General features: G+C 38.5%; 3 protein-coding genes and 1 long non-coding RNA gene across 4 annotated transcripts; 1 reads left to right on the forward strand and 3 right to left on the reverse strand.

Moving 5' to 3' along the window:
• Positions 1-3,271: 3,271 nt before the first annotated feature.
• Positions 3,272-4,009, reverse strand: LOC142169550 (uncharacterized). The gene has a single exon (XM_075231421.1). The coding sequence runs from the start codon at positions 4,007-4,009 to the stop codon at positions 3,272-3,274; it is 738 nt and encodes a 245-aa protein (XP_075087522.1).
• Positions 4,010-6,095: 2,086 nt separating this feature from the next.
• LOC107802364 (putative WRKY transcription factor 11) lies at positions 6,096-7,722 on the reverse strand. The gene is made up of 3 exons (XM_016625844.2): positions 7,049-7,722; positions 6,658-6,783; positions 6,096-6,540 (listed from the first exon to the last, which is right to left on the reverse strand). Exons 1-3 carry the CDS (start codon positions 7,675-7,677, stop codon positions 6,339-6,341), a joined length of 957 nt encoding a protein of 318 aa, XP_016481330.1. The 5' UTR covers positions 7,678-7,722; the 3' UTR covers positions 6,096-6,338.
• Positions 7,723-26,519: 18,797 nt separating this feature from the next.
• On the forward strand, positions 26,520-29,292 carry LOC142169424 (uncharacterized). The gene is made up of 3 exons (XR_012699161.1): positions 26,520-26,975; positions 27,311-27,391; positions 28,508-29,292. It is a non-coding gene; the product is annotated as an uncharacterized LOC142169424 (long non-coding RNA).
• A 425-nt stretch (positions 29,293-29,717) lies between these two features.
• On the reverse strand, positions 29,718-34,190 carry LOC107802359 (uncharacterized). The gene is made up of 7 exons (XM_075231422.1): positions 34,142-34,190; positions 33,677-34,034; positions 32,860-33,496; positions 32,174-32,707; positions 31,407-31,600; positions 30,609-31,337; positions 29,718-30,501 (listed from the first exon to the last, which is right to left on the reverse strand). The coding sequence occupies exons 1-7, from the start codon at positions 34,188-34,190 to the stop codon at positions 29,718-29,720; spliced, it is 3,285 nt and encodes a 1,094-aa protein (XP_075087523.1).
• Between the last annotated feature and the right edge of the window lie 37,899 nt (positions 34,191-72,089).

Below are 72,089 nucleotides of genomic sequence, written 5' to 3' on the forward strand. Positions count from 1 at the left end.
ACACTGTAAGCTATATCTAGTTTGGTGTTGGTGAGGAAATTGAACTTCTCTACCAATTTTCTATAGTAAGTGAGGTCTGTTAATGTTTCTCATTCCTTAGCTTTAAGCTTCACAGTGGGGTCCAGTGGAGATTTGAAGTTGTTGTGATCCATGCACTAGAATTCCTTCAACAGGTCAAGAGTGAACTTTCTTTGAGATATTATTACACCATCATCTTTGTAAAGAACCTCCAGTCCCAAGAAGTAGTGTAGCCTCCCCAGATCCTTTATTTTGAAGTTGTTGTTCAAGAATGCTTTTAAATCTTTAATCTCTACAGTGTCATTTCCTGTAACTACAATGTCATCTACATACACTGCTATATAAACAGATGAGTGCTTAGTTTTCTTGTAAAATAAAGAATAGTCATACACTGATTGTGCATAACCCATTGAACATAAAGCCTCAGTTAGTTTGGTACACCACTGCTTGCTTGCCTGTTTCGGGCCATAAAGACATTTGTTGAGATTGCAAACTAATTCTGAGTTATCTACTGCTAGGCCCTATGAGACTTCCATGTACGCTTCTTCATTTAGATCCCCATGTAGGAATGTATTATTTACATTCAATTGGGATATGTACCACCCTTTCTTGACAGCAATGGCTATTAGGGACCTCACAATTGTCATCTTAACTACATGAGAGAATGTTTCTGTGTAGTCAATTCTAGCTTGTTGGGTATATCCATTTACAACCAATCTAGCTTTGAGTCTTTCTACACTACCATCTGCTTTATATTTTATTTTATACATCCACTTACATCCTATGGCTTTATTTCCAACAGGTAAGGGAACCAAGTCCCAAGTATGGTTGGCATGTAATGCCTCAAACTCTTGGTTCATAGCTGTTTGCCAAGCAGGATTTATAGTTGCCTCCTCAAATGATGAGGTTTCACTGTTAGTGCAGATGTCTCTCACAAGACTTTGACTCTCAGAATTTAAAGCATCAGAGGTTATATGATGATTGTTAGGGAATAGGGCATTAAGAGAGAAAGTTATAGCAGAGTTGCTGTGAGCAACAAATGGTGATGATTTTAGCTTAGGGAGTGAGTGTAGGTAGTCTTGTAAATATACAGGTGTCATGTATGGTCTTTGTGATTTCCTTAATGCAACAGGTGTGTTGACAGGTTGATAGGCTATTGGTGATAAGGAGTGGCTTGAAGATTGTGGTGTTCCAGGTTGTGGTAAAGGACTAGAGGAATTCATAGTGGGTGAACTAGTGTTGGACTCAAGGTGTTGGGATTGGCCATGTGCAACATTGGTGCCAGTATCACTATCATAAACATGTTCACTGCCTTTTTGTAAATAATCAATGAAGGGAATAAAATTAAGAATAAAAGGAAATGAAGTATTTTCAAGTGATATAGCAAAAGGAAATACATTCTCAATGAAGACAACATCTCTGGAAACAGATATCTTCTTAGTGGCAAAACTTAAGACCTTGTGCCCTTTGACACCATAGGGATAACCAATGAATATGTGTGGGGATGTTCTAGGTTCAAATTTGTCTTTATGCACTTTTGGTACATAAGGATAATACATACATCCAAAACTTCTCATGTGAAAGTATGTTGGTTTTCTCTTGTGAAGTAATTCAAATGGGGATTTAGGATAACTGTGGGAAGAAGGTAAATTGTTTATGATGTAGGTTGCACATAAGATGCACTCACCCCAGTATTTTACAGGTAATTTTGATTGGAATAGGAGTGCCCTGGCAGTTTCCAGGAGATATTTATGTTTCCTTTCTATTATCCCATTCTGTTGAGGTGTATAAGGGTAGGTCTTTTTGTGAATAATGCCTTTGGATTGGAAAAACATACTTGCCTCTGTACTGGTGAACTTCAAGCCATTGTCTGATCTGATTGTTTTAACTTTTGTATTAAACTAGGTTTCAACCATAGAAATAAATGTTTTTATGACATGTAAGGCATTTCTTTTGCAGGTGAGAAGCTTAGTCCAAGTGGACCTACTGTAATCATCCACCAGTGTAAGGAAGTACTTGTAGTTGTCATGTGTTTTCACATGATAGGGTCCCCATATGTCTATGTGTAGTAGTTAAAAGATATTTGTGGAAAAGTTTATTTTCTGGGAAAATGGTAGTCTTCCCTTCCCGGCCATTGGACAAATGAAACAAAGAAAGGGTTGCTTTTAAGGAAAGGAAATGGGGATAGAGAAAATCCCTCTCATTTTTACAAAGGGTGCATGCCCAAGTCTATTATGCCACAGAACATTCACATCATGATCAGGTGATACACAAGAACTCAGACTAAGGTTTTTATTATTTAAACATGAACTATTTACAGGTGGATGAGATACACACTTATTTGTGGACAATGAACTATGTACATATGGATCAATGTGACAATGTGAGTTGTGTGTGCAATGAGTCTTATTGCCAAGGCAAGAAACTGAGTTGCTAACAGCAGAACCCGAGTATTTGTTTCTCAGACATTTTGGGCAAAGAAGGTACAACCCATCACAAGCCTTACCAATCTCTAGAGGCCTCTTCATTGAAGGGGTCTGCAGAATACAAAGATTGTCAGTGAAGGCTACTATGCTTCTTGGGTTAAGACTGGTCAGACCATGAATGGAAATTAGATTGTATTTGAAATAAGGTACAAATATTACTTTATGTAAAGTGATATCAGACACAAGTGTTACACTACCAATTTATGTTACTCTCACTTTATATCCATTTGGTAGGACAACTGGGAGTGGATAAGGCAGTGTTACAATGTTGGTTAATAGGGATTTATTGAAGGTCATGTGATTGGAAACCCCTAAGTCTAATATCCAGGAATCAGTCTTGTTTTTGAGACATTGGCATGACAATTTACCAAAATCTATAGAAGAAGTACAGACTATTATACCTGCAAAGTTCACAGCTCCATTGATAGGATTGGTGGCACCTACATTCTCCTCCATTCCCGGCTTGAAAGTGTTGTAGCAGATTCAAAATTTGCCCATATTGCTCCTTTGACAGGCCGATGTTCTGGTCTTCATTCAAATCATTTTGCTCATCTCCCATGTTAGATAACATATCATAGGCGTGATTTCCATGTACATTGGCCACTATTCTCTTTCCCTTGTTGTAATTCTGGTTTCGATTAAACCCTTGATTCTGGTTGAAGTTTTGGTTTGGATTTTGGTTTTGATTGCGAGGATATGCAGAACTCTCAGGGTAGCCATGTAACTTGGAACACCTATCTTTAGTGTGCCCTGGCTTATTGCAGTAATTAAATATAGGTCTTCCCCTTCCTTGTCCCCCCATAATTGCTGGTGTTGGCCGAATAGGTGGTCCTATAAGTGTTGGACCTAGAACTAGCAACATTCATAGAAGTTGATTCGATAAACAGCTGAGTGTTTGGTTTGATTTTCCTCTGCTTTTCATCTTGTATTAGGAGAGAAAAAGCTTGAGCTAAGTTTGGTAATGGGTTTATCATGAGGATGCTTCCTCGAATCACAGTGTAGGTTTCATTCAATCCATGAGGAATTATATTAGTCGCCTGTCCTGCTCGGCCTTGTAGAAATTTTTCCTTCGCGCCACAAGTACAATTGCAACTGCATTGGGACTTTTTACTCAAGGTGCTCAATTCTTCCCAGAGCTTCTTCAGTTTGGTATAGTAATTTATAATATCGAGAGTTCCCTGAGATGTATCGTTTATTTCCTTTTGGATTTGGTACAGTCGAGCTCCATTTGTCTGCTCATACCGATCTTCTAGCTCAATCAACAGCTCTGTAGCATCATTTGCATATTCAACACTGTCTGTGATTTCCTTCGACAGGGAATTAAGGATCCATGGAGTCACCATGTCATCACATCCCTCCCATTGACGGAGTGTGGGTGAGTGAGGATTCGGGCGCTTGCATTCGCCATTTATAAACCCTAGCTTGTTTTTCACTGACAGACCTCGCAACACATTACGCCTCCATGAACGATAACCAACTCCACTAAAGGGAATGGAAACAAACATAGCATCGGGATTATCCGACGGGTGCAGATACAAGGGATCACCTGGATCGATTCAGGAATTTTCTAGAACTCTGACGTTTACTTCTGTGTTAGAAACATCGCTCAAATCATCAACAATCATGAGTGATTGAGATTAATTGTGTGAGTATCACACTTTGGGAGAAAAAGTCCCTTCTCAGACAGTCAATTAGGGCAAAAATCAAAATCGACGAACACAAATGAGAAATGGATAATCAAGAGATGATATATCGGAACAACCAAGCTCTGATACCATGTTAATTGCTCAAAGTAAAGTTGGCTCAAGCTTAGCTTGAACAACAATGGAGGTCGAAGAGAGAGAGAACGTTCGAGAAGAAGGAGAAGGAGAAACTGGGAAATCAACCTCACGTGTTATTGATACATGTAATGAATATATATATATATATATATATATATATATATATATATATATATATATATATATATATATATATGAGAGAGAGAGAGAGAGAGAGAGAGAGAGAGAGAGAGTATCCTATCTAATTAATTGAATGTCTGGCCTAGCCACTTTGCATCTAACTAATCACTTTACAACAAACTAGTCATTTTACATAATTAGGTAATCTCAATAAGAACTATAAAAGAGGTTAATTATGACTAGATGAACTGTGCAATATGTTTATCTTATACAGGTATTACTATGAAAAAGATATGCAGGAAAACTGATTTAGTCAGTCAAAAGCATTAATGCATGGATGATGGTAAAGTAGTACTATGGCTTTGATAAATAATTTTTCTTGGAGCCAGGGACTCTACTGAAGTCTCTCTTAGGTGCTTTTCTCACTGACTTTTGCTTTATCTAAACTATATTTTCCACCTCTTTTTTACCATAGGGTCATGAAGCAGTAGTTTTGAATTCTTAAAAGAAGAAGCTCAAAGCATAGAGCTACAAACTGGTTAGGAACGATAGCTTCAATTGCAATTACTTGGTTAAGAGCAAATCACATGAATTGGTAATATATTGCAAGAAACACGCAGTGCAAAAAAAAATTAAATAATGCATCGCTTTAACAAACTTCGATTTTCCTTTGGTCGAATTTCGATTCTTTGATTCCATGAACTTTGATTCTTTGATTACAACTCTTCTAGAGCTCATAGTTTCTAAATTAGGAGAGCCAGAGAATGAAGCAGAATAATGAGCAATGAGACACTAACAGAATTTTTAACTGCATTATTTTTAACTCTATTTGAAGGAATATTTTATATTTAGTGCGACAGATAAAGAACAAAAATATTCCTATAAGCATATTTAAGGGACTATCCAAGTCTTTTCCTGTTCTATATTTATCCCTAATTTTAACGCGTCTAAGAGAAAAAACCCAACCACATTAAAAAAACACCTACCTAAATCTGTTACCCATAACCCGTAGTCAAAATTTTAGCAACCGAAAGCCTTTTCATTTTCCTGTTTTTGGCCCCTAATCTTTCCAAATTTACATACAAAACCCAACCCCAACCACCACATTGACTCTCTATAGTTTCTCTACTCTACGGTCTTCTCAAATGTCAATTCCACCTCCACTCTCAAGTCTGAAAATGGCACACGTTTTATCATTAATTGGATGTCCATTTTTTGTACGTCTGATTATTTTTTTTAAAAAAAGATAGTCCTATTATTTGTTGTTGCCTGGAAGTAACTTGAGACTTAAGATAGAAAATCATGTTAGATCATAGATGGTTTAGGCATTTCCAACTTAAACCTTCTTAAGCTTCGGTTCCTAACTGGTGCACTATAATGATAAAGTGAAATTTATAAAGAACTTATATTTGCTTTTAAAACAAATACAATAATCTTTATTCTTTTTAAGAATTAAACAACTACAATAATTTATACTATAGTAATTGTTTTAGAACCAAACAAAAAGCAAGCCCCACTCACTGCCGAACCTTGTTGACTTTCCAATATTATAGTACTATTCGTTCTCAAAACTATAAAAAAGAGCAGGTCTTAGTAGAAGACAGGTCATCGCGAATCTCAATAATTAAATTACAGTAAAGATAAAGAATACTTTTCTTTTTGTCAAATAGCGATAAAAGTATAGTCAAACTTGAAAATTGTAAACCTTCTCGATGGTCGTATTAAATAAAATAAAAGTAGTCAAAATTTTAACAACCCCAAAGTCCTTTTTTCCCATTTCTGCCCCTCCATCTCCCCAAATTTACATACAAAACCCAACCCCACAACATAGTATCTCTATTTTCTACTCTTTAGTCTTCTCCAAATGTTAATTCAACCCCTTCCACTACCTAAATATTACAAACGAACCCCTAAATCCCTAACCCCAAGCTTTTTATTCTTTTCTCTGTTCCGTTGAATCGAACGCCATCATTCTCTCGCCGGAACTTCCAGCTCCGGCGTCGGCGCTCGTGCCTTGAATTACATGACGATGCTCTCCGTCGTAAGTCACAATAACCATTTTTGGATCATCGGTTGCCCTCTCGACATGCTTTCTTGCCGGACATCCTCTTACGCTGCTACATCTATAATATCCCCTGAAAATTCAAAAACCAAAAATTAATCTCAGTACCAAATTCCTAAAATGTTGAAAACAAAAGCACTCCTTAAATTTCTTAAACAGACGGGAATAATTGATGGTGCATGGAAATTACCGTGGGTATGGTGAGCCTTTGATTGGCTTTTGACCGTATTTTCTCCACGAGTAGTCGTCTGCTGGAATATCGGCGATTTTTGAACTGACCGCCGGCACTCTAATCACTTTCTTTACACGATATTTCCTGTTTATAATTATTAAAAACATTGATCAGTTAATGAAAGAAATTACTAGTCCTACTAGTAAATGCTAGTGTACGCTATTACGTATACTGCGTACGTTAACATATTCCACTAGTTACGTCAAAAAATACGGAAGCTAGTGCCAGGCACGCCTTTCGAAACGTCAGCGTCACGACTGATTTTTTGGTCAAAGGCAGATCTGAATATTTCTTCAAATACGCAGAGATGCTAAAATGCGCGGGGTGTGTACATAAGGAAAATACTAACCTCTTTTTGCAGTGACAATTGCCGGAGCCGGAGATCCTACCGGACATTTCATCGGAAAGATCGTGATCGCGACACCTTTTTCCGGCGAGTGGCGGCTTCCCGGATGACACAGGTGGCCGCGGCGGCAAGCTTACTGACGAAAATTGCTTCCCGTTTGATACGCTTCCTTCACAATCACCGGTAATCGACGACATGAACGACGACGAGTTCGTCGATAAACTCAAAGTATCCTTCGCAACCTTTGATTTTGTAAAGTCAAACTTCAATGCCGGAAATTGACTGTGTTCCACCAGCTCAACTGCCGGAGTCGGAGGTGTCGGCTGTGGTGGAGTTTCCTTGACCGGAATAGACGTAGATAGGGAAAGAGCAGTACATGAATCAGAAAGCTGAACCGGACTGCGTCTAAACCGGGCATGACCAGTCCGGTTCAAGATAGAAATAACCTTCTTAAAATTCGAAACAGTGAAGTCGGCGAGTTGTCTACAATCGGGCTGAACTGGTTGGTTTTTCTGCTGTTGATGTGAAACGAACCGGATTAAATGATCCATGGAATTTAAACCGGCTGAAGCTGCTTCTTGTAGAGCTAATTGCTCATTTATTTGCGAATAGCCCAACAACTCTATGGCCATTTTTGCAAATCTCTCAGGCTCTGAAGTCTTAAGATGAGAGGAAGAAAGAAGAAGAGTGGGTAATATAAGGAGAGAGGATTACCGGATAACTGGGTAAGAGTCAAAGGTTTTGATCCAACGGCTGAGATTGATTTAGAACTTTTTATTTTATTTTATCAAGAAAAGACAAAATAATAGCATGCCAATTTCCAGCACCCACTATCGTTAATTCTTTATTCGACGTGGGAAATTGTGGGACCTTTTTTTTAAAGAGAACAAATTATTTTTGTTTGCATTTTCTCCGGAATGAGTTCTGTTATGTAGAATTGTTGGGGACTGTTGGTGAGAAATAGTCAATATTTGGCTAATTAATAATTAGTGTTTGGTCAAATTTTTAAAAAGTATTTTTAGGTATATTTTTTTTAAATGTACTTTTAAAAAAAATATTTTTGGGAAAAATTACTTTTTCTATTTCTCAAAAGTTACTTTTTCTACTACTCATTTTTGGTAATGTTTTTTTTTAAACAAAAAAACTACTTACAGCACCAAATATAATGCGCATTATGGTAATCTCTGCCTAGATTTTAAGCTAGAATCTTTAGTTATTTATTGCTCGGTGGGAGATTAACCGAAAAATAAATATATAAACAAAAGGAAAATCAGAAAAAGAAAAAAGGGAAAGGAATGTAGAAGGAAGGGAGAAGCATCCAGCTAAATTTTGTGAGACTTGTTTGGGCAAAAGTCAAAAGGTTAATAGACATTATCTTTTTTGTGCTTTCCTTTTACACGTTTTCTTAAATTTGGACTTGACAATAAATCCATTTTCTTTGTATAATTTTTCTCTCTTTCTTAATCGTTGTGTTTGTTGGTTGCTTACCTCTTTCTTTGGCGGGTTGCTCACCTTTTTTCTTTTTTTGCTACATCACTAACGATATACGGTTAGCACCGGTCTCATAGTACATTTCGGTCTCCGACATGATAAGTCAAGCTCGAGATATGGTAACAGGGGAACTTAGATCGAGGTAGAAATCTCATCAATTTGGAGTCCGTACCATAACACCCGCCCTCGAGGGTGTCGGGGCCGTGATTCGGGATCGGTCCCTAGCCTCGATTAACTTCGAAAAATATTGTCAGGTAGTCAAGCTCGGCCAACAGAAGGCTGTGATATCCGTGACCGACCGAATATCACGGCGAAGATTTCGGCACGTATCGATAAGAGATCGGCAATCAGTTAATTAGAGGATTTTTTTACCTTTTATAGAATTGTACCTAAAATAGAACCCCTCTGCTATATAAAAGGGTCTAATAATTCATTTAACACATTGTAATATGCATTCTAAAGCAATACATCATTATTCTCTTTACACTCTTATTCGTCTGTGCCTTGATATCGATCGAAGTACATTCGGCTCGAGGGTGGCTAACCTTCCAAGGCTGAAATTACCCAGTTCGTGTGGTTTGCATTTACTTTACCATCATTTATTTCAATTGTAATCTAATTTATCATTTTGTATCAAATTAATTCACGTATCTTTAAAATCACTTATAAATTCAATTGTTATTCGATTTTGAGGGTAAACAGTTTGGCGCTCACCCTAGGGCTAAGGATAATAGTTGTTATTTGATACAAATCTCCATAACACACATTACTTTACACTTGTTCTTTGAAATATCTCTGATTTCAGGTTAAAAGTCAAAATGTCGAACTCTAAATCAGCACCCCTATATATTGACAATGAATCTGGTCATCACTGTGAAAACAACATAGCGCCTGGTGATGAGGTACCGCTCGTTGATCCCATCGGAATTCCGGTCGCAGATTCAATTGACGCTAATTCATATGTGGCTATCAAGACAAACCTGCCTACCAACCCTAAGAATAACGTCCGCGGTGGAACCCGACCGGCAGCTCAAAATACACAAAATATTGGAGGAGACGGGATCAGTCTACCGGTGATCTTCGAAATGTTGCAGGCTCAACATGCGTGTTAGCTCAGTTACAGAACCAAAGGCGTGCACCGAGCAAAGTTGAACCCGATCCATCTCGGGAAGTCACCCGCATGGATGAACCGATCGTAGAGAGTTCGAATGAAAACAAATAAGGGACTAACCCCGAGATCATAAATATGCTCGAGGAACTTAACAAACGGGTAGAATCATGGGAGAAAAAAACTGAAGCTAATGACAAAAAGGTGGATACCTCCAACTCCAGGGTCGACCAAATCCCAGGAGCACTGCCGATATTGAAAGGACTGGATTCCAAGAAGTTCGTGCAAAAACCTTTTCCTCCGAGCGCAGCTCCAAAGCCTATCCCTAAGAAGTTCTACATGCCCGAGATTCCTAAGTACAACGGGACGACCGACCCAAATGAGCATGTAACCTCCTACACATGTGCCATCAAAGGGAACGACTTGGAGGATGATGAGATCGAGTCTATCTTGTTGAAGAAGTTCGGAGAGACCCTGTCAAAGGGAGCCATGATATGGTACCATAACCTACCTCCTAATTCTATTGACTCGTTTGCTATGCTTGCAGATTCCTTTGTAAAAGCACACGCCGAAGCTATCAAGGTCGAGACTAGTAAATCAGACCTCTTCAAAGTAAAACAGAGGGGTAATGAAATGCTCAGAGAGTTCGTGTCCCAATTTCAAATGGAGAGAATAGACTTACCCCCGGTTGCTGACGATTGGGCCGTTCAAGCTTTCACCTAGGGACTCAATGTTCGAAGCTCGGTGGCTTCACAGCAGTTAAAACAAAACCAGATAGAATATTCGGTCGTTACTTGGGCCGACGTGCATAATCGGTATCCATAAAAAATCAGAGTCGAAGATGATCAACTTGGGGCCCCTTCGGGGTCCGTTTATCCCGTCAGAGCCGTCGATAGAGCCAAGAGAGATATTGATCGTGAACCGAGACCAAACAGGGATCGTTATCAACCGTACAATGAGGATCGAAGAGGTAACGGATCTGGGAGAAATCTCATAAGAAGTGAAATGATAAGTGATTGAGGTCAAAGTAACCGGAGACTCATGGACAAGAACGATTTCGACAGGCCTATAGGGCCTAAGGAAACACCGAGGTTATCAGAATACAACTTTAACGTCGATGTTGTCGCCATTGTATCAGCTATCGGATGCATCAAGGACACCAAGTGGCCTCGACCTCTACAATTCGATCCAACCCAAAGGGATCCTAACCAGATGTGTAAATATCACGACACTCACGACCACGGAACGGGGGATTGCTGACAGTTGAGAGAGGAAGTAGCCCGACTATTCAACAACGGGCATCTTAGAGAATTCCTGAGCGACCGAGCCAAGAATCAATTCAGGAATAGGGATTCTAACAAATAGACCGAACAAGAAGAACCTCAACACGTCATTAACATGATCATCGGTGGGGTCGATGTCCCTCAGGGGCTGATGTTGAAGCGCACCAAAGTATCCATCACGAGGGAAAAATGGACTCGAGATTACATACGGGAATGAACCTTGTCTGTCAACGACGAGGACGTGGAAGGGATCGTGCAGCCCCACAATGATGTACTGGTAATATCTGTACTTATAAATAAATCTCGAGTTAAGCGTGTGTTAATTGATCCAAGTATCTCGACCAACATCATCCGATCGAGGGTCGTGGAGCAACTCGGTCTACAAGATAAAATCGTTCATGCAGTCTTGGTTCTAAACAAATTCAACATGTCATGTGAAACCACTAAGGGGGAGATAACATTACCGGTGAATATTGCCAGGACCATCCAGGAAACTAAGTTTTATGTTATCGAAGGAGACATGAGGTACAACGCTTTGTTCGGGAAGCCATGGATCCACAACATGAGGGCGGTGCCCTCGACTCTGCACCAAGTGTTAAAATTCCCAACACCATGTGGGATTAAAACAATCTACGGAGAACAGCCAGTCGCAAAGGAGATATTTGCGGTTGAAGAAGCAATTCCGATATCCGCACTTGCAATGACAAAAGGGCCGAGTTCGGTCACAAAGCAAGAAGCTAAATAGGAATTACCAACACCAGCCTTGACCCAATCGGGTTCCCAGGTCTTTTATAGCCCCCGATGATTCCGACACCACTAAATCGACAGTCGAGGAGCTAAAACAGGTTATCTTGATCGAGCATCTATCTGACTGAAAGGTATACCTGGGCACGGGTTTAAGTCCCGAGCTCAGAGAAAAATTCATTCAGTTTCTTATAGCTAACATAGATTGTTTCGCTTGGTTCCACCTTGATATGACAGGGATCCCGCCAAAAATAACCATTCACAAGCTAAGACTAGACACGAAGTTCCATCCGGTCAAGCAGAAGAGGAGACCCCAGTCCAAGGTCAAACATGGTTTCATCAAAGACGATGTATCTAAACTCTTTAAAATAGGGTCTATTCGGGCGGTTATATACCCGGATTGGTTAGCGAATGTAGCAGTAGTCCCTAAAAAAGGGAATAAATTAAGAATGTGTGTAGACTATAAGGATTTGAATAAGGCATGTCCCAAGGACTCCTTCCCTTTGCCCAACATCGATTGCATGATCGATGCCACAACCGGCCATGAGATCCTCAGTTTTCTCGATGCCTACTCCAGATACAACCAAATACGGATAAACCCGGGTGATCGGGAAACAACCTCCTTCGTTACTAAATACGGCACATACTGCTATAACGTGATGCCATTTGGGTCAAAAACGCCGGTGCCACTTACCAACGCCTAGTAAACCGGATGTTCGAGGAACAAATAGGAAATCAATGGAGGTTTACATTGATGATATGTTGGTTAAGTCCCTGCGAGCAGAGGACCATTTAAAATATTTGCAAGAAATCTTCAGCATATTGAAGAAATACAATATGAAGTTGAACCTAGAGAAATGTATGTTTGGAGTTGGATCAGGTAAATTCCTCGAATTCTTGGTATCCAATTGGGGAATCGAGATCAACCCCAACAAGATCAAAGCCATCGAAGATATCACGGTTGTGAACAACGTGAAGGCCGTTAAAATATTAATCAGACGCATAGCCGCCCTGGGACGATTCATCTCGAGGTCCTCCGATAAGAGCCATCATTTCTTCTCACAATTAAAGAAGAAGAATAACTTCTCATGGACCCTGGAGTGCCAACAGGCCTTGGAGGAACTCAAGCGGTATCTATCGAGCCCACCGCTGCTTCACACGCCAAAGACAGACGAACAACTATACTTGTACTTAGCAGTATCAGAGATAGTGGTAAGTGGAGTCCTGGTCTGGGAAAAGTAAGGTACGCAATTTCCAATTTACTATGTTAGCAGGACCCTAGGTGAAGCCGAAACTAGGTACTCTCACCTAGAAAAATTGGCGCTCGCTTTGCTAAGCACCTCTAGGAAGCTGAAACCATATTTTCAATGTCATCCTATATTTGTTGTGACTACATACCCATTGCGAAATATAATGCATAAACTCGAGCGCTTGGGACGATTGGCCAAATGGGCCGTGGAGATCAGCATGTACGATATTGAATATCGAACCCGAACCGCCATTAAATCTCAAATATTGGCAGACTTCATGGCTGACTTTACGTCGGTACTAATATCCGAGGTCGAAAAAGAGTTGTTAATAAACTCGAGGACGTCCTCGGGGATCTGGACCCTCTTTACGGACGGTGCTTCTAACGCAAAAGGGTCCAAACTTGGCATCGTATTGAAGCCACCAATAGGCAATGTAGTTAGAATATCTATTAGGACTATGAAATTGACTATCAACGAGGCCGAATATGAGGCCATGATTGCAGGACTCGAACTAGCCAAAAGCTTGGGGGCAGAGGTGATCGAATCTAAGTGCAACTCCCTCCTCGTGGTGAACCAAGTTAATGGGACATTCAAGGTCAGGGAAGAAGGAATGCAAAGGTACCTGGATAAGTTGCAGGTAACGTTACATCGGTTCAAAGAATGGACTTTGCAACACATACCTCGGGATTAAAATAGTGAGGCCGATGTCCTTGCTAACTTAGGATCATCGGTCGAGGACGATGAGTTCAACTTGGGGGCAGTCATACAACTTATCAAATCGGTAGTGGAAAAAGGCCATGCTGAGATTAACTCAACAAGCCTAACTTGGAACTGGAGAAACAAATATATAGAATATCTGAAGAACAAAGAATTGCCCTCGGATCCGAAAAAATTGAGGGCCCTGCGAAAGAAGGCAGCCCGATTTACTTTGTCCGAAGACGAAACCTTGTTTAGAAGAACATTCGATGGCCCGCTCGCAATATGTCTAGGACCAGGAGACTTCGAGTACGTTCTGAGGGAAATCCACGAACACACCTGTGAAAATCATTCAGGCACTGAATCACTGGTTCGAAAAGTAACCAGAGTCATCTACAACTGGATCGATATGGAAAAAGATGCGAAGGAGTTTGTACAAAAATGTGATGAATGTCACAGACATGCTCCGATGATTCATCAACCCGGGGAGCTGCTGAATTCGGTTCTGTCACCATGGCCGTTCATGAAGTGGGGAATGGACATCGTTGGCCCCCTTTCATGGGCACCCGGTAAGGCTTAATTTATATTATTTATGACTGACTATTTTTCTAAGTAGGTGGAAGCCTAGGCATACGAGAAGGTCAGGGAGAAGGAGGACCATATCATATGCCGGTTCGGAATGCCGGCCGAGATCGTGTGTGAAAATGAGAAAAAATTCATTGGCAGAAAAGTAAGCAAGGTTTTCGAAGACCATATGATCAAAACGACCATATCAACGCCCTATCACCCTAGAGAGAACGGACAAGCAGAATCGACCAACAAAACCATACTCCAGAACCTCAAAAAGAGGTTAACTGACGCCAAAGAAAAATGGGAGGAAATCCTGCCCGAAGTCTTATGGACATATCGTACGACCGAAGTCCAGTACCGGGGCCACCCCGTTCTCACTGGTTTATGACACTGAAGCTCTAATATTGGTTGAAGTCGGAGAACCAAGTCTTAGGTTATGATATGCAACCAAGGAATCAAACGACGAGGCCATGAATACAAGCCTGAATCTATTACATGAAAGGCGCGAAACCGCCCTTGTCTGATTGGCCGCCCAAAAATAGTGGATCGACAGATATTACAATAGAAGGGCTAGCCTTCGATACTTCAATGTCGGGGACTTAGTATTAAGAAAGGTTACACTAAACACCTGAAACCCAAATGAATGGAAGTTGGGGCCGAACTCGCAAGGTCCGTATCAAATTATCGAGATCGCCGGAAAGAGGTCCTACAAACTTGGAGCAATGAACGGCGAGCAACTACCGAACAACTGGAATATAACTCACTTGAAACGATATTACTCCTAAGGTACGACCCCATTCATTTCTTTTATTTTGAACTAACACTTGCAGGTAACAAACAAGGAACGATACAATTTTTAGGCCTGAAAGCACGCGTCACACTCTTTTTCCCTTGAATCAATTTTGTTCCAAATGGGTTTTCCAACAAGGTTTTTAACGAGGCAACAGTAAATCGTGCTAACTTAGAATTGAAAGCCGGTTACGAACCGATATCGAAGATCACGACAACAGTATTCGAGGCCTCTCTATGATCGGCCCCGAACATTGTGGGGCATTACCCTCAAATAACGACTTTAGCAAGGAAAGAAACTTTATGATTGAATGGTCTCAGCTCGATCGATAGGATTTACTGTAAGGGCCAAACGGTCAAACGAACTGTGCCCGCATAGATTGCTCGAGCCCTGGCACAAAACTTGTACACATGTGTAACTATTGCGCACAAGAATAAAAAAAAGTTTCTACCTTGCGGATAAATATCTTGTCCCTTAAGAATTTCTCTTTTTTCTTTTTATTTTTTTTTCTCTTAAGGAATTTCCTACATCCGAGCCCAAGGGCCGCCTTTATCCGGGTTCAAACGATCACTCCCAATCGGAGACTGCCGTCCAAAAACAAACTCGAACGGCTTTGGCTGAGGGAGCCCAGGGGCACAAGACCTATTAGGTAATGCCCGAACCTTAAAGGCTACGGCCATCCCCATTCGGGGACTGTTATCTTAGGCAAGACCGGATAACTCGAGGTGACAAGCCCACTGGGCAATACCCGAACTAAATAGGCTACGGTCATATTAAAACGGCTCGGAGACGTCCGTAACCCGTAATAAAAAAATAAGGCCTTTAAAATTTTCTAAACTGATTCTAAAGGCTACCCTCGGCAAACTATAATCTAAATATTTATACGTATTTTGGGGAAACATTCTGGTCATACTGAACCCCCACGATGCCTTAGAATATATAATGTCAAAGGCAAGGCCTGTTTGAACCTCCGAATATGACCTAACTAGTTCATGCTAAGGCACTTCGATCTTTGCAAACATAAACAATAAAGCAAAGGAAAACAAAACTCAGAAAATATCGAAGGGAAAAGGAAGCCTTGTATTATATATACATAAAGTCTTTACAAAGGCCAAACGGCCTTGACAAAAAATACAAATGTACACAAGTACAAAAAACAAAAAAAAGAAAAAACATCTACAAAGGCGTCTAAATAGCTTGGTCTTATCCACCCTCAGATCCACCAGAACCCTCAGAGTCTTCTTCTTCTTCTTCTTCCTCGAGGTAAGCCAACTTCTTGACCTCGGCCTCGAGCCCCTTAGCGGTTCGATCTCGGTCGATAGATCAAAACCCTAGGCATGAATCTCCTCGAGGGCCTCTCTTTGTGACTGTCGCTTCTCATTTTTAACAATGTCTTTCAAGCGGTCCTGGGCCGCCTTGACATCGGCCTTATATTGGGCCACCATCTCATTGGCATCGTCTTTAACCACTACGGCTACTGACTTAGCCGTTTCAAGCTCCTTGGCCATAACTTCTCGATCAAAGGAGGCCGAACTTAGTTGAAACTGGAGCTCTTCAACCTTTTTGGCCTGCACCTTGGACTTTTCCTTTGCCGCTCGAAGCTGGACCTCAACCGAAGTCAGTTACGCCCGAGCAGCCTGGACAGATGGTCCATTCTGCCTCTCCATTCACCGGTCTCGGCCTTAATTGCATCCATCTCGGGTCAGAGCTGGTCGATCCGATCGATCTTCTGTTGTACCTGCGAATTTCGACCATCAATCACCAAATCTAGTTCATCGTCACTAACCTCAAATATTTTTACCTGCTCAACCAGGTCGGCATGCTCCTTCCGAGCAACCTCCAGCTCAGCTCGGAGGATCTTGGCCTCCTCTTCAAACTGCTCGTTGAGAAGTTTATAAGCATCTCTCTTCTCAATAAGCCCTTGGACCTCGGCTTTGAGCTGTTTCAGCTCATCCCGATATCGGAGAAAAGTCTCGTGGTGAAGCCCCGAGGCCTACGAGCACAAAGAAAAAATGTTAGAGTTATCTATAAAATAGGCTAAGTAAAAATTAAAAACCATCGAGGAATATATGAAGTTACCCGGTTTGACGCCTGTTGTGCTTCGTTGAACAGATAGGGTGCATCAACCTCGTTCATCTTGGCCTGATCATAACTGGCCACCCCTACATACTCCGGAAGGGAGATAGTGATAGATCGCTTTCGGCCAGGATCTACACTCGGAGCAGGGAATCGATTGACCAGTTTGGGGCTCGAGGAAGGTCCGCTTGCTCCCAAAGATGGGCTCTTCCTTGGTATCTCTAAGTCACCCAACCCGGTGACATCTTCCGTGGCCGTAGAGTCCACTCCGTAAAAAAACCCTCGGAAGGGGTCGTCCGCTCCATGGTCCCCCTCATTGGGGTATCTTTTAACCGTTTTGGCCTTGTTGTACATGGACTCAGTAAACAAGGGTGACTCAGTGATCTCTATCACACAGAGTGTGTCTTTTAGGGCATTGCCCACATACCGGGAAGTTTCGGTCTCTGCCTCCTCCTCGACCTCCCAAACTTGATGAAGATCGGCATCGCCTCCCTCTGGTTCGTAGGACCCTTTCCCTTCGAGCCGTGATGGCACGCTAGCCATCAGATCGAAGGCTTCTCCTTCAGATTTGTCCCCCAACCGATAGAGTAAATCCAGAGACGGTGCTCGAGCACTAGTGCTTTCTTTGGATTGATGCACTAACCTTCTCCTTGGATTCATTTTCTCCAACTTCGGAAAACTCGGAGCCCTTTTTCTTTTCTTCTCTTCACCCTGTCTTGGAGCAGGGGGACTCGGTGGGGAAATCATCGCTACCGGATGGGGGGCTCATTTTGAATCACTGGATAAATTTGCAAAAAGAAATAAAATAAGTGAGGACTTAATGATGCAAAACGGGAACCAAATATTACTCATGAAAGAGATCTCACTGTGCGAACGAGCCTCTCATCGACCCTTTGAGAGCTCGCGCCACGAACTCTTAGAATAAGGCCTTTGTAATACGATGCCCTCAACCCACTCCTTGAGTCGAGGAACTGCATTCGGGATCCGAGCAACATCTGCACCACCACACAACACCGATAAGAAGAAAGGAAAAAAGCGATAAATTAAATCTTGGAAGTAAAATTATACTTACGTGATATGTTCACTTCTCAGGGAACGACATGTGCTCGGACGGGATCAAGCCTGAGGTCCTCGCTTGGACGAAACGGCCTAGCCAACCTCGATTTCGATCTTCATCGATACTCGAGATTGAGGCTTTACTGGCCCGACAGGAAAGCTTGATCAGCCCCCCTCCCTTAGTAGCGTTGGGGACTGTATAAATGCATGCAGTGGTCGATTGTGAAAGGGCACCCTTCGATCTTGCTTACAAAGAAACGGAAGAGGATTACGATCCTCCAGAAAGCAGGGGTGAATTTGACCAAGGGTTACCTCGTATCTTTTGCAAAAGTTGATGATAACCGGGTCCAAGGGTCTCAACGTGAAGGGATAAGTGTAAACACTTAAAAATCCCTCGACGTGGGTGGTGATGGCTTCGTCAGGTTCGAGAATCACCATATATTTGTCAACCCAGTTGCAATCCTTTATGACTTCGGAGAGAATATCCTCGGTGATCGAGTCGATGTACCTCGAGACCTCCTCGCACCGACCTAGTACGGAGGAGGGCTTTTCGACCTTAAAATCAACATTAACCGGGCACCCACCGGGGATGAATATTTTCAGAGGAGGTTCCGATGCCGATTCCTTGACAGTAGTATGTGAGACGACTTCCTCGGTAGCCAGCCGCGAGGTAGAGGGAGTTTCTTTTTGGGGAACGAATTTTGAAGTTTTCGCCATTTCTTTGAAAGATAGAGAAAAAACGAGGAAAAAGAAGAAGTTAAAAAGAGTACACTTGATGGTTTGAGATGAAGACGAATGAAAGTTCTTATAAAAGATCTCAAAGTAACCAGAATATAAGTGCTTGGAAGTATTGAAATTTCTTAGACATGAGGGCAGAAGACTTGGATGTAAAGTTTGAATGAACAAAGGAAGGGGTATTTATAGTTTTCCAGCGACGGTTCACATCTGGGAGTGGCCGACCGGCAATTGACAAGCATTTAATGCCATTAAGACTAGATCGACGGGACATTTCAACTTTTTTATCGTTTCTGTCACGGTATATTAAAGTGATAATCGGGAGCTCATATCGTTTCTCGTCATCTACCCTCCGAAAAACGAGGGGACTATCTGTATACGGGTAGAATCGGTCTCATAGTACATCCTGATCTCCGACATTATAAGCCAAGCTCGAGATATGGTAATGGGGGAGCTTAGATCGAGGTAGAAATCTCATCAATTTGGAGTCCGTACCATAACGCCCGCCCTCGAGAATGTCGGGGCCGTGATTCGGAATCGGTCCCTAGCCTCGATTAACTTCGAAGAACGTTGTCAGGCAGTCAAGCTCGGCCAACAGAAGGCCGTGATATCCGTGACCGACCGAATATCACGGCGGAGATCTCGGCACGTATCGATAAGAGATCGACAATCAGTTAATTAGAAGATTTTTTACCTTTTATAGAATTGTACCTAGAATGGGACTCCTCTACTATATAAAGGGGGTCTGATAATTCATTTAGTACATTGTAACACGTATTCTAAAGCAATACATCATTATTCTCTTTAAGCACTTATTCCTCTGTGCCTTGATATCGATCGAAGTACATTCGACTCGAGGGTGGCTAACCTTCCAAAGCTGAAATTACCCAATTCGTGTGGTTTGCATTTACTTTACCATCATTTATTTCAATTACAATCTAATTTATCATTTTGTGTCAAGTTAATCCACGTATCCTTAAAACCATTTACAAATTCAATTATTATCCGATTTTGTGGGTAAATACTAATCAAAATGACTTTTGACATTCAATTAAAATACTAGCTGATAGTCGACTATTTCTTAGCATTTATGTAGCACTCATAAAGAGGAGAATCGCAGTTTAAATTTTGGTATATAATCAAACCTTTATAACAATTTCGTTTGTTTCGATATTTTTTTTTTTTATAGCAATGGGTCATTATACACCTACAATAACATTTGATATCCAATCTTGTTTAGCTATTGTAGATAAAAAAATTATCAAAAAAATTATTTCTTTTATTTTTTAATGTTATAAAAATAAGAAATTTATTTGAATTTAATTAAAAAATCTTTAATTACCAAGTATGTATCGATATCATAAATTTTTTGTCAAAATCAGTGGACTTTATTAAATATTTCATCTTATTTGGTCAAAATACTAATTATTCATTGACTAAGAGATTATATTCAATATGTGGTTTTTGATAGCAAAGCATTACTAGTGTTCTTTTATGATGGGAATAGACGACTAGCAACTGAATTAGGAAATAGTAAAATCAATTAATATTTGAGTAGATCTAGGTAATCTTACAGAGAGTATACGGGCATAATAATGATAGTTGTTGTTATAGAAAGATAAAATAGTATAAAAAATTAATTTGAAAGAAAATTTAGCTACTATACCAAAATATTATTATAATAGGTGACTGTTACGTAGAGGTCTAACTATATTAAAATAAAATTTGATCTTTTTATACTGACCTTAATGGTGATGAAATCAGACACCACCTTTAGAAATTGGCAAATTTGAATAAACTTCTTCTCAAAAGAATTTTTTTTAAAGATAGGTTGTATCAACCTGTTTTGACAGTTCTAATTGGAAAAAAAATATATCACCACTTATGTCAACGCTAATCTTTGGATCTTCCAATATAATTACTATTACTCTTCATTTTACCTTTTATCTTCTTAATCAGATGCAAAACTAGAATTTTTAAACTGTATAGCTTTAAATCCAAAGATATCGACATAAAATATTAGTAGTTAAATTCTTGATTTAACTTTTTCACTTATTTAATAGAATTTTTAATATAGAAACAAAGTTATTAAAACTATCGGGTTCCGTCAAACTTATACTTATAGCATGTTTGGACAAGTTTCTTCAAACCTAGAACTACTTTTTTTTCAAAAAATAAAAAAATAAATTCAAAGTTAAAGTGTTTGGTCATGTTTTTGAAATTTTTTTTTTTTGAGGAAAAGCAAAATCAGTTTTGGAGAAGCAGAAAGAAAGAAAATAGTTTCTCCCCAAAAGCACTTTTGAAAAATACTTTTGAGAAAAATATATTTTGAAATATTTTTTAAAAGCATGGTTAAACATTAATTGTTGCTCAAAAATATTTTTTAAATTAATTAATCAAATACAAATTATTTTTCACCAAAAATATTTTTGACTAAAAAAAATTCTCAAAATAAGTTGATTTTCAAAACTTGGACTAACATACTATTAACCATGTTGTTCCGGCCATGTTCTTATCCTCTCCTACTATACTCGTTGACTTGAAAGAAGATGGTAGACACAACGAATAATTTTACGAAGCCACCAGCACTAAATAACGAATATTCTATACGAAGCCAACAGCACTAAAATGTCAAATTGATATTCTAAATATCATTAAAAAGAGAGAATAATATCTTTAAGCGATTGACTTTTTATATTTCTCAATTTTTAAAAAAAAGATCTAAAGCTACCATTTCTCAAATAAAATTTAAAAAGCAGAAAAAAAGCTGACTATCTTGATGGAAACCACATGGAATCAGAGATATTTTATTCTTTTTTTAATTGACCAATAACGGATATAGACGGTAACCACTTTTCCTTGAATATTGATCGTTGGATTAAATAAAAAGATCGAACGGATAGATTTTACTCTTAGGAGTTGACGTAGACTTTTATTGGAACTCAAAAAATGTCAACTTCTAACACCTGTAAAATTTGGCCACGTGAAAGGCATAAACTTAATGCGCCTTTGGAGGAGAAATTGATTTACGTGAGAAAAAGTAGTCAATGGAAATACAGGGTTGACTTGACCAAGTGGGAGTTTGATTGGTATTATTTGAATTTAGAATGGTCCATATATTTTTGTCAAATGAGCAAATTTTACACGCCAAATGAAAATATGTTGTGACCATGCAATTAACTTGTGTTTTTGTGATTTGTTTATGGCTACTTTCTTAGTATAATTTATTAGTGTTAGTCTTATATTTATTATTGTTAGATATCTAATATTACATACAGTTTTTTTCGCTTCATTTTCTTATTATCTTGTTGTTACTATTTCTTTTTACGTTTTCTAAAACCGATGATTTATCGAAATAGTATCTCTACCTTCAAGATGAGGGTAAAGTCTGCGTAGGTTTGTTGTTGTTGTACTTTTTTAAAAGGGTCGTTTTCTTTTAATACATACAATTTGTTCTAGTGTTGTTAAATAAAAAAAATATTTATATTCAATATTTGTATCAAATTTTATTAGTTAATTATGGTAGAATATTATACTTAGATAAATTATATGCATTAGTTAAGTCATGATATGTAGAAGTATATATAAAAAGCGAATGTCATACAGGTAGTGATGTCCCATACAAATTTTTTCTATTGATCGTTATTGGTCCCATACAAATATGGTGTGATATCGTATTCATTCGCGATACAGTTTTAGTGCATTTTGTTAACAATTCAAATGGAAATTTAAGTCGTCCATGTTACTTTAGTTAACGATTCAAATGAAACTCAAGCCGTCAATGGAACGTGTTAGAAGAACATTGAACAATTCAAATGAAATTCATGTGGTCAATGAAATGGTAAATACATACATACTCACATTACGCTATCTCAGTAAAAACATGATATGTTTTTATAAATATAATTATCACTAAATCATAATTAGTTAACTATATTCTCACTTTAATTTATAATAAAATTATGACTTGATATAAACAACCGACGAAGATAGTTTTTATTAAAACCGAGCGGATCCAAAGAAGGATTATTAACGGATAAGGATTATGTTTTAGATGACATTTATGGTACTCTTAGTGTCCTTTTGGAGCTAATCCGGAAACTATTTCTACCTCTGGTTTATTGTTGGCATCTCTTGGAACAAAAAGGGGTGAAATTTAAAAATAGACGGATTTAGAAGTGGTAGTTGAAATAGCCACAGTTTCAAAAGTAATCGAAATTTAGTCACTTTTCATATAAAGATAAATCTAAACGAAAATACTGTTCAAAATCCGAAAAATATTACAGCATAATATACTGGACTTCCACCATAATATATTAGAGTTCCAGCATAATATGCTGGAAGTTCATACACAAGTGCTCCAATCTCCAGTATAGTATGCTGGAACTTTCCGTGTGTTGGAGTTCCAATATAATATGTTGGAAGTTCATACACAGGTGTACCAATCTCCAGTATATGATCCTGGAACTTTCCGTGTTGCAGCAAAATAGTGCCTATTTTTTAATTATCAGTCCAAAAACTGGCTACCTCTGGTTTGTCGTTGGCATCTCTTGGAACAAAAATGGGTGAAATTCAAAAATAGATGGATTTAGAAGTGGTAACTGAAAAATAGCCACAGTTTCAAAAGTAATCAAAATTTAATCACTTTTCATATAAAGATAAATCTGAACGAAAACATTGTTCAAAATACGTAAAATATTACAGCATAATATACTGGTCTTCCAGCATAATATACTAGAGTTCCAGCATAATATACTAGAGTTCCAGCATAATATGTTGGAAGTTCATACACAAGTGCTCCAATCTCCAATATAGTATGCTGGAACTTTCCGTGTGTTGGAGTTCCAGCATAATATATTGGAAGTTCATACACATGTGTACCAATCTCCAGTATATGATGCTGGAACTTTTCGTGTTGCAGCAAAATAGTGGCTATTTTTTAATTATCAATCTAAAAACTGGCTAACCCGTGCTATTTTCACAACAAAAAGGGCTAGAGTTAAAGAGAAGTAGGGATTAGAAACCCGATGAACTATAAGAAGCCATATTTCTATCATTTAGTAATTTTTTTTGGATGGTCATTCGATTTATCACTACTAGAAATCCGGGAAAATTCGACCGAGTCGTACCGACCAATATTGGTCGGTCAATAAAAGCGACCACAAAATCGTCCAAAGCGAATGAAAACTACCAAAAAAATATTTTATATTTTTAAAAAATTACATACCGACCGAAATCGGTCGATATATTGGTCAAATATTTGACCGCAATGATCAGACTTGCTTAATAAAGTACTTTTTTGATTACCGACCAACATCGGTAGGTTAGGTGGACCTATATTTTTAAATTTTAATAATTATATTATTATTTAAAATATTTTATAAAATTTATAGTTGAAGTTACTGACCAAAGTCGGTCCGTTATTACAGGAGAAGATCTTACCGACCAAATTTGGTGGATAGCAGTAATTTCTGAAAAATAACCAACCAACTTCGGTCGGTTCATAGGTCAAACATGGTCAAATTTTTGAATTACATTAAAATTTGCTATCTAAATAATATAAATATAATCCATTAACACTTTATTTTATAATACAAATAATGAATGCACTAACATATACTATAACAAGCTGTATATAGTTAAAGTAGTACAACGAAGTGTATATATATATATATATATATAGGTATAGCCACATCTAAGAACGCGAAGCGCTAGGGCTACAGGGTTAGATTTTTTTGGGGATAGACTTGCGAAGAAGCAATAATCTAATTAGTATATATAATTGATCATCATCAAATATATCTATTTGTAAATTAATTCATCAACTTATAACTTACTTAGATGCATCGATGAATATTAAAAACAAAACGTGTCAACCTATATCGGTGAATATTAAAGACAAAACATCTCGACTTAATCGATTAATCTATGTCATGCATTATTAGTGATGAATGAATGAAATATAGAACAATACGAAATTTCTTTGACATGTATATATATGTATCACAAATTAAATAAATAAAAAAAGCTATTAGCATTAAGTAAATGAGTTAATATAATAATCGACTAAACGTATTTAAAATAGAATAATATTGGTTTATGAATTCATCAATTGATCAAGTTTTCGTGCGTAGTAATGTATGTGATTGATCATCAATTACAATATAGTGTGTATGTGTGTGTGTGTGTGTGTGTGAAATGACCCATATACTTAATTATAACTTAAAAAATTAACTTAGATAGATGGATACAAAAGGTAAAACGTCTTGACCGATATTTATTAATCTATGTGATTTGTAACTAGTTATAAAACGAATGAATATATAAGACGAAACATGAAATTCGAATAAAATAAACGTCGTATATATATATATACTTTTATTTGTTTATTATGATTGATTAATTATATATATATGTGTGAATAAAATATATGCTTATAGTTTATTAAAAGTAATTAGTTAATATTATTATTTATAAAGATTATGCTTATAGTTTATAATTATTTATTAGTAAATATATATGTGGATAAAATATATGCTTATAGTTTATAATTATTTTTTAAAGTTTATAATATTTTAAGAAATAATAACACAAAAAAATTAATTTAGGTTTTTTTTAAGATAACCGACCGAAGTCGGTCGATTAATTGTGGTCAAACACAGTCAACGGTCACTTAAGTATATCGACCGACTTTACTGACTGACGTCAGTCGGTACTTTTAATTTCAGATATGAAATACGGGATTCCCCCTCATTTCTTTTCTTCTCTTCTCAAAATTTTCTAACTCTCATTCTCTTCTCCCTCACACATATAACACACTTCCCCCACTCCTTCTCTATTTTCCTCACACAAATCTTATTCCTCACTCCTCCGTGCCACCTCACGTCGCCACTGCCTCCGTCGTCGTCGTCGTCGCTGCTGCTACTGCCTCCACTGCCCCTCCTCCTCCACCTCCTAAAAATTTCAAGTGTCGATTTGAACTTACATGAATTAGTTAATTATTATTTAAATTGATTGTCTAACTTTGAATTTTATTGAAATCTAGGGTTTAGGTCTTGTTAAAATTGAATTGAATTGAATTGATTATGTATGGTGTAAATTGATTGTTTAAGTTTGTATTGACTTGAGTAGTTTAGTTAGGAATTGAATGTTTAACTTTGAATTGAATTGAGTTTTTAGGATTTGTTCTTGTGAATTAAATTTTTAGGGTATGAATTGAACTTTTAGGGTTAAGTGTTGAACTTTTTAGATAGAGCTTATGTTTTGTGAGGTTAATTGAATTGTTTAGGGTATTAATTGAATTGTTTAGGGTATGGGTTAAATTTGTAGGGGTAATGGTTGAACTTTTAGAGATAAGTGTTGAACCTTTTGGGTATGAATTAAATTTATAGTTTATGTTTAAATTGAATGAATCATAATAAATTATATTTACTATAATTTAATTTTGATATAATTAGCAAAAATTAATTATTTTAATTAACTAAAAATAATTTATTTAATTTATAATTGTAGAATAAATTAAAACCACACTAATTTAAACAACGCTTGAAAATTGTTGCCAAAAGTATTTGTGGGCACGCTTTTAAGGAGTGGCATAGTTTTAGGCCACACAATTTAGGCAACGCTTCTAAAACCTTGTTTTTAACTAGGAAGGCTATGCTTTTTAATTGTTGTCAAATTATAAAATATTTGACAACACTTACTCACAAATATTGCAACACTTTTAAAGGGTTATGTTTATTCATTCTAAAAATCACCCCTTTTAAGTGTATTGTAAAACATTCAATAAATTTTCCCCAAATATTTTCCCCTATTATTTCTCTTAAGCGAAATATTTCCCCCAGTTCTGAAGAGGCAAAGGAGACCTCTAAACTATTTCTCCTTTGAAATTTCCCAATCCCTTTCCGCTGTTTCGCATACTCCGTCTCCTCCGCCGGCTTACAGCGACCAAGTCCATTCAGTACAAAGATGGAGTTTCAGCAATGAAACTAACTGAGGTGGTCTTGCACCGAGTCAACTTGTGTTGGCTCCTTCGGCGGTTCTTCCTCTGCAACACCTAGTCAAGTGCCGCCATCGACCTGTTTGCACCTTCCGTTCCTTTACGGAAATGGTTAACTTTGCTTCCATACTTGTATGTGCTGATCTTGTCAAACCCACTTTGATTAATCTATCTTTACTATAACTTTTTTTGTGTTTAATTTCTTTGCTAAGAACTATATATAATTTTGGTACGATTTTTAGTGTTGCACTCTAAATCTTGATGGATTTGAAGTTGTGAAATAAAAAACCCTTGTTGCACTTGAAGGATTGTTTAAGGGCTTCTCATGCTTATTTTCCCTTAATATTTTCAGGTTTCAATCATAATTGTTTGTCCTATTATGAAAGAAATTAGTTTGCGTTCAATTTCTTCTATGCCTTATAAACCAACCCAAGTCTTAATATTGAAGTGTGTTCAATTTTCGACAGTTTATGCAGGGGCGAGACAAGTAGATCTGATCATCAATGACAGTGGTAAAAGACTTAATAATTCTTCTCTAGAGGAGATATGTGAGAGTTTGATATGATATTGTGTTTGTGTTTTATCCTTTTTCTTTCCTTTGGATATATGCTTGCTCACTACTAAAAGGTTTTATATTGGATTAATATGAATATAATATTATTTTTTTATAGGTATGAATATGGTATCGTTATGGAAAAAATCAGTTCTGCATTGATTTATCAGCGAGTGCTTATTTTGTCATGGTGGAAGTCAGACAGATATTATTTATGTGATTTTGTGATATTTATCTTGTAGTTTCTATCATCTACATTGCTTTTCGTATTGGAATGCCTCCATGAATCTATCCAAATAGTGAATTGCCCTACATTGTTATCAAGAGCTGTGTTAATATTATACTTTGTGAATCAAGTTGTTGATATTTCTGTAGTGCAATACTTAAAATCTTTGATCTGACTAATAACCTTACGGTAGTAATCTAACTTATATGGTTAGGTTCCTTTTGTTTCTCCATGCCTGAGAATGTTACTAATATAATCTAAATTCTGTGATTAGGTTCAGTATGTAGATATTTCATTTTTTACTTGCATTTTGCCCATCTATTGATACTGGAAAAAATAAAAACTTGCATATTCACTGCCTATTGCAAATTCTACTTAGTTCATGCTTGCAAAATATCTCCCTGGCACGTGTAAATATTGGCACAATAATAAGTAATGGCTATTACTTCATTACAATAACTACTAGTATATAATTTATTATCAATCTAACTGGATGCCAATCTAGCCAATTGATTTATAAATTGCGAGTTTCATATTTATAGATATTCGTGTAAAAATTGAGTTTGTTGAAACTTTCTGTTTCAAGATACCTTGAATGAAAGTAAGACTAATGCATTCCGTAAGGAACATAAAGATTTTTGGATTTTTGCCAAGTATTTTTATGCTTCAAAAGAAATATTATATATATTAAATATTGTTATTATTACAACCCATACAAAGTTAGTTAATTCTTCTTGATTTTGGATTCATCATCCATGTTTAGCATACTGAAGTCTTTCCCGTGTACTAGGTATTCATCTGAGTTATGGTTATTCATTAATGCATTCAGGAAGCTTACTTGTGACTTTTAGTGTGATGTGATTTGTACTTTCCCTTGGTATTTAGGTTATTTCATGACCACATGAAAAGAGATATACATTGGCAGAATTTAGTTGAGAACACAAAGCAGAGAAATGCACTCTACAAGGTTACTTAAGCAATATCTGGTAACTTTCTATCTAGTTATACAATTGCTTTATCCTTCAAACTTCTTGCCCGTAGAATTGTGAAACATATACTATTGTTGAAGCCGAAACTGTAATTTTATCCACCAGTTATTTTCTCTAAAATCAGTACTCCATTATAACATATGTTCAACTTCATTAGAAAGTTTTATGTTTCATACCACCTGAAAATTAGAAAAATATATCATACCACCTAAAAGTTTATGCCTTCTTATTCCTTAGTTTTATCATCTTTGAGGACATTCATAAGGCGAAGCGAAAAGCATCTTACCTACATATTTGTGAAATCAAACGAATTATTTTCTTATACAAAGAACAAAAGAATATCATGTTTTATGCAAGAGGGGTCGTACATGCATTCAAAAGTTACTGCTTTCTAACATAGACATGGTGTACAAGTAGCTTCCAAATGTCATTTTCTCTATTGAAAGTATTGCGCATCTGATTGGTGAAGATAAGTGCTAAGTTGGATAGTTTGTTATTACATATTCTATCAGAAGATCACTGTTAAGTTTGTAGTCCTCCTGTATAACGAGGCCAACTTAAATAGGATTGTATAAAGTTATTTGCCCGTGGTGGTGTAAACTGTTCTATATCCGCTACTCACTGAAACACATAAGAAATTACTCTGAATGTCAAATGGCTATTGATTTCGGTTTGTCCTCTCATCCATTGTCTTTTGCCCTGGTAGTACTACTTTTTCATTGTTATTAGTGTTGCGCTTTTGATTGGTGAAAATATGCTCATTTGAGTTTGCACTTGTATAATATTGGTTTCTATCTAACTTTTAATTTAATTTTAAATTTGTAGGAAAATTCTGGAGATGGAATTGAAAATGTAAACATCAGTAATGGAGGTGAAATCGTACAAATCTAATCTAGGGTTTGAGAGTGAGAGAAAAGAAGCTTTACATTATTCTGAGGTTGAAAAGAATGAGAAAATGATCCGTTCCTCTACAAAATGATAAGCCCAAAATAATATACACACCTAACCCACTTCCTCTCTAACCGACTCTATAAATAATTACAAAAGAAAGACAAATGGGCCTGGCCCAATACAAATAATAACAAAACAAAAATATGGGCCTAATACTAATCAGGAGTGGGTGGTATATTTCTAACACCCCCCCTCAAGTTGGAGGGTGACAAAACCCCCAACTTGGAAAGAAAACCATGATGAGTAGCACCACCGAGAACCTTAGTGAAAATACCAGCCAACTGAGAAGAAGAAGTATGCAGCAGATGAATAAGGCCTTCAGCAAGCTTGGCCCGCACCAAGTGGCAGTCAAGTTCAATATGCTTCGTTCGTTCATGAAAAACTGGGTTCTTAGCAATGTGGATAGCAGCATGAGAATCACAAAACAAAGAAATAGGTGAATATGAATGCAAACCCAAATCAGATAACAAACGAGACATCCAGGCCAGCTCAGTCACAAATTTGCTCATTGCCCTGCATTCAGCTTTAGCAGAAGACATGGAGATAACATGCTGCTTCTTAGACTTCCAAACCACAAGACTGCCACCCAAAAACATACAATAACCACTCACAGACTTCCTAGTGTCAAGACAGGCAACCCAATCACTATCACAGTAAGCAGTTAGAGACAAATCAGAGAAATTGTTGAAGAAAATCCCACAATCAGAGGTACCTTTCAGGTATCTTAACACATGGAGCGCAACTTGCATATGGGGAAGACAAGGGGATTGCATGAATTGACTAAGGTGTTGAACAACAAAATAAATATCACGCCGAGTGTGAGTAAGAAAATTCAACTTCCCAATAAGAGACCTATAGACATCAGGCTTTGGTAAGGGATCACCTCCATGAGCTTTAAGCTTGGCAGACAACTCAAGAGGACAAACACAGGAGAAACATCTGAGCAGTGAAAGTTAGCCAATAGATCAAGGATAAACTTCATCTGATGAATGAAAACCCCAGAATCTGAATAATAAACCTCAATGCCCAGAAAATAGTTAAGGGACCCCAAATCCTTAATCTTGAACTGAGCATGGAGAAAGGACTTAACATCAGAAATTTTAGAAGAATCAGCCCCAGTGATCACAATGTCATCCACATAAACAACCAATATCACAAGAGAAGCACCAGAACCCTTAATGAAGAGGGAGTAATCATTGAGAGAAGATGAATAACCTCTAGATGTGAGGGCTTGAGAAAGCTTAGCATACCATTGCCTTAAAGCTTGTCTCAAGCCATAAAAAGACTTCTGAAGCTTGCACACCAATTGGTCAGAACCAGATGTGGAGAGAACAGAATAACCAGGAGGAAGCTTCATGAAAACTTCCTCATCCAAGTCCCCATGCAAAAAGGCATTATTGGCATCAAGCTGAAAAAGGGGCCACTGTCTTTTAACAGCAAGAGCAACCAAAGTTTTAATGGTGGACATTTTGACAACATGAGAGAAAGTCTCTTGGAAATCAATATCCTCTACCTGAGTGTTCCCCCTAACCACCAATCTAGCTTTATACCTCTTAACACTTCCATCAGCCTTATATTTAACCTTGTAAACCCACTTACACCCAATAGGTTTCTTACCAGGAGGCAAAGGCATGACAGACCATATGCCATTGGTTTCAAAAGCCTCAAATTCATGTCTCATAGCCTCCTGCCATTCAGGAAGAGGGACAGCTTGAGAGTAAGACTCGGGCTCAAAAATAGAAAGATCAGCAGGAGCTGATAAAGAAACAACATGCCTAGAACAAGTAGGGAAAGAACAAACATAGTTTTGGAGCTAGCTGGGGGGATTGTGAGGTTTGGAGGACTTCCTTACAGGTGAAGGAGAAGTGAAGTGAGTAGGAGAAGAAGAAGGCAAAGCAGTAGAAGAAGGAGAAGAAGAAGAAACATTACAAGGAGGGGGTGAAGATGAAGGGGAAGATGAGGGAAACACCTCACCACTTGTCTCACCCGAAGAAGGGAAGTAAGAAGTTGCAGAAGGAAAGACATCAACAGGAGATGACTAGGAAGGAAAAACAGTAGAAAGAGTGGAGGAAGTTTGGGCAAAAGGAAATATGGTCTCATGAAAAATAACATCTCTGGACACAAAAGAAGATTTGGAAGCAAGATTATACAACTTATAGCCTTTTTTAGCAAAAGGGTAGCCTAAGTAAACACAAAGGACAGACCTAACTCCAAACTTGTCCCTATGGACCCTAGGAACAGTGGCATAGCATAGACATCCAAAAGATCTCAGATGGCTATAGGAAGGAGGCTTTCCATAGAGGAGTTCAAAGGGGCTTTTGTGATGGAGAAGAGGTGAAGGGAACCTGTTGATAAGATAAGTGGCAGTGAGAATGCAATCACCCCAGAAAGAAGCATGCAAGCTGGATTGAAAAAGCAAAGCTCTTGCAGTTTCAAGCAAGTGTCTATGTTTCCTTTCAACTACACCATTTTATTGAGGAGTGTGTAGACAAGAAGTCTGGTGGATGATGCCTTTCTCAGTAAAGAATTTGGAACCATAGGTAGAGGAACCTAGTTCTAAAGCATTGTCACTCCTAACACTTTGAATCTTGAAAGAAAAATGGGTATCTACCATGGCTATGAAAGCCTTAAGGAGGTCAAAAGCACTGCTTTTGGAACCAAGAAGGTGGGTCCAGGTAGCCCTAGTGTAGTCATCAACTATAGTGAGGAAATACCTAGCACCACCTGATGTGGGGGAATGGTAGGGACCCCAAGTATCAACATGGATTAGTTGAAATGGGGAAGAAGATTGAATGGAACTATCAGGGAAAGGTAACCTAGTTTGCCTGGCCAAGGGACAGACTGAACAAGGGAAGGATTGCTTAGGGGAAAGACAAGAACTAATATCAGAAATAAGTTTCATCTTAGAAAAAGGTACATGTCCTAGTCTAAAATGCCAAAGAACATCCATTTTATTAATAGTGGAATTAGTTGAATTACAAACAGGATCAACAGGAAAAACAGAATCAGGTGAACACACTTCAATAACAGGAAAAGAAACAACAGAAAGAGATGAACATGGCATGGATGTTGACTGAGTAATGTCCAGCTTGTATAGCCCTTTGTCCAGTTTACCAAGAACCAGTGGCTTCTTCAGAGAAGGCCCCTGTAAGACACACACAACCTTAGAAAATTGAGCAATGCCATCAAATTGTGCCACTAATTGATAAACAGAAATAAGGTTAAATTGGAAAGTTGGAACATACATGAGTGAAGTGTGAAATTGGAAAACAAAGTCAAAGATCCAGTAAGTGTAACCTTAACTTTATATCCATTAGGAAGAGATACAAGGCAAAGAATAGTGAGAGGTTCTAGATTAAAGAGAAGAGACTTTTGAGAAGTCATATGATCAGATGCCCCAGAGTCAAGAATCCAAGCCGAACTATCTACTTGTGAAAATAAAGCAGGTTTAAGTAACACATTGTGAGTAGCAATCCTACCAGCAAAATGAGCAGAGGCCATGAGAGAGTGAGAAGGATCTGGGCTAACATGAGACTGTTGCAGAAGCAACATCAGTTGAGAATATTGCTCCTTGGTCAGCCCTGACACTCCAGAGTGCTGATCAGATGCATCATTTGAAAATACAGTACTGGGACTAGGGCTAGAATGGACTGAGAAGACAGAAGAAGACTCAATAACAACATTGGCAGATGCTCTTCGAGGTGCATCATTCTTTTTGAATTTGAAATTGGGTGAAAAATCATGGAGCTTGTAGCACTTTTCAATGCTATGTCCAGATTTCTTGCAGTATTTGCAAATAAGAGACTTTGAAGGCTCAAAATTCACCCGAGGTGCATAAGCAGGTTTAGAAGCACCAGCATTAAAAGAGGTAGACTCTGAGGTAAATTGAGAGGTAGAGGACACTTGTCTCTGTTTCTCATCACTTAGGAGAATGCTGTACACAATATCAATAAAGGGGAGGGGCTTTAGCATAACGATGTTGCTGCGCACCTGAACATATACATCATTCAACCTTATCAAAAACTGGTAAATACGTTGCTCCTCCTCTGCCTTTACGCCACCACCACAAGTGCACTTATACTCAGAAATAGAAGCCAACTCATCCCACAATTACTTTATTTTGTTGAAGTAAGAGGCAATATCAAGAGCACCCTGAGAAATGTGAGATAATTCCTTCTTTAGCTCAAAAACTCTAGCTCTATCAGCCTGCCCATACCTAGTCTCTAATTCCCTCCAAATATCCTTAGCATATTCAGAATACACGACTGTTCGATGGATTTGCTTAGTGACAGAGTTGGAAAGCCATGCAACAACTAAATCATTGCATTTATGCCATTGTTGCATGAGAGGAGATCCCTTAGAAGGTTTCTCAACAGTCCCATGGATGAAATCCAGCTTGTTTCTAACGGAAAGGGCAACCAACATGGATCGTCGCCAACTCCCATAACAAGTCCCATCAAAGGGCTCAGAAACTAAAGAGCTTCCCAACAAATCAGAAGGATGAACATATAAAGGATGGCAAGGGTGAGTATAATCATCAGGATGGAAAGGAAGACGTGTGTGTGTTGGGTAGTATCACTTGTAGTATCAGAAATAGACGAAGGCGAAGATGCAACAGATATCGCCATTAAAACCAAAACAATGCTAAAAAAAATAATTCTAATGAAGAATCACAAGACAATAGGAGAAAATGAGACACGATACCAACTCTTCTTGCAACCGGAGAAGGTACGGCCTTGGAATCGAAAGAACAGTCACCAACAAACCCTAACACATGCAGTTTGGAGCTTGATGCGCAAAATTGAAGCAATAACTAGTGAAGTAGCAATAATTATCGTGTTGTGTAGAAGAGAAGACCACAATATGGCTCGACCAGTAAAAAAATCCATCGATTTCGTCAGTTTCGTCGGAGATCATAACGGTGATGAAATCCTACGAGGGTAACCTCGGAAGGAAGGGGAACATTAGATCTATGGGATTCCGTGGCTCTGATACCATGTAAACATCAGTAATGGAGGTGAAATCGTACAGATCTAATCTAGGGTTTGAGAGTGAGAGAGAAGAAGCTTTACATTATTCTGAGGTTAAAGAGAAGGAGAAAATGATCCGTTCCTCTATAAAATGATAAGCCCAAAATAATATACATACCTAACCCTATTTTTCCTCTAACCGACTCTCTAAATAATTACAAAAGAAAGACAAATGGGCATGGCCCAATACAAATAATAACAAAATAAAAATATGGGCCCAACACTAATCAGGAGTGGGTGGTATATTTCTAACAGAAAATGGTGGATTAGATCAAATTGATTTATCGGAGGTTAATGACGAAGAGTTATAGACTATTATGATGTTTATGATATAATATGAATATATATAATTTTGTAAGGTTAATGGCTGGCAGGCACCATGAAATAATTTTTTCATTATTTGATGTAGTGTATGAAATATTCCTTCTTCAAAGTTCATTACAAGTATATTCATTTGAAACAAATTTTGTTATTTAATAGTTAATGCAGTGTTTGAGATCTCCATACTAAAGTTCAAATTTATGAAATATGTATGATAATGCTACGCTTCTAAAAGATCTCCATACAAATTTTGATTCATGCATAAAGGTTAAAATATGTATGATAATGCTACGCTTCTAAAGTGTGGCAGTAGGGTATAATATTAAAGATCACGTTTTACAAACGTTTCTATTAGAGGAACGCTTGGAAAGGGTTGCTTATAAGGTGACAATGAGCACGCTTGGACATAAAAAGCATGGCTATTGTACGTTGTGGCCTTTGCCTCACGAAAAGCGTTGCTTTAGGGAAAATGTTACGCTTGCTTAGATCACCCCCTGAAAAGCTTTCCCTTAGGTCAAAAAGTGTGGCCTTTGATCAAAGCCAACTCTTTCTAAAGCTGAGGCCACATTTTTTGATTATGGTTAAGGCCTAAAATGTTGTAGTGTCTAATACTTATGGAAATATCTCAATTTATTTTTACTTTATTTGTATAGATGGAACATCATACTTGTCACGACCCAAAATCCTTTAAAGGTCGTGATGACGCCTAACACCGCTGTCAGGCAAGCCTGTAATACTTGATTGACTTAATTACCCATTTTAGTATTTTGAAATCATAATTTCCCTCAATTTAATAGTAAAAGATGGAAGTCCAGAGTAAATGAAAGTATTTTTCACAATCTCAATACTGAACAACCCATAATCACCCAAAACCTCAGTGTCACAAGTGCATGAGCATCAACTAGGAATGTAAAATAGAATACAACATCTGTCCGGAATACAAATTGGACAGAAAAAAATATAAATACTCTGAGGGAGACTCTGCTGGCTGCGAGTCGTAATATGGAATGCAGCTCACCTAAGTCCCCGCATATAAACACCCCTCTGCTCTCACAAGGTCACTAGACATATATGTACCTGCATAAAAATATACAACAAGTGTAGTATGAGTACGTAAATCAACGTGTACCCAGTAAATATCTAGCCTAACCCCGGAGGAATAGAGACAAGGGGCCAACATCGATGCTTACTAGCTGTCCAATAATATCAGGTACAGTAAAGAGGTAAATAAATATGAGGCAGAGTAAATAAATAAAATAAGCAAGCATAAAATACGTGGTACAAATTTTCCTCCTTAACCGGAGCATATATATAGATGTAGTGGATCTCATCAAATAAATTGTCTTAATTCAAATCAGGAAAACTCACGGATACACTGGCTTCTTGCCAAATATTATGCACGATTCCATGATGATATTTTTATAGAAATGCTAAGGCGTACGACCCGATCCAACATAAATAATCAACTGTGCACTGCCGAGGGTCGAACGACACGAACCATAGATGCATCTATTAAACTACCGAGGCGAACGGCCCGATCCCATTAGAATAAGGAGCTTTGACAGGTCCGTGACCCCACTCACGAATAAACGTGTAAGTTGTAATTTCTTTAACAAAAACCTTTCAATGAAACATATATATCACGGAAACATGTCGTAAGAAACATATATATCACAAAAACATGTCGTAAGAGGAGTAAAATCATTCAGTGACTAATCATGAACTCGAGAAGTCTCTACAATAGCAAGTCTAGTCTCAAGTAGTAATGTAAAACAGAGGAATTTAATAGGCGAGAGACTGCTCAAATAGTACAGTTATAGCATGATGTGAACCTAAGCCTACCCGGACAATAACATGAATGTAGCTACGTACGGGCTCTCGTCACCTTGCGCGTACGTAGCCCCCACAACAAATAGCACACAGCAATATACAACACCTAGGGGTAATTCCCCCCTCACAGAGTTAGACAGGAGACTTATCCGCTCCGAAGTTCCATAACCGGCTCCAATGCCACTGTATCACTTCAAACCGATGCCCGTCGTTCAGAAACTAGTCAAACAATGTGCAAACCCACAAAAATATACTCTAATACTCATTATAATTCAATTTACAATAATTTCCAACTCCGCTCGAAAAGTTGATAAAAATCACCCTCAGGCCCACGTGCCCGGATTCCGAAAATTTTCGAAGATAAACATTATCTATAACCCCACGAACTCAAATATATATTTCATTCCAAATTCCATGTCCAAATTCGTGGTCAAAATCCAAAAATACAATTTCTAGGTTTTTCTACCAAAATCCCAAATTTTTACAAATTTTCATGTTCAAATCCATGTATAAACCTTGTATTTAACTCACAACTAGTAGGATTCACTTACCTTATGATTGATGGTAAAAATGATGCTCCAAATCCGCTCTTAGGTCGGCTCTCATGCAGAAAATGAGATAAAAATGGCCAAAACCCGTATTCTTACAACTTATACACTGCCCAGACGACCCTTATTCGCGAACGCGGCAAGCCCCTCGCGTTCGCAAATCTCACCAAGCATAGGCCCAGAAAATCTTCTTCGCGTTCACGCTCCTCACGGCGCATTCGCGAAGCCTTCTGCCCTCACTGCTTCTTGTTCGCAAACCCGGCCTCGCGTTCGCGTAGGCCAAATGGCCTCAGGCCCAACTCCTCACTTCCTTCTACGCGTTCGCGTCTGCCCAATCGCGTTCGCGTAGGTCCATCAAGCCCTTCACCGCGTTCGCGTTCACGTCTCCCCCCATCGCATTCGCGATGGGAAAATCTAGCAGCCCCCAAAAGTCTCCTTCGCGAATGCATGAGTCCCTTCGCGTTCGCGAAGAAGGAAACCAGATAGCAGCAAAAGCAACAACAAATCATTCCGTTTTGGTCCGAAACCACCCTGAAACATACCCGAGGCCTCCGGGACCCCGTCCAATCACCCAAACCAGTCCTATAACATAACACAAACTTGCTCGAGGCCTCAAATCACACCAAATAATATCGAAATCACGAATCACACCCCAATTCGAGCTTAATGAACTTCAGAACTTCAAACTTCCACATTCGATGCCGAAACCTATCAAATGACCTCAAATTTTGCACACAAGTCACATTCTACATTACGGACCTACTCCAACTTCCAAAATCAGAATCCTACCCCGATATCAAAAAGGTCCACTCCCGGTCAAACTTCCCAAAAACCTTCAAATTTCAACTTCCGCCAAATGACCCCAAAATGACCTACGGACCTCCAAATCCACATCCGGACGCGCTCCTAAGACCAGAATCACCATACAAAGCTATTCCCAAGCTCGGAATTCCAAACGGACATCGATAACATTAAAATACACTTCCACCCAAACTTATAAAATTATTCCAAAATGTTAACCTTCCATAATGAGCACCGAAATGTTCCTAAGTCATCCCAAACCCGATCTGGACATACACCCAAGTACGAAATCATCATACGAACCTATTGGAATCTTCGAATATCAATTTCGAGGTTGTTTACTCAAAAATCAAACTTGAGTCAAAATCCTCCAACTTAAAGCTTCTAAAATTGGAATTTTCTTTCCAAATCAACTCTGAACTTTTCAAAATTTAATTCCGACCACACGTACAAGTCATAATACCTGAAGTGAAGTTACCCATCACCTCAAACCGCCAATCGATATGCTAGTGCTCAAAACGATCGGTCGGGTCGTTACAGTACTTGGATGTACAATAGGAATTATCCTAATCGGCGGGGATTGAGGAGGGATTTTGTAGAAGGGGTTGATGACTTTATTAGATATGTAATGTCACTTTCATCATACTAAATTGAAGGAGTAATTAGGTGCCCTTGTGTCAAGTGCGATTGTGTGAAGTTTAAAAAATCGGAGGAAGTTAAGCTTTATCATTATAGGAAGGGGTTTGTAGAGAATTACTTTGTGTGGACTAATTATGGAGAGATCGATGGTAGCCGTGAAATATTTCATAACATGATTGTTGGTGAAAGTAGTAGGTCGGTGGAGAATAGGAATCAAGATTCCATAACTCATGATATGGTTGCAGATGCTTTTGGGATGCACGTCAGGGTTGAGCCCAATGAAAATGTTGAAGAAACTCCTAATGATGATGCAAAATATTTTTATGAACAATTAGAGGAAGCCATTCGTCCACTACGTGAAAGAAGTCCGCACTCTGAGCTGTCTGTTGCAGTTAGATTACTAAGTACCAAATCTGATTGGAATATTTTTCAAGCGGACATGGACTCTTTCATTGACCTTATGAGTGAACTAGTTGACCCAAATATCAACTTACATGGTGATTTCTATAAGGCAAAGAGATTGGTTTCTAAATTAGGACTTTCATCGATGAGAATTGATTATTGTGAATATGGTTGTATGTTATATTATAAAGATGATGCAAATTTAGAAAGTTGTAAATTCTGTGAAAGCCTCGTTTCAAGAGGATTTCCAGTGGGAATATAGTTGTTGTGAAGGCGATGCATTATTTGCCTCTTATACCTAGGTTAAAGAGGTTATATGCGTCGATGAGTTCTGCTCCTCATATGAGATGCCACTTTGAAAATAGAATACCACCTGGTGTTATGTATCATCCTTCAGATGGAGAAGCTTGGAAGCACTTTGATAGGACATATCCAGATTATGCTAGTGAACCAAGGAACATTCGGTTAGGTTTGTGTGCGGGTGGCTTCACGCCTTTTTCTATATCTGCGATACCATATTCACGCTGGCCTGTCTTTCTTACACCTTATAATCTACCACTTGAGTTGTGTATAATTAGTCCATATATATTTTTAAATTATATTATCCTCGGTCCACATAATCCAAAATTTTTTATTGATGTATATTTGCAACCTTTGATTGATGAGATAAAATAGTTGTGGTATGATGGTGTTGAAACATATGACATATCAACCAAATAGGTTTTCAAATTGCGTGCTAATTTAATGTAGACTATTAATAATTTTGCTGCGTATGGAATGTTGTCTGGGTGGATGACTGCTAGGAAGCTAGCTTGTACTTACTGCATGGAAAATGGTAAGGCGTTCACTTTGAAACATGGACGAAAGCAATCATGGTTTGATTGTCACCATTAGTTCTTGCCTGATGATTATGGGTTTAGAAGGATGAAAAATGCATTCAAAAAGAATAAAGTGGAATATGATTCTCCATCTCCGATACTTTTGGGTGAGGAAATTTAGGAGAGGGTCCTGAACTTCAGTAAAGTTACTGAGGCTCCACCTTCTAGATCCCCTGATATGGTGTTACTCATAATTGGACGAAACAGAGTATATTATGGGAGTTGCCTTATTGGAAGGATAATTTTCTCCGACATAATCATAATGTCATGCATATTGAGAAGAATTATTTTGACAATTTGTTCAACACAGTGATGGATGTTAAAGGTAAAACAAAGGATAACCCGAAGGATAGAATGGACTTACAAGAATATTGCAGGTGGCCTGAATTATACTTGTAGACAACGAACAATGGTAAGGTGTTCAAGCCCAAAGCAAGTTACACATTAACTTTGGAGGGAAGATGATAAATTTGTGATTGTGTTACGAAATTGAAGATGCCTGAGGGGAGGTAGGGAAGTTAAGCCATTGAAAATTCATGACTGTCATGTTTTTATGGAGACCTTAGTACCTATTGCATTTTGCCTGAAAGAATCTGAAAACCCATCACAGAGATTAGTTTGTTTTTCAAAGACTTGTGTTCTACCACTTTAAGGGAAGAAAATCTACTTCGAATAGATTAGAACATTTATGTAACTTCTAGTAAGATGGAAAATATGTTTTTATGTATTATTTGATGTGATGGAACACCTTCCAATCCACCTTGTATACGGGGCACGACTTGGAAGATCCATTTAATACAGATGGATGTATCCCTTTGAGAGGTAATATTATAAGTTTTATGTAATATTCTATTTTATTTGAATGTTCTTGGCTAACATGACATTATGTAGGATAATTGGCAAATGCAAATAATTTGTTAAGCAGGGGAATATGATTGGAGGATCTATATGCGAAGCCTATCTTGCAAAGCAAACTGCACATTTTTGTTCTTACTATTTTGAGAGTAATGTGCCATGTTCTAGGAGTAGGCCCAATAGGCACACTGTCGAATGTGTGAATAATCCATTATATCCATTAATTTTCATCTTCAATCAACCAGGCCGATGTTCTAAGGATGATAGAAAGAGAAGTTTGAGTGATATGGAGTACAAGTCAGCTACAATGCATGTGTTGCTAAATTATCCTGAAGTTCAACCATTTCTTAAGTAAGTATTGATTTATTAGTAATCAAAATGTAAAATTTACAGTGATTACATATTGATGCAACTACTACAATATTTTGATGTGTCACAGTCACTTCCTGGGTCAATTTGGCTATGATGTTGTATTTACGATTTTTGATACATGGTTCAAATAATTTGTAAGTTTATCCTGATAATGTACTTCTAAAGTTATCGCTATATATATATATATATACTGACTTCTAAAGTCATCGCTATATCAAAAGTTTATCCTGATAGTGGACGATCAGTTAGAAAATGGTTTGGAACATCCTGAACGCATACTGGAAGAAGTTGATATAAATGAAGTAACAATTATAGAAAATGGGGACAAAAAATCAACTGATAAAATTGAAACAAGTGAGGACGAAGAATTCTCGGATGAGGAACAATACTTCGACGAGGATTAAAAAGTTAGGTTTTTAAAGCACTCTCGTGTTATAACTAGTTTTTTTATAAGTTTCACTCTGAATATGTATTATATTATGCAGGTGGCAGGCAAGGGTCAAGGTAACAATGACCTTACTAGTTTTCGGGGTCGAGATGTTACATCCCGCATTTCGTACGTTAAAATTTCGTCGTAAGTTAATCGACGTAAGTTCGGGAATGAGATTATTTTTGAGGTTATAAGTATTTATGTTATTTGTAACAAGAGATAAGTGAGTGTCGTGAAGATTAGAGGGTAAACAAATCAAAGAATGAGTATTCGTTGAAGTTTGTCAATTTGGGATAAAATACGGTCCAAGTTATAATACCCCGTATTTATGGACTAGTACCATACAAGATTCCATATGACCATGATAGTAAGGTATATGAAGTGTATTGGCATTTAAGTAAATTATGTGCTAGAATTAATTATGTGAATAATTGATTAATTGTGAGAATAATGTGGGAAAATAAGGAAATAATTATGGTATTAAATAGGATTAAGTGGATAAAAAGTTTTAATGGGCTGCCACATGCCATTAAGTTGGCCAAGGGTGGCACTAATGTGCATAGATGAGTCATAGCACTTGATGTGCCTTGTTTACACGTGAAAGTGCAAGGCATATCCCTTAAGCCTTCATGTTATTCTTCTTTGGCAATTTGAGATATAGACAGGACGTTGAAATCTTTCCTTCTATTGTTGGGGATTCTCTTACTTTAGAACATAGCAAAAAATGTACACACATGATACTTCATATGTTCAACAACATGAAGTATGCCATGATCATAAGAAATGCTTAGTTCTTGTTCAAAGATTTAGAAGAGAGCAAAAGTTGTTCTTGGCAAGCTCAAGTAAAAGTGTTTGATAAATTCGTCAAGTAAGGTATGTTAAGGATATCCCTTCTTTCCTTTTTGGCATGATCCATATGATACAAACGAAACGAGCAAACGCACAACTTTCATAAATGTCTCTATTTATAGAAGCACTAGGGGTGCCTATGTTCTTGAATTACCACGTGTCATATTATTATATCTTTTGTTCATGGGTCTCAAAAAAATATGTGGTTGATAAAATTTATCCGGAAGCATATTGATCTTATGACATTCCGAGAAATCTTATTAACTTACTTCTTATGCATTTAATTCATTTATACATGTACATTGACCCATGACCAGATGGCATTATATACGCATATATTATATGTATATGGGAGATGAGAAAAGGTCACGATGTTATATACGCACCACCATCTGATCAGTTGGTATGCATTGGTGATTTCACCCACAGAGGCTGAGATGATATGATGGGATGCCCTCAGAGGCTTGATGATGTTATGTACATATATACCTATGCATGATACGACATTTATACGATATGCATGACTTTCTAAATATTTCAGGATTCACAAAGTTATTTAGACTTACAGGAAGATTCCTTTACTCCATGTTTCTTTTATGTCTTTTATGTCTTTTATGTACTGATTTTCATGCCTTACATACTCGGTACATTATTCGTACTGACGCCTCTATTTCCTGGGGCCTGCCTTTCATGTTTGCAGGTGCAGGTAGACAGGCTGACGGTCCCCCTTTTTAGGATCCTTGATCAGCGAGAGTTGGTGTGCTCCACTTGATCTGGAGCTGTTATTAGTCTTGGTACGCTATTTTTGTATGTAGATATGGGTACGACGGGGCCTAGTCTCGTCCTTCATACAGTTGTACACTCTATCAGAGGTCTGTAGACAGTCATGTATAGTTGGATAGTATGTGGCCTTGTCGGCTTCTAGTTTTGGATATATAGTTGTCTATAGCAGCCTTGTCGGCTCGCCCTACCGTATTCCGCATATATATGTATATATGTCTTTTGGACATATTTTTCTCATGTATGTTATTCACGTGATTCAGCAGTTTATTGATTATTCATTACCTACCCTTAATTCATGTTTATATCTTAGACGCATGCTTAGGGGTGTTCGACAGGTAGGACTCGGGCACTCGTCATGGCCCATCGGTTTGGGTCGTGACATGAGAAAAGGCTAGGAAGGGAAAGAGGAGGGTAGAATATGGGGATAATTCTACTCCCTCATTTTCACCCTTTTCAGAGATGCCTATGTCTTATCCTCCACCACATGGCTATACTGAGCTGCCACAACATCACGAGCCGTATACCTTTATTCAGACACCAAGTCTTCCATCACAGGGCCATAGGACTATACGTCCGACATACAATCCAGTTGCCTCACAGCCATCTGCATCGCAACCATCTGCATCACAGCCACGTGGATCGCAATCATCTGCATCACAACCATATGTCCATCCATATTACGGCCATATGGGTCACAACCATCTGTATCACAGCCACATGGATCGCGTCCAGCTATGTCGCAGTCACATGGATCGCAACCATCTTCATCATCGACTCCATCCATTTCAGGACTTGCCTGCGAGACCATAGCTCTGAGCCCCCATCTACACCGTCTACACATGCCTCTGATACACAGGCTAAGGATGATGATGCAGAGGTAGTACATTATGATCGCTATGGCAGGATCATCATAGTCCCTGAGGGTAACGGGTAAGAGTTATTTATTATTTTTGCGTTTATTGCTTTATAATTTTTTTACTAATATTTTCATGTGTTTTTATTGTTAAATTGCAGGTTCAAACCGGGTAAGCAGACTACGAAGATAATCACCAATGCGATCAAAAAGCTTTATGATGGCCCATATGCGACTTGGAGAGATTTTCCATACTCGCTGAAGGAGCAAATTTTTAATTAGTTTAAGGTATAAATGTTCTTTTAAGCAGTTTAATAATTTATATTTATGATGTTTTCATCTAATATTTAACTTTTGAAATGTAGAGTAAGTGTGTATGGGAAGACTGCTATAGTGAGGAAGTGGCTGTAAATTTTTATCTTTAAGCCCGCAAGAGATTGGCGGATCATTTCTCGGATGGTAGAAAGAAGAACAAGACGCCTGACTAGTGTCTACAGCATTTATGGGATGATTTGTTAAGGTAATAGCAGACGGAGCAATTCTTACAGAAGAGCAAACTAGGGAAGAAAGCTTGCTCATCCGAGAAGGGAGACTCCTTGCACACTGGAGGTGCTATCAATATCAGGACAATAAGAAGAAGATTGCTAATTGCTTAAATTATTACGTCTTTATTTTTCTAAGTATATCAATTCTATTTATTAACCTAATTAATTTATTTTCAGGAAAAGAAGTATGGACGTATAATGCACCATGATGAGCTTTTCAAGGAGACACATATTTTAAAGAAGAAGAAAGAGGGGGATGTAGATAGGTGGGTCGAGGACCGGGCAATGACTACATATGTAAGCTTTCAATTTTCCTTAAGTGTTATAATTTAATTTTATAAGATTTTTATATACTAATTTAATTTAAAATAACGTAGGGTCGCTACCAAAGTAACGTGGAGGATATCATTCGTACTCAGCCAGTTGGTGAATCGGGCGAGGCAACCCAACCTTCAGACGAGGATGTTGAAAGAATATGGTTGGAGGTTGTTGGCGGTCCAAATAAAGGGAAGGTATACGGGCTTCCTGAGAAATAATTCTATCGCTACAAGTGTGGAATGCAAGGAATAGAGACTTCCTCACAAGGCGATGCACTTAATAGGGAGAGCCTCTCGGCTATGTAGGAGACAGTGACAAAAGCTTACATCCAAGCTAGAAGCGACCAAGGAAAGAGAAAGTCTTAGAGATACTTAATTCCTTGGTATGCAAGCTCAGATCAAAACTCTCCTTTCTACTGGAGCTTTTCCGTTGCCCCGGTCTCGTGAGTCATTATGAGAGGCTCGACCTCCACGTGTGCGTTCCTCCCGTCCTCCCTGTGATCGTTCTGCCCGTCCTCCATGTGATCGTTCTTCCTGTCCTCCACAAGACCGTTCTTACCGTCTTGTAGATGAAAGTTCATCAGATAGTGGTGATGCTGTAGAAAATACCCCTTGACCAATACTTTTATATACTTGAACTAGACTAATAGAACTTATTTTGAATTAGAATTAATATTTTTGAACTAGTTGTAATGTAACGACCCGGTAGGTCATTTTCAGTATTACAATCATGTTCCATCATTTACTGCTCAATTTATGCTTTACAGTTGTTATATGACTTGCCGGGATAATTGGTTCGGGTCCGGTGATGTCTTGGAATGAATTGGAACACTTTGTTACAAAGTTTAAAACTTAAGTTGAAAAGGTTGGCTGGATGTCGACCTATATGTAAACGACCCCGGAATAAAGTTTTGATTATTCCAATAGCTCCGTATGGTAATTTAGACTTAGGAGCGTGTCCGAAAAATTATTTGGAAGCTCGTAGCTAAATTAGGCTTGAAATGGCGAAATTAGAAATTTAAGTTTGGAAGTTTGACTGGGGAGTTGACTTTTTGATATCGGGGTCGGAATCCAGTTCTGAAAATTTGAATAGGTTTGTTACGTCATTTATGACTTGTGTGAAAAATTTGAGGTCAATCGGACTTGAATTGATAAGTTTCGGCATCGAATGTAGAAGTTGGAATTTCTTAGTTTCATTAGGCTTGAATTGGGACGTGATTCATGTCTTTAGCATTATTTGATGTGATTTGAGGTTTCGACTAAGTTCGTATGATGTTTTAAGACTTGGTGGTGTATTTAGTTGAGGTCCAGGGGGCCTCGGGTGTGTTTCGGGTTGGTTTCGGACCAAGTTTGGCTGGGTGGTTACTGTTGGGTTGTTGGTGTTGATGTTGTTCTTCGCAAATGCGAAGCGACTCACGCGTTCGCGAAGAGGAAATTTGGACTGGCCCATTTTGTGCTTCGCGTTCGTGACCAAGGGCACGCGTTCGCGAAGGTTCGAGGGGCAAATCTACACGTTCGTGAAAGGGAAAGTCGGCCTGGGGGAAATTGGTCATCGCGTTCGCGGTGGAGAGGACGCATTCGCGATTGAGCAGCCTGGTGAAGCATCGTGTTCGCGATGCCAGGCTCGCGTTTGCGAAGAAGAAAATTTGGGCAGCACATTTTTGTGCTTCACGAACATGAGGCAAGAGTCGCATTCGCGAAGAGGAAAGACCTGGATAGAATGTTTAAGTTCTGAAAATTTAGAAAACCCTCATGGTTTAATTTGAAGATTTGAAGGTCGAGAAGATGTCGGAATTTGATAAAATTTGTATGGTTGGACTCGTGGTTGAATGTATGTTCATATTTTATAACTTGTATCGGGTTCCAAGACGTGGGCCCATGATCACGCCCAACTATGCCTTATAAAAAGGACTAAGCGGTCGTTGTAAATATAATTCGATTTACAAGTCCGGAGTCGAATCCCACAGAGAACTAAGGCTTAGCTACAGTTGTTCAATATTGCAAAGAAACACAAGTTCGAATAATTTTTTAGTTATAAAGATTTAATTTTTATTTCTACTAATTAACTAGCAAATATTATAAAGCAGTAAAATTATCAACTAACATGGATAAAATTCTATACAAGACTAAGGAGGTCTAGAGTTGTGATTTCTCCTATTGTCGGATGCCTTTCCGCTACGTTTTCTATAAATTTGCCTAAGTCTTCTCTACCGATCATGAGCACTCTAACTGTCGTAACTCTCTTCCGAGTAATTACCACAATTTACTAGACATATTCTCCCAAACTACGCTAGCTGGCATTAAGTACAGCTCACTCAGATCGCACCAAGGTTTCGTTATCCCTAATCCCAGCTGTAAACCTCCGTATTGATCCCTCATATACGTTTAGGAGTGATGTTGTTCAACAACTACCTAAATATGCACTCTCTCCTGAGTAATACATACTAAATAGGTACAGCTAATTGAAGGCCCTTCAATCAACCACAAGAATAATATAGTTGAACAAATAGAGAAAATACTACGGCAAATCTATATTAACGTAACAAGAAAATCATCCTTCAATAGGTTCCATCAAAACCCTAGATTAGGAAGTTAGCTACTCATACTCATAGTAACAATATCCCAAATATTTTGCATAATTAAAATAAAGAGTAAAGATGAAAAGATGTAGAAATAGATGATTCTAACTCCCAAGAGGTGATTCTACCAGCTCTCCTTGCCTCTGGCTTCCAGCCTCTGGCTGCTGAAAAACGTCCTCTCCAAGTGGTGTTTTAGGTCTATTTATATGTGTAGAAGAAACCCTAAACCTGTGGGCCGAGTCCTAGTCAAACCCAGAACAAATTAAGTCTTCAAAACTCGGATTGGACCTGGCCTCACGCCTGGCCAGCCTGGCCTTAGGCTGGCCTCGCCAGGCTAAAGCCTGGTCTCTCCTTTTCACTGTTCTCGAGCACACTTTCAACGTTTAAGTATCCCTTTTGCTCTACTTTCATCTCCAATTCACCTACACATAAAATAGACTCCATTATGCACAAATAAAGTGTAATTTATCATTAAAGCATGTAAAATGCAAGGCACATAATGTACGAAACTATGGAATTATAGCCACACATCAATACCCCACACTTAAACATTGCTCGTCCTCGAGCAATCAAACTACACTTATAGATACGACCTTTTTAAGCAATTCTCCTAACTCATTACACCAAGAATTTTTAAAATAGTTTAAGCACACAAGTGTGACATCCTCGCCTCAAGATTCGACTCACAAATACCATGCCTTATTCACAATTCACTTACTTACTCTAACATGGATGTCAACAACATTACCTTTTCTTTATGAATCATGTGCCCTCACCCAATCAAAGAGCTAAGTTCCACACACAATGAATTTTAAGAACATAGGAACTCAAGATAGACAAAATTCACTCGCTCTCAGAAATAGTATTCATATGCGACAAATGATGCACCATAGGCTTGCCCGTAGTGTAATACTCTACTAATCGAGTTCATTCAGTCTAGGATCAAGAAGGACTTTCATTGGTTGTAATGTAGGCTGCGGGTCGGGTAGGATACATTTGGATATGAGTGACTACACCTCCCTTAAGAACTTTAATACATATACTTTAACACACATCCCATACTTATGTCAAATCGAACATTCCACCTTCACTTCAATTTATATTACCCCATATTTCTTTAAGCACAATTACATCAAGAGTCACCACTATCAAGGAATATGTTTCACAGCAATACAACTAATTTTTTTTTCTTTCCTTTTCAATTCAAGTGGCTCTTACTTTTTCAAAACAATACACCTTTCTCCTTATTTCATTAGTTCCACGCCAAAGCCGAACCAACCACCCCACACTTTAACTTTTACAAATTTCATAGTGCTCATAAGAGGTGAAAAGGTTCAAATATATGGTCGATTAAAATAAAGGGGTACGACTTGTAATGTGGTTACCAAAAAAATAAGATTATAGGCTCAACGGGGTTAACTACGGTACATAACATTTAGGTGGGTAAACTTTATATATCTGGCTTAACAAAGAAATGCCTATATAACTTCCTAGACTGAACAATACTACTATTTCGCTTTGCAAACACACGGGGTAAGTTCTAGACATCAAATGCAATGCATAGAATACATACAAAACCTCACACAGACATGGCACATAACTCACTCAGGATTGGTTTCATCGCGACACTCCAGTCAGAGCAGTTAAGCAAAATTAGGAATCTATGATTTAAGGTACTTATGCGAGAGTCAAAAACTGAGCCTAAGCGTCACAACCATAGTACTAACTATTCTCAAGGCATAACAAAGCTAAGAGATATTGCTTCAATTCAATTCATGGCCCAATGGTTCCTATTCCAAAAAACAAATAAAACTAACTACACCTGGTTCAAACAAAACCCTTGAAAAAGAACCGCGGTACAAAGAAAAACCAAGGGGGAATTGCTACACTACCTAACAAAAGAAAATCTTTTTGTCTTTTTCCTTTCGACTTAAATCCCTCAAGAAAATTATCTAATAGATCCATCGTCGGGAAAAGTCCAATCTTTTCTATTTCTGCTCTCTAAAAAAAATATTCAATTAAACTAACACAATTAAAATATCATAGAAAGTCACCTAGACAATCTCCTCACCCCACACTTAAAATTATGCATTGTCCCCAATGCACACCATAACTAATAAGAGGGTAAAAGAAACTCCCTGGTAGGCCAAAGGCCGAAGCACTAGCAACTCATGGGGTATTCAGACTTCTCCCAGGCTTGGTCCTTCGTGCGAGTACCTCACACTTAGTTCCAACCATCTGGTTTGCTGTTGCATCCTTCCAATGGCTTTGTTTCCATGCTCCTAGAAAAGCAAAAATCGACACTACAAAAATAATAATAATAAAATAAAGCAGTAAAACTGGGTTTCCTCCCAACAAGCGCTTGATTTAACGTCGCGGCACGACACAAATCACTTTCTGCCTCCACTTTGAACTTATGAATTGGATCCCAAGTTTTGATTCTGCTCTATGATCATGCTCCTGGGGTGGTGGAACGAATCTAACTGGCCCAAGGAAACAATGTAGTATTCTGCACTTCTTGGCCTTTAGATGAGGTGTGTAATTCCGACTTTCTGGCAAGAAGAATTCCAGAATGTAGGCACCTTGTTCCTCATTCCTTGACTCCTCAAGTGGCCCGGAATGACTCTATTTTCATATCATCATCTACGCACAATGTGGAAAAGTGCTTGGAGTAAGGACAAATGCGCTCAAACTGAAAATGCACAGTCTTATCCACATCCTTTTCATGGCAAAACCTAGAATCAATTAAAATTGTATCTGTAAGGTCCTCAGTTGACTCCAGTACCAATTCTTCAACATCGACATCATCAAATTCTAGTTGGTTGGTTTGGTCAAATTCTACTCTCAACTCCTCCATTATAATGGCAATTTCTGTAGCCCATTCATGCTCTTTTTGGCTATTATCCACAATGTAAGCTTGTTGCACTTTACAAGGTTCACTTAGTTTATTAGCTTGAGCCTCCAAATTGTGAATAGTTGCCTCTTGCCTTTGTATCTGCAGTAATTTCTCATCATATTGTTCTATGAGGCCCTTTAACATATCTTTGATCTCCTTCAGGTCAGCTTCCCAAGATTCTTTGTTCTTATTCACTTCACATGAAAATGTAGAACCGTCAAAGTAAGGGGTTGGGGGAGGATAAGACATATAAGCACAACCATGAAAGTGACCATCTTGACCCCTACACATATCACACATATTCCACATATAAGATTGAGTTGGTGCACATAACTCGCTCTCAGGAATATTTTGATAATTTTTCCATGGGTGGTTTCCTCCACAATATGCATAAGGAGGATCAAAAGTATAATTATCAACATCAAAACTGTCATAATTCCAAGATGCCATGTTTCTAAAATTAACAAGTAAAACAAAAATAAAAAAATCAAATACAAGAAAACAAAATAAAAGTTCAAACTTGCAACCTAGCAATATGTACACCTACAACTATAAGTGTTTCTTTATCAACCTAACAATGTATTTCTTTTCAATATAAACACATACAACTAAACCGTTAGTTCCCCGGCAACGGTGCCAAAATTTGATCACGCCCAACTATGCCTTATAAAAAGGACTAAGCGATCGTTGCAAATATAATCCGGTTTACAAGTCCGAAGTCGAATCCCACAGAGAACTAAGGCTTTGCTATAACTGTTCAATATTGCAAAGAAACACAAGTTCAAATAATTTTCTAGTTATAAATATTTGATTTTTATTTCTACTAATTAACTAGCAAATATTATAAAGCAGTAAAATTATCAACTAACATGGATGAAATTCTATACAAGACTAAGGAGGTCTAGAGTTATAATTGCCCCAATTGTCGAAATCTTTTCCGCCACGTTTTCTATAAATTTGCCTAAGTCTTCTCTACCGATCATGAGCACTCTAACTGTCGTAACTCTCTTCCGAGTAATTACCATAATTTACTAGAGATATTCTCCCGAATTACGCTAGCTGGCATTAAGTACAGCTCACTCAGATCGCACCAAGGTTTCATTATCCCTAATCCCACCTTTAAACTTCTGTATTGATCCCTCATATACGTTTAGGAGTGATGTTGTTCAACAACTACCTAAATATACACTCTCTCCTGAGTAATACATACTAAATAGGCACAACTAATTGAGGGCCCTTCAATCAACCACAAGAATAATATAGTTGAACAAATAGAGAAAATACTACGGCAAATCTATATTAACGTAACAAGAAAATTATCCTTCAATAGGTTCCATCAAAACCCTAGATTAGGAAGTTAGCTACTCATACTCATAGTAACAATATCCCAAATATTTTGCATAATTAAAATACAGAGTAAAGATGAAAAGATGTAGAAATAGATGATTCTAACTCCCAAGAGGTGATTCCACCAGCTCTCCTTGCCTCTGGCTTCCAGCCTCTGGCTGCTGAAAAACGTCCTCTCCAAGTGGTGTTTTAGGTCTATTTATATGTGTAGAAGAAACCCTAAACCTGTGGGCCGAGTCCTAGTCAAACCCAGAACGAATTAAGTCTTCAAAACTCGGATTGGACCTGGCCTCAGGCCTGGCGTCGCCAGCGTAACACCTAGAATTTGGCTGGCCTCGCCAGGCTAAAGCCTGGTCCAGCCTGGCCTTAGGCTGGCCTCGCCAGGTCTCTCCTTTTCACTGTTCTCGAGCACACTTTCAACGTTTAAGTATCCCTTTTGCTCTACTTTCATCTCCAATTCACCTACACATAAAATAGACTCCATTATGCATAAATAAAATATAATTTATCATTAAAGCATGTAAAATGCAAGGCACATAATGTACGAAACTATGGAATTATAGCCACACATCAGGCCACGGGTGATTTTTGAGTTAAATTTTGAATTTTGTTGGAAAATTTATATTTTCATATGAAATTAATTCCAATCATTTGTTTTGACTGAATCAAGTTAATTATGACTAGATAAGAGGCTTTTGAAGACCAATTCACAAGGCAAAGGTATAGCGGAGTAAAGAGTTACACGGTTTGAGGTAAGTAACACTTCTAAACTTGGTTCTGAGGGTACGAATCCCAGAATTACGTGTTGTATGAATTGTTTGCAGATGACGCACATGCTAGGTGACGGGCGTATCGGCGTGCATCATAGGAATTGTGACTTAATTGATTCCGTAGAGTTGCATAATTAAATAAATGTCATTATTCACATATCCTCCATGTGTTAGAGAAATTGAGCTGAGACTCATATTAAAGATCATGTTTAGGCTACGCGCCGATATATTTTGGGACCCACATGAGTTGTATTGCTGTTGAATTATTTGTTTACATTTACAATTTTGTACTCAATCACATCTATCACTTGCATATCATATCTCAGTCTTTATTATCATTTATTGATACATCATATTATCATGTGAGGTTAATTTTTATGTCATTGAGAGCCCGGGAGACTGGAGATTTTGAGTGATATTTATGGGATCGGGTTGCACGCTGAAGGATGTTTATTTATTTATGCCTTGTCCGTGCAGATTATAGCGCTTGGGCTGAAGGAGCCTCTCCGGAATCTGCACCCCACAAATTGAGCACAATTGATATTTTATTTTTGGGATGGATTTTTCCTAACATGGACCTTGCCTAATTATCTAAATTAAGATCTTCACTGGGCCTGGATCTTACCTGAAGCATTGATATTGAGGGATGGATCTTCCCTGGGCATGGATCTTGCCCGAAGCATTGATATTGAGGGATGTATCTTCACTAGGCATGGATCTTACCCGGAGCATTGATATTGGTGTGTGTGTGTGTGTGTGTATATATATATATATATATATATATATATATATATATATATATATATATATATATATATATATATATGGGATGGATCTTCCCTGGGTTGGATTGGCCATATACAGTACTGAGTGATTGAGTATTTTGAGATTTGAGTACACGAGGTTTTCACTGATGTTGCATCATATACAATATGTACATTGGCATGTAGATAAAGAGATGTCATAAACCTCATATCATTCAGAATTGATCTATTTTAATTGCACTGAGTTTAACTGTTTAAACTTTAAAGCATGCCTACATTTATGTACTATTATTTCTATACTGGACTGTACCTGTTGAGCTCGTCACTACTTTTAGCCCAAAATGTTAGTCTTGTTACTTATTGAGTTGGTTGTACTCATACTACACTTTGCACCTCGTGTGCAGATCCAGGTGCTCCCGGATACGGCGGCTGCTAGATTTCGGAGTTTATTCTGTTGGAGACTATCAAGGTAGCTGGTTGGCATCCGTAGACCTTGACTCTCTTTCCTTTCAGTTATTGTACTGTTCTATATTTTAAGACAGTGTGTTTATCTGTCAGACGTTATTATTATTTAGATACTCATGTACTCAGTGACACCGGGTTTTGGGAGTATTTTATATCCGTATTTGTGAGGTTTTCTATTGAATTCAAATATTATGTTTTCAATCTTAAAAGATATTATGTTTTATTGAGGTTGTCGGCTTGCCTAGTATTGAGATAGGCGCCATCACGACATGCGAATTTTGGATCGTGATATGTAATTACTTCATTTTTGATTGGTTTTGAATTGTGATGTTTAATTGAACTTGTTAGTTTTAAAGTATTAATTGGATATTTGGTTGGATTTGTGGTGAGTTAGGAGTGGTTTGTGGTGAATTGGGGGTTATTTGATGTGAATTGGGGGTATTGGTATCTTGTTTTTATTTGGCAGGTGGTGTTAGCTACCAAAACAGGCATTTTCTACTAAAATTATTCTGAGAAAACCAACCAATCTTGGTCGGTAACTAAAAAAAAATTAAATTACAAAATATCGACCTATGTTGGCCGGTTAATACATATTGAATTTCCAAAAATTCAACATTACCGACCAACGTTGGTCGGTAAGTTGGTTGCCATGTCCAGATTACCGACCAACGTTGGTCGGGATTATTAATTTTTAATTATTTATATAAAATATATATTTTCTAATACCGACCAACGTTGGTCGGTATATAAAATATTATATGATTAATTTATTTTTCATTACCAACCAAAGTTGGTCGGTAACATAAATTATTAAATTTAGAACACCGACCAATATTGGTCGGTAAAATTAAATTATTAAAATAATATTCCGACCAATATTGGTCGGTAAGTCAATTAAATTATGAGATGGTCATGTGGAGCATACCGATCGAAGTTGATCAGTAATTTACGGCCGACTTTGGTCGGTATGCTCTACCGGCCTTCAAAATACAGACCACATGTAAATGATCGCATTTTGGACGGTTATTGGCCATTACCGATCGATTTTGGTCGATTTTTTTGGACGATTTTAAGCGAAATTTTAGTAGTGTATGAAAATACTCTATTAAAGTTATTTTTGTTTATAAGGGTAATAAAGTTACCTAACTATTATTTTTTTATTCAGAAAATAACAACCACGTATTTGGTTTGTCATGTCATATTAAAAATTTATTTTTTATTAATAAAACATATATAACCCAGGAACCTTATACCCATCTAACTCACTCAATGAGAAAATGGACCTATTGCAATGAACAAGGGTCAAGTACAGAGGCGGATCCAATATTTAAATTTTATGAGTTTAACTTTTAAAATTTTTAACATTGAACCCATTATATTTTTAAAGTTATGAGTTCATATATATTATATTTGCAATTTTAATGAATGTTTACACATAAATTTTCACTCTCCGTCGAAAGTTATGGGTTCAATTGAACCCGTAACTATCATATTGCATCCGCCCCTGGTCAAGTAGTTAGTAGTGCTGTTTTGCTATTTCATCCATCTTGGTAGAATCTCTTTAATCACCTCTTGCGGAGCCTAACCTTTTAATTGTGTGGGTTATGAATTTTAAAATGATGACTTCAAGTAGTAATAACTGGATTCTAAATTTATTATTTGTACATATTCAATAAATTTGTTGATACAAATACACTGTTTGAATTATTGAGTTCGATTGAATCTGTAACTGGGCTTCTAGCTCCGCCTTGTTGAGGGAGAGTTTCTTATCAAGTTTGAGTAAGAAAGTTGCACTGGTTATAAGAAAGTTGCACTGGTTATAAAAAAGTGCATATATACAATATGAGCAACCTTCTACTTTAACTGATATTCTTGTTTAATATCTAGTCGCGCATAATTATAGTTTTATTTGACAGCCATTTCTCACAATTGGAAAGAGTATATACATATAGATACCTACATACACTTTGTGTTCACAACAACCAATATCTTTTCTTTACTTTGATTGCACTAGTCATAAGAAAGTGCAAATGTAACAATATGAATAACCTTCTACTTTTAACTGATATTCTTGTTTGATACTCATGCATAATTACAACTATATTTGACTCCCATTTATCACAATTGGAAAGAGTATGTACATATACACATACCTACATATACCTTGTGTTCACAGTATTATATTTCTGTATTACTGTAATAAAAAATTAAATTTTTTGAAATACATAAACAAAATAGAAAGTTAGTAATACTTATTTAACGAAATAAATTTTAAAAAAAAAACAGTATAGGAATAAATTGAGCCCACTGAATACACAGTGTATCCTTAAGAAAATTATTCCCCTCAAGTACCCGAGGTGCTGGAATATATCCTCCCAGGATAGAACGATTTAACCTACCGGAGTGTTGGTACCAAACGCCTGTGAACATCGAGTCACTCGAAAGCTGTAAAACAGATTTTTTGTGCAGAAGAAGAAGAAGAAGAAGCTCAGAAAATTTCGTAAGGAAAGATTCTGGGATTCAAACTCTATTTATAGAGTTGCTGGCATTGTTTCTGAAAAGGTTTGCAACCTTTTAGAAACAACCATGGCTGTTGGAACCGGGTTGTTTGAAATATTGCGGGAAAATGAATTTAAAATAATCCGGAAAAGAAAACGGGCCTGACCGGATCGGGTCGCGGGTCATGGGTTATTTCGGATTGAATTTTTCGTTAATTAATTAATTAATTAATTAAATAATTAAAAAAATTTTTGTCCAAAAAAATTAATCAATCAATCGCTGACCGAAGTCGAAGCCGAAGCCGAGCGAGCGACGACGACGACGGCGCGAGGCTTGCCTTCTTCTTAACTCTTTAAGAGTTAGAAGAAGAGCAATTATATATATATCCATCAAAAGCCTTTTCTTCCTCCAATATGGGACAATGTCCCTTTGCCAAGGAGGGAAACTCAAATATTTCATTTTTCCCTCAATTTCTCCTTCACCCTCTTTAAGCTACACAAGCTTAAAATCTCAATAATCCCCTACATGAATGGGGAATGGCTAAAAAATAAAGGAATGCACGGACGCGTGTGTGTTTTACATGCAAGAATTAATTACATCTGGATAAGTAGGTTTCCCTTTGAACTTTCTGTAGTGAACTTATATCGGATATACTCGGTCAATCGGTAGATTTGATATCTTTGAACCGTCGAGCTTTGTTGTATACCTAGACAACGTAAGTCACACAATCAATCCTTAACCATCTATGGTTCTCACAGTTGTGTTCGTTTCAGCCATGAACACCGCCTGGTTTCATGAGTGCTTAGAGAATGGGCCTTTACTTTCATTCCCCTCGAAGCGGCTTACACTTCACACTCACATAGGTAATTTTTAAACGTATAATCCTATAGACACACTATCCGGTCATTTCCTGCCAGACTTAGCAAATCATTAAAAAACCTTTAAGCTTTGTTGACTCATCAAAAAGCCTTAATATTTTACCTCGATTTCTGAACATTGTCTTCATTATGAGAATGGGTTGAGTTATTTGACAATGTTGAACCGTCATTCATAACTTTGTTTGATCTCTTTGAACCTAGCTCGTGGGATCTCCAGTTTGCTAGGTAGAGTTACCGCCATGATGACTTGTCCTAGACCTTAACCCCATTCCCTTTGATGATCTTTCAACTGCCTCTCTAGATAGGCCTTTTGTAAGTGGATCCGATACGTTATCTCTTGACTTTACGTAGTCAATTGTGATAACACCACTAGAGAGTAGTTGTCTAACGGTATTGTGTCTCCGTCGTATATGATGAGATTTTCCGTTATACATAACACTCTCTGCCCTGCCTATTGCCGCTTGACTATCACAATGTATACAAATAGGTGCCAAAGGTTTGGGCCAAAATGGAATATCTTCCAAGAAATTCCGGAGCCATTCAGCTTCTTCACCGGCCTTATCTAAAGCTATGAATTCAGATTCCATTGTAGAACGGGCGATGCATGTTTGTTTGGATGATTTCCAAGACACTGCTCCACCCCCAATTGTAAAAACATATTCCACTCGTGGATTTAATTTCAGATGATCCAGTGATCCAATTTGCATCACTATATCCCTCGATCACAGAGGGATATTTGTTATAATGCAAAGCGTAATTATGGGTATATTTGAGATACCCCAAAACTCGTTTCATTGCCATCCAATGTATGTGATTGGGATTACTTGTAAACCAGCTCAGTTTACTAATAGCACATTCTGGTCGCGTATAATTCATGATATACATCAAACTTCCCAATACTCTTGCATAGTCCAGTTGTGAGTCACTTTCACCTTCATTCTTTTGAAGTGCATAACTCACGTCAATTGGTGTCTTGGCAATTTTGAAATCCAAATACTTGAACTTGTCAAGCACCTTTTCAATGTAGTGAGACTGTGATAATGCTAGACCTTGTGGAGTCTTGTGAATTCTGATTCCTAAGATCACATCAGCAACTCCTAAGTCTTTCATATCGAATTTGCTAGCCAACATGCGCTTAGTAGCATTTATATCTGCCATGTTTTTGCTCATTATCAACATGCCATAAACATATAAACAAACAATGACTTCATGACCTGAAGTGTTTTTAATTTAAACACATTTGTCGCACTCATTAATTTTAAACCCACTTGCCAACATTGTTTGGTCAAATTTGGCATGCCATTGTTTGGGTGCTTGTTTAAGTCCATAAAGTGACTTAACAAGTTTGCACACTTTCGTTTCTTTACTAGGAACCACAAAACCCTCAGGTTGTTCTATGTAAATCTCTTCCTCTAATTCTCCATTTAAGAAAGTTGTTTTAACATCCATTTGATAGATTTCAAGACTATACACGGCCGCTATTGCCACTAACACCCTAATAGATATTATCCTCGTTACTGGCGACTAAGTGTCAAAGTAATTAAGGCCTTCCTTTTGTGTATAACCTTTGACAACAAGTCTTGCCTTATATTTGTCAATAGTGCTATCAGCTTTCACTTTCCGTTTAAAGATCCATTTCGAACTTAAAGACTTATTTTTCGGAGGAAGATCTACCAATTTCCATATATGGTTATCCAAAATTGATTGAATCTCACTATTGACTGCCTCTTTTTAAAATGCTGAATCAGAAGATGACATAGCTGCTTTAAAAGTTTGAGGCTCATTTTCAAGCAAGAATGTCACAAAATCTGGTCCAAAGGAAGTAGATGTTTTTTGACGTTTGCTACGCCTTGGATCTTCTATACTTGGATTATTTCCCTTTGGTTCTTCCCGAGGTCGTTTAGGTCTTTCACTTAACGACTCACATTCAGTTTTATACGGATAGATGCTTTCAAAGAATTCAACATTATCTGATTCCATTACCGTATTAACGTGAATTTTGGGATTATCGAATTTATGAACCAAAAACTGACATGCTTTACTGTTTGTAGCATATCCAATAAAAATGCAATCAACAGTTTTTGGTCCGATTTTAACCCTTTTAGGTAAAGGAACTTGTACCTTTGCTAGACACCCCCACACTTTGAAATATTTCAAGTTGGGTTTTATTCCTTTCCATTTTTTATATAGAATAGATTGCGTTTTGCTGTGGGGTACTCTGTTAAGTATTCGGTTAGCTGTAAGGATAGCTTCGCCCCACAAACTCTGCGGTAATCCGGAACTTATTAATAAAGAATTCATCATTTCCTTTAATGTCTGATTTTTCCTTTCCGTAATTCCATTGGTTTGAGGTATGTAAGGTGCAGTAGTTTGATGGATAATTCCATATTCCGAACATATTTCTGCAAACGGAAATTCATATTCTCCACCCCTATCACTTCTAATCATTTTGATCTTTCTATTCAATTGATTCTCCACTTCATTCTTGTATTGCTTAAATGCTTCAATTACTTCATCCTTACTATTAAGCAAATAAACATAACAATATCGAGTGCAGTCGTCAATAAAAGTAATAAGATAATTTTTTCCACCTCGAGATGGTGTCGACTTCATATCACAAATATCAGTATGAATTAAGTCTAAAGGTTTTGAATTCCTTTCAATAGACTTATAAGGATGTTTTACAAACTTAGACTCAACATATATTTGACATTTTGATTTCTTACACTCGAATTTAGGCAATACTTCTAAATTAATTAACTTCAGCAAGGTTTTGTAATTGACATGTCCTAAACGAATATGCCATAAATCATTTGACTTCAATAAATAAGAAGAAGTTGAAATTTTATTCATACTGTCAACAACCATTACATTTAGTTTGAAGAGGCCCTCTGTGAGGTAGCCCTTTCCAATATATATTTTATTCTTGCTTACAACAACTTTATCAGAAACAAATACACATTTGAATCCATTCTTAACAAGCAAAGAAGTTGAAACTAAATTCTTCCTAATAGTATGAACATGAAGAACGTTGTTGAACGTTAACACCTTGCCGTAAGTCATCTTCAGGAATATCTTCCCATAACCTTCAATCTTGGCTGTTGTAGTATTTCCCATGGAAAGCTCTTCTTCAGGACCAACAGTAGAGCACGACACAAATGCTTCCTTGACAGCACAAACATGTCGAGTGGCTCCAGAGTCAATCCACCACTCCTTCGGATTTTCAACTAGATTGCATTCTGAAAGCATTGCACAGAGATCATCAATGTCATCATTCTTCTCCACTATGTTGGCCTGTCCCTTCTTCTTATACTTTTTCGGGAGACGACAATCAGGGGCTTTGTGACCGGTTTTTCCACAATTGTAGCAGCTGCCCTTGAATTTCTTTTTGTTCTACTCCTTAGTCTTTCCAGAAGACCTCTTTCTCTTCTTACTTTTTGGAGCAGTCTCCTCAACGATATTAGCTCCCATGATCGTTGAATTTCCACGAGACTTCTTCTCGACTGTTTTGTTATCTTCCTCAATCTTGAGATGAATCACAAGATCTTCCAACTTCATTTCTTTGCGCTTGTGCTTAAGATAGTTTTTGAAATCTCTCCACGAAGTAGGCAATTTTTCAATCATTGCAGCCACTTGAAATGCTTCATTCACGACCATACCTTCAGCAATAAGGTCATGAAAAATAAGTTGAAGCTCCTGAACTTGGGTTCCAACAGTTTTGCTGTCTATCATTTTATAGTCTAGAAACTTGGCAACCATGAACTTCTTCAAGTATGCATCTTCAGTCTTGTACTTCTTCTCAAGTGCGTCCCATAATTCTTTCGAAGTATTCATCGCATTGTACACATTGTACAAGTCATCCTCTAAAGCGCTTAAGATATAGCCTTTGCAAAGAAAATCTGCCTGCTTCCACACCTCAACAATCATGAATTTCTCGTTGTCCGGCATGTCCGCAGCAGGCACTGGAGGTTCTTCACTAGTGAATTTCTGCATAGCAAGTGTGGTAAGCCAGAAGAACACCCTTTGCTGCCATCCTTTGAAGTTGGCTCCGGTAAATTTCTCCGGTTTCTCTGCCGGTGGAACAGCAGTCCGGCTTGACGAGGCCTTCGTCGTTGCCGCAACAGTCGTAGAAGAATTTCCGTTATCAACTACCATTTTTCACTGTTAACAACAGAAGAATTCAATTAATGGCAAAACTAGAACAGTAAACAATACTGTTATTAACAAAAAATAGTATGTATAATAAATAAAACCGAAGTTTTTTATATACTGTTTCATAGAAAACGATGAAGTTTTTATGTTCTTCAAATTATTTTATGAATTTCAATACTCTGATGAAGTTTTTTATATCTTCAAATCAGAATAGTAAAATTCAGGAGTAGAAAACCACACAGGTTTTAATCTCCACAAACAAAATACAGAATATAATAAATATAATTTCCTTAAGATTATTATATTTCTGTATTGCTGTAATAAACAATTAAACTTTCTGAAATATATAAACAAAACAGAAAGTTAGTAATACTTATTTAACGAAATAAATTCTGTAAAAAAACAGTATAGGAATAAATCGAGCCCACTGGATATACAGTGTGTCCTTAAAGAAATTATTCCCCTCAAGTACCCGAGGTGCTGGAATATATCCTCCCAGGATAGAACGATTTAACTCACCGGAGTGTTGGTACCAAACGCCGGTGAACAGCGAGCCACTCAAAGGTTGTAAAACAGATTTTTTTTGTGCAGAAGAAGAAGAAGAAAAAGCTCAAAAAAATTTATAAGGAAATATTCTGGGATTCAAACTCTATTTATAGAGTTGCTGGCATTGTTTCTGAAAAGGTTTGCAACCTTTCAGAAACAGCCATGGCTGTTGGAACAGGATTGTTTGAAATATTGCGGGAAAATAGATTTAAAATAATCCGGAAAAGAAAACGGGCCTGACCAGACAGGGTCGCGGGTCATGGGTTATTCCGTATTAAATTTTTCGTTAATTATTTATTTAATTAATTAAATAATTGAAAGAAATTTTGTCTACAAAGATTAATCAATCAATCGATCTTTGACCAAATTCGAATCCGAATCCGAATCCGAAGGAGAAGCCGAAGCCGAGCGAGCGACGACGACGACGGCGCGAGGCTTGCCTTCTTCTTAACTCTTTAAGAGCTAGAAGAAGAGCAATTATATATATATATATATATCCATCAAAAGCCTTTTCTTCCTCCAATATGGGACAATGTCCCTTTGCCAATGAGGGAAACTCAAATATTTCATTTTTTCCTCTATTTCTCATTCACCCTCTTTAAGCTACACAAGCTTAAAATCCCAACAATTCCCCACATGAATGGGGAATGGCTAAAAAATAAAGGAATGCACGGACGCGTGTGTGTTTTACATGCAAGAATTAAATGCATCTGGATAAGTAGGTTTCCCTTTGAACTTTTCGTAGTGAACTTATATCGGATATACTCGGTCAATTGGTAGATTTGATATCTTTGAACTGTCGAGCTTTGTTGTATACCTAGACAACATAAGTCACACAATCAATCCTTAACCATCTATGGTTCTCACGGTTGTGTTCGTTTCAGCCATGATCACCACCTGGTTTCATGAGTGCTTAGAGAATGGGCCTTTACTTTCATTCCTCTTGAAGCGGCTTACACTTCACACTCACATAGGTAATTTCTAAACGTGTAATCCTATAGACACACTATATGGTCATTTCCTGCCAGACTTAGCAAATCATTAAAAAACCTTTAAGCTTTGTTGACTCATCAAAAAGCCTTAATGCTTTACCTCGATTTCTGAACATTGTCTTCATTACGAGAATGGGTTGAGTTATTTGACAATGTTGAACCGTCATTCATAACTTTGTTTGATCTCTTTGAACCTAGATCGTGGGATCTCCAGTCTGCTAGGTAGAGTTACCGCCATGATGACTTGTCCTAGACCTTAACCCCATTCCCTTTGATGATCTTTCAACTGCCTCTCTAGAAAGGCCTTTTGTAAGTGGATCTGATACGTTATCTCTTGACTTTATGTAGTCAATTGTGATAACACCACTAGAGAGTAGTTGTCTAACGGTATTGTGTCTCCGTCGTATATAACGAGATTTTTTGTTATACATAACGCTCCTTGCCCTGCCTATTGCCGCTTGACTATCACAATGTATACAAATAGGTGCCAAAGGTTTGGGCCAAAATGAAATATCTTCCAAGAAATTCCGGAGCCATTCAGCTTCTTCACCGGCCTTATCTAAAGCTATGAATTCAGATTCCATTGTAGAACGGGCGATGCATGTTTGTTTGGATGATTTCCAAGACACTGATTCACCCCCAATTTTGAAAACATATCCACTCGTGGATTTAACTTCAGATTATCCAGTGATCCAATTTGCATCACTATATCCCTCGATCACGAAGGGATATTTGTTATAATGCAAAGCGTAATTTTGGGTATGTTTGAGATATCCCAAAACTCGTTTCATTGCCATCCAATGTATGTGATTGGGATTACTTGTAAACCGACTCAGTTTACTAATAGCACATGCTATATCTGGTCGCGTACAATTCATGATATACATCAAACTTCCCAATACTCTTGCATAGTCCAGTTGTGAGTCACTTTCACCTTCATTCTTTTGAAGTGCATAACTCACGTCAATTGGAGTCTTGGCAATTTTGAAATCTAAATACTTGAACTTGTCAAGTACCTTTTCAATGTAGTGAGACTGTGATAATGCTAGACCTTGTGGAGTCTTGTGGATTCTGATTCCTAAGATCACATCAGCAACTCCTAAGTCTTTCATATCGAATTTGCTAGCCAACATGCGCTTAGTAGCATTTATATTTGCCATGTTTTTGCTCATTATCAACATGGGTTATTCCGGATTAAATTTTTCGTTAATTATTTAATTAATTAATTAAATAATTGAAAGGAATTTTTTTCAAAAAGATTAATCAATCAATCCTTGACCGAATCCGAATCCGAATCCGCCGAAGCTGAAGCCGAGCCGAGCCGAGTGAGCGACAACGACGACGGCGCGAGGCTTGCCGTCTTCTTAACTCTTTAAGAGCTAGAAGAAGAGAAATTATATATATACCCATCAAAAGCCGTTTCTTCCTCCAATATGGGACAATGTCCCTTTGCCAAGGAGGGAAACTCAAATATTTCATTTTTTCCTCCATTTCTCATTCAATCTCTTTAAAGTACACAAGCTTAAAATCCCAACACACAGCAACCAATATCTTGTCTAGATTTTGTTTTTAGAAAGAAAAAAAAATAGTCCAGTGTACTAAGCTCCCGCTATGTGTGGGGTTTGAGGAAGGACCGGACCACAAGGGTCTATCGTACGCCGCCATATCCTATATTTCTGCAAGAGGTTGTTTCCGCGGCTCGAACCCGTGACCTTCGATCTTGTTATTGAAAAGGACCAACATGAAAACACATTGGAGGATGAGGATATGAAGGTGCAAAAAGTTATTATGAAACCAGAGCCTTCTAAAGATGATACAATTATATTAACGAAGAACTTTTCATCGTGTTTGTTCAACTGAAAATCACCTAGCATTGAGTTGCTATAGTTTCAGGATCTAAAATGACTACATTGAGTAGCAGTAAATAGTCACTTTAAAGTCTATCGCCAACACGATTACAAAAGCTTGGAAGTTTAGCTCAATAATTGAAATTGTACATCAATCTGCTATCTATTTCAAACACAAATATTGTGTCTTAGAAGGGTTTCCCATAACTACATCAAAAAAGAAGTTTTTCACATAATTAACAAAACAAAAGACATGCAGTAATACATAATTCCTAAATTTTTCTAGAGTTTCTACTCTTCTTCTGTTGCATAACAATTACATAGTCCTTTCGTGACTTTTCTTTAAAATGTATGCTTCTCTTGATATAAAAAAGGGGTGTTTGACAAAAAAGTGCAAATCTTCGATTAAACTAATTAATTTTATGTAATGAAGGATTAAACCTAGTTGATAATAATATCCCTGGATTTATAACTAGCTAACACAAATAACGCAGGATAGTGTTGGTGAGGGATTAAATGCAGTGTGCATTTAATATTTCAAGAGAAGTAATGATAAAAAAATATCAAGCAATAAATAACAATAAATGGTATTAACGTAAATAAGGAGAATGATTCACCCAATATTGAATGAGGTGGGTGATTCTTCTTTTTGAAACTGATGAGTGATAGACAAATCCTAGAATATTGGAACTATTCTCGGATCTGATGAAAAAGTCTGGAATAATGGATGGTAGAATCTTCTTAGAAAAGTAGTGTTTGTATCTTTTTTAGAGAGAGTCTTCTTCTCAAAAAGTCCTCTTATCCCCAAATATTACATGCCCTTTCCTCTTATCTTTTTTTCTATTTATCTGGAACATATCCCCAGTCAACCCTAAAAGTACCAGTACAGAGAATATTCAATGGAATATTCCCTTAAATGTCCTATTACAAAAACTAGTTGTTAGTACCATCATTGATACTTGACCTTGACCGTTATTGACAGCCCTCTTTTTCTCCCGTTGTCTATTAGTCGACCTTGGCCACATCACTTTACATAATACCACTCCATGCTAAATCCCATTGAGACAGATTTTGACCTATACAGCTAACACAAATAACTCTATATTCCTCTACCATTGATGTCGACTCTGGGTGACCTCGATGAGCGGAATCTGTTAGTTATGGTTGAGAAATTTAGATGAGCAGGTCGAGTAGTAGCGTTTCAGACGGGGTGGAAACGTAGCCTTCCGTGAGCCACAACCCAGGGTCACGTCATTCAGAGTGACGTCATGTCATCATACGTCATTATTACGTATTTTTCCGATACCTTGCATTGTTTTCCGTGCCTCTACCGCTTCGATTCCTGAGCTAGGTAATGGCGGTTTTCTTTCTTGATATTGATGCCTGAAACTCTTATAAATAGGGATACAAAATCCTTTGCCTTACTCTTTGCAATCTAAATATTGGAACTTCATACCTTCTTCTTCCTTCCTCATTCAGAATCCTTGCTCTTTTGATCTTACTTCCATATTATTGCTTTCACTGATTCTGGTGGCTCCTGCTACTCTTGACTCTTCTGTACTTACACCTCCTTTATTCATAAACAAAGATGGTTAACGTGTCTTCCAGTTCTGGGGGGGGGGGGAGGGGGTACCTGACCCTCTTCCTTTGGTAGTGCGCATGCCTCCCCATGACGATGGGGTTTCCATTGTTGCGAAGGATAAAAGCTTTTCTATGGTAGAGGAAATAATTTCCCGTAACGAGAAAGCTAGATCTGACTTTTCAAAACCGCCCGAGGAAGACCCTGAGGCCGCGGAATCGGTGATAGATGCGGTTGCCCTTGATAATTTTAGGGCAAAGTTCATAATTCCGGCCCACATTGATCTGGTCCCGGCTGGTCGCGATGTGGTACAGATTCATCGCCTCGGATACTGCACATTCTATGCATATCCGTTCTATGTAGGCTACTCTTTTCCCCTTCTCCCATTGGCGGAGGAATTTTGCCGCTACTACGGCGTCTGCCCGACCCAACTTTCACATTACTTCTACAAACTCATCCGCATGTTGACGAAGGACGCGGAATTGGCCGGCCTTACATCTACAAACTCATCCGCATCTACAAACTCATCCGCATCTACAAACTCATCCACCAAATGCACATATTCGTGCCCAATTTCTATAGGGGGATAATGTTGCATCTTCGTCACCGAGAAAGTAAGAGTTTGGTTGTGAAGATGGACGATAAAGCAAATCATTGATTCTGGCTTAGATACTTCTACGTCAAGACCGAGGACGTGCTGGCAAATGCGAATGGATTTCCTGAGGCATGGAATTATGCCCGTAAGTATTTTTTACTTAGCGCTTATTTTGCTCATTTTGAGTGTAGCCTAACACTCTGCCTTTTCCTTGTCCAGCTTAGACTTCTCCCCCTCCTTTGGTTCCGAATATTCATGACTGGGTTAGCCAAGTCTTGCCTCACACAGTGAGGATTCACGAATGGTCGGCCTTTATCAAGAAGTTCGGACCCACACTTTCAGCGACCGGTGAGTTTACCCATTTTGAATCTTTATTGTCGTGGTCTTCTGGTCGCTTGCTTCTTATTGTTTTGTGGGGATCAACCTCTTCATCTTCTTTTTCTTCTCTTTTGTTTTTAGCCCAGGGACCCTCGAGGAGGTCGAAGGCCCCTACTCCTGCGTTTCGCCAGATGAACACTACAACGGGGTCTGCCCCTGCTGTGACTGTGGCCAAGCTTGCCCGGCTATCCACTTCTATTCGGCCTCCGGCTTCGGCTAGATCGGTTTGATCGTTGACAGCTTCAATACCAGAGACTCCGGCCTCTTCCTTGCTTCATTTAATAGATGAAGAGTCTTCACCGAGCGAGGAGAATTTGGTCACTCGTAAAAGGAGGTCGGTGGATATCGGCGATGGGATAATCTGAGCCGTAGATTCTACAAGGAATGAATGCGAACCGGCCTCCGTTGTGCCTGAAGACGGTGCAAGTTTTTCGTCTGAGGTCCTGCCATTAGCGGGAGCCGTAGAGAGCGCAGGGGCAGATCTAGCACAATAATTACGGGTTCCCGTGAACCCAATAACTTTTGTCTATATCCTGTATTTGCATTGAAAAATCCATTAAATGTATATGATTATTTAGCTTGAAACCTAGTTCGATAATCCAGTTATTATTATATATTAACTTGAAATTTTTTTAGGAACCCATACACTTAAAATTCTAGATCCGCCTTTGAGAGAGCGTGCCCCTTCCTGATGCCGACGTCGGAACTGGTGGAGTTTCCGTGGAGGTTCTGGGTACTGTGCGACGAGATGTGCCATCGTCCTCGTGGCTAGTTGATGTTTCCACCTCGTTTACCGATGATAGAGGTAAGGGGGTTGTTGAGGATGGTTACGAGACGGGCTTCGATATGGACCCTGAGGAGGCTAGGATGATGGGAGAAGGACTCACCCGACTCGAGGTGAGATTGGAGGGAACCACATGGACCATTGCGATCCCTCTGGACCGGGATCTGCTAGTTGATACGGAGGACATGGTCCCTTTTCTTGGTCCCCTCTGTTTCGACGTGGAGGGTAAGACCCTCGTGAAACTGAAGGATTCCACATTGTCGAGGAGCATAGCCGGCCTTGCTCTTAGGGTATGTTTGGTATTTCATTTGTATGTTCGTTCATGTCGAATCCGATTTTATTCTTACTCATTCTGGTTTTCTTTTCAGACCATGATCTTGGAGATCGAAAGCTCCCGCCGAGAGGAGAGGCGAAATGCCATTTTCCAAAAGATGGAGCAGAAATATCGCGAGTATCGTGATAAGCCGCGAGCTTTGCAAGAGGTTTGGTGGGAGTAGCAACTTTCGGGCTCGCCAAGACGAGCTAAAGGAGAAGGATGACGAATTGGTGAAGGTCATCGGAAAATGTAGTAGCTCGAGGGGGCGTTGAAGGACAAGGAAGAGAAGCTCGAGGTGAGCAGGGGAGTCGAGGCCTAATGCGCCAACCTTCAAGCACAAGTGAGCTCGCTGCGGGCCAAGCTCGAAGAAAGTCTAATCAAGGCGGATGCTCTGGGTGGTGAGCTCGCCAAAAGGATAGAGGACTTAGAGAAGTCGGAATCTGATCGGTTGGCGGCTTTGAGGAAAGTATTGGCATCGGAGGCCATAATCAGCATTTTCCGTTCAGAGCAGGCGAGTGATTTGGAGACGGCGAGGCTCAGAGAGGAGCGACTCGAAGAGCGTATAGGGGAGTTGGAGACAGAAAAATTCGGGCCTTAATGAACGAGTTGTCGCCCTTGAAGCCGAGAAGTCCCAGTTATTGGCTCAGCCGTCCTCTTCTCGCGCTTCTTCCTTTCCTGACATTCCGAAGGATCTGTATGAGATCTGGATCCATGCCGAGGCCCAACGGGGTATATATTAGGGACTTGATGGTGGCGGGGAAAATTTCTAAGGCCGACTTTGAGGTTACTCGTGCTAAGGCACGCTCAGCTCGGATTATTTGTGTCTATGATCCCGCTACGCCGGAGGGTGGTGATGGCGAGGAGGAAATAGGCGTGGACGGGATTGAAAGAGATGCCTAGTATGAGGATGAGTATTCTGAAGGCAGTGACAACAGTACTGGTGGAGAGGCGTGTGGAGATGACCTAGGCAGTCAAATAGATGACGTTGCTGGGTTAGGTGGCGAGTAGTTGTTTTCTTTCTTTTTGCTTATAGGTTTTGTACATATTTTTACGAGCGTCTATTCTAGCCTTTGTAAAGAATATATTTTATGGAATGCCATTTTCGCTGCTCGTACCTGACTCTTTTCCTTCTGTTCGGGCTTGTATGCCTCTTTCTTTCGTTTTGCCGTTTGGTCGCTTTAGTCGTAAAAACCTGGTTTTTGCATGTTGAACGAGATCGAAATAGAACTCAGTTTTGGTCACGGCCGGTAAGTACTAATTCAAACAAGATCGAATGTAACCTATACTTAGTTAATTCGAACAAGGTCGAGTGTGAGTTAATTTGAGTGAGATCGAATGTAACTTTTATTTAATTGTGGCCAGGGGTCGAGCGTGTGTTGATTTGAACGAGGTCGAATATAACCCGTACTTAGTTAATTCGAGCAAGGTCGAATGTGAGTTAATTCAAGCAAGGTCGAATGTAACTTGCTTAATTGTGGCCGGGGGCCGAGCGGGTGTTGATTCGAACAAGGTCGAGTGTAACCCATACTTAGTTAATTCAAGCAAGGTCGAATGTGAGTTAATTCGAGCAAGGTCAAATGTAACCTACTTAATTGTGGCCGGGGGCCGAGCGGGTGTTGATTTAAACGAGGTCGAATGTAACTCGTACTTATTTAATTCGAGCAAGGTCGAACGTAACTTACTTATTAGTAGTCGGGGGCCGAACGGGCGTTGATTTGAACGAGGTCGAATGTAACCCGTACTTAATTGTGGCCGGGGGCCGAGTAGATATTTAGGCAATGTTGCTCTGGCGAAAGTATGGGCGGACTTCATACATTTGTGTTTTGCTCATACTTGGAGAAATTTACATGTTTTTTGGGTTGGCATTCCAGTCCCAGTCTATCTGGTCCCTTCATTGGGCGACCTGGAGACGTGTTGAGAGGTTGGGAAATGAACTGACCATCCGGTGCCTTCTTCCATTCGTATTTCAACTTGAAGTGTCCCCCTTGTCGCCTCGCTAAAAACCTTCTTGAGAAAACCCAACTGGGACAAAACTCAAGTGAGGGAAAAAAGAGTACGACTTGGAGAACGCTTTTTCTTAAAAGTTGAAGTACTTGAGGTGTGTGATGTTCCAGCTGTTTGGTAGTAGTTTTCCTTTCATTGTTTCTAGTTGGAAAGACCCTTTGTTTGCTGTTGCCGTGATTTTGTATGGACCATCCCAATTTGTTCCCAGTTTACCTTCCCGCGGGTTTTTATTTGCTTGTGTTTTGGCTGTGAGCACGTAGTCCCTAACTTTTAGTGGTTTGATCTTGGACGTTTTGTAATAATAGCATTCTGCCTGTTATTTTTCGGCGATCATCCTTATGTAGGACATATCTCTCCTTTCTTCGGCTTCGTCGAGCTCTTGCCTTCTACTTTCATCGTTCCTCGGCCCACTCTCATGGGAATATCTCAAACTGGGCTCTCCGACTTCGACTGGTAATACAGCATCAGTCCCACAGACTAATGAGTAGGGCGTCTCTTATGTGCTCGTCTTCGGCATTGTACGGTAGGCCCAAAACACTTCTGGTAATAACTCCGGCCATAGTCCCTTGGCGTCCTCAAGCTTTTTTTTCATAATGTTCAATATTGATTTATTGAAAGATTCCGCTTGCCCGTTTCCCGCGGGGTGGTACGGTGTTGAGAGTATTCTTTTGATATGCCACTTCTCAAATAATTTGGTGACCTTTTCTCCAATAAATTGGGTCCGTTGTCGCAACTGATCTCTTTGGGGAGGCCGAAACGGCATACGATGTTTTTCCATATGAAGGCGATCACTTCTTGTTCGCGTATCTGGGTGAATGCTCCTGCTTCTACCCATTTAGAAAAATAGTCAGTTTAAACCAAAAGAAATCGTATGTTACCTCGTCCCGCAGGGAGGGGCCGACGATGTCCATTCCCCACTTGATGAACGGCCAAGGGGAAGTAACGGGGTGGAGGTGCTCGCCCGCTTAATGGATCATTGGGGCATATTTTTGGCATTGCTCGCATTCTTTCACGAAGTCTGCGGCCTCTTTTTTCATAGTGGGCCAGTAGTAACCTGCCCGAATGAGACATCTGACCAGAGCTCGACTGCCAGAATGAGCTTCGCAATGGCCTTCGTTGACTTCTTCTAGGACGCGCCGCGTTTGATTCGGGCCTAAGAATTTTGCCAAGGGGGCGCCATATGTCCTCTTGTATAGGTCATAATGAATGATGTTATATCTGGCTGCTTGCATCTGAAGCTTCTTGTCTTCCTTTTTATCATCTGGGAGTACGCCATCATGCAAGTATGTAACAATACGGTTGCGCCAGTCCCAAGTTAGATTTATGGTCCTTACCTCGATTTGATCTATTGATGAGTGCAAGAGGGTGACCACGTTTCTTTCTTCGGTTATGCCTTTTGTGGTTGCTGCTAATTTGGCGATGTCGTCTGCTTCGATGTTTTATGCTCGAGGTATATGGTCGAGCTGGCATTCGTCGAACTCGGGCAGTAGTTTGCAGATCTCGGCCTAGTATTTTTCTAACCTTTTCTCTTTGATCTGGAAAGTCCCTGTGACTTGGTTGACGATGAGTTGAGAGTCACAGCATAGTATGACCCGTCTCGCCCCGTACTTGACTGCTAGCCTTAATCCTGCAATCACGGCCTCATACTCCTCGTTGTTAGTCATGTCAGGGCACCTTATGGAC

Source organism: Nicotiana tabacum, chromosome 15, assembly GCF_000715075.1.
Source record: "Nicotiana tabacum cultivar K326 chromosome 15, ASM71507v2, whole genome shotgun sequence".
Lineage (NCBI taxonomy): Eukaryota > Viridiplantae > Streptophyta > Magnoliopsida > Solanales > Solanaceae > Nicotiana > Nicotiana tabacum.

What these genes read in the sequence shown, in the direction of transcription:
- LOC142169550 (XM_075231421.1), bottom strand. Translation starts at nt 4,009, where the DNA reads ATGTTTGTTTCCATTCCCTTTAGTGGAGTTGGTTATCGTTCATGGAGG.
- LOC107802359 (XM_075231422.1), bottom strand. Translation starts at nt 34,190, where the DNA reads ATGGCGATATCTGTTGCATCTTCGCCTTCGTCTATTTCTGATACTACA. An exon ending in TCTTACTTCAACAAAATAAA is followed by an intron (nt 33,497 to 33,676) that starts GTAATTGTGGGA and finishes TATTGTGTACAG; the next exon opens with CATTCTCCTAAGTGATGAGA. An exon ending in TCTCCTTCACCTGTAAGGAA is followed by an intron (nt 31,338 to 31,406) that starts GTCCTCCAAACC and finishes TACTTGTTCTAG; the next exon opens with GCATGTTGTTTCTTTATCAG.
- LOC107802364 (XM_016625844.2), bottom strand. Translation starts at nt 7,677, where the DNA reads ATGGCCATAGAGTTGTTGGGCTATTCGCAAATAAATGAGCAATTAGCT. An exon ending in AATTGTCACTGCAAAAAGAG is followed by an intron (nt 6,784 to 7,048) that starts GTTAGTATTTTC and finishes AATTATAAACAG; the next exon opens with GAAATATCGTGTAAAGAAAG. An exon ending in AAAGGCTCACCATACCCACG is followed by an intron (nt 6,541 to 6,657) that starts GTAATTTCCATG and finishes TTGAATTTTCAG; the next exon opens with GGGATATTATAGATGTAGCA.